We start from the raw sequence: 72,089 nt of genomic DNA on the forward strand, positions 1-72,089 counted from the left end.
ATATTAGGGTATTAAAATTAACTTTCTTGAGAAGTAAGAAAATGATATCTTTATACGAGAGCGAATGAGGACATAATACCCATCCTTTGAGGGTCACCCCTTTGGGCGTTATGGGAATAGATCTCTAATATAGTGATGGGTCTCCAAGAGAAAGAGACATGTTCTCCGAGAGAGACGGTATTTTCATGAGTTTGGAGTTGATTAACTTCCACTTTTAGAAAGAGATAATCTCTATATTGCTCTCGAGGTTATCTTTCCAATAGCAACATTGCAGTGTTGATCGACGGTATTGCTCGATTGGGAGAGCGAGTTTAGAAGGGAAGATCCGTGATGGTTTTTTACTGATATTTAGAGATAGGTATTATCTCTTGTAACTCAAAACTATAATCTTTATTGTGATAGTGGATTTCTAATTGTCGAGGCCATGGATGGAGTCCTATGGGGTGAACCATGTAAATCTTGTGTTGTTGTGGTGTGATTTTTTGTATTTGTTTTATTTTTCGTACTCGATTTATAGTGATATTCATCTACTTCACATTTAGCTAATCATGTACACGATCTTGGGTGGGATCCCGGTGTTTGGGATTTCAGATTCCGCAAGCTAGGAGTTCACAAAAACCCTACAATTGGTATCAGAGCACAAGGTGTATACGGGGCTAAGGTTTATATTAAGAAAAAGAGGAATAACAAAGTTTTATGGATACATGGTTTGAAGTTGATAAATATGAAGGCAAAGTGTTTGTGAAAATTCTACAATAGAGTCAAGTGAGAAGAAATCAAGAAATATCCATGGTTTGAGATAGAAAAATATGAAGGCAAAGTGTTTGTGAAAATTCCCCAATAGAGGCAAATATGAATAAATCAGGAAATCTATTCAATGAAGGTTGTCAAGGTAATTATGGTGATTTTTCTATCAAGGTGGAGATTGTTGGGTTTACTAATAACTAAATCACCAGACCCATATTTCCTTTTAAAGATTAGGGTATTATGGAAAATAGAAAATTGACTTTCTTGATAAGCAAGAAAATAATATCTTTATAAGAGAGTGAAGGATGACATAATACCCATCCTTTGAGGGTCACCCCTTTGGGGGTTATGGGAATAGATATCCAATATGGAGATGAGCCTCCAAGAGAGAGAGACATGACTTCCGAGAGAGAGGCGGTATTTCCATGAGTTTTGTGTTGATTAACTTTCACTTCTGGAGAGAAAAAATCTCTATATTGCTCTCGAGATTATCTTTCCGATAGCGGCATTAAAGTGGGAAAGAGGTTAATCAACGGTGTTGCTCGATTGGGAGAGCGGGTTTAGAAGGGAAGATCGGTGATGGTTTTTCTACCGATGTTTAGAGATATGTATTATCTCTTGTAACTCAAAACTATAATATTCATTGTGATAGTGGATTTCTAATTGCCGAGGCCGTGGATGTAGCTCTATGGGGTGAACCACGTAAATCTTGTGTTATTGGGGTGTGCTTTTTTGTGTTTGCTTTATTTCTCACACTTGATTTATAGTTGTATTAATCTATTTCGCATTTAGCCAATCATGTACATGATCTTGGGTGAGATCTCGGTATTTGGGATTCCTGATTTCGCAAGCTAGGGGTTCACAAGAACCCTACACATTCTACTCCATAAATCAAAGCCTGCGAAAAGAAAACCAAACTTACCAAGGGAAACGATTCCCCAAAAAAAAATTACAATTTAGAAGACAAATGTACTGCTTGTACTGCTACACAGTACAACTAGTAGTAGTACCATGTAGTACTAGAGTGGGGAGTTCCCCCTTTGGCTTTCATGAGAGACATAAATTTTTCTTAAGAGAGAGAGAGAGAAATTCTAAGTGGGGTGTGCCCTTTTGTGGGATATGAGAGAGAAATATGGAATTGGTACAAGATATAAGGTGTCGAGATTTTCAGGTAGAGACAATCCATTTTAATAGGCCTTGAATTAGATTAGAGTTTCTTAGGATTTTCTTTGGCTTGCCTCTTCTTGTGAGATTGAATATGAACCATTGATAGTGGGTGACTTGTGGGGTGAGAGATTTGAACCATCTATTCTATAGATGGGTCATGAGGTGCATGCATACCATAAAATAACACAAATCTACTCAATCTTTCTACAAAATCTTTCAAAGATATATCAAATCAATATCTTCCAACTATATGGCCACATGCCATATCACTAAAAAATAGGAAAGAGAATAAAGGGTGTGGCGTGCCACCCAAGTGAGGCACTCATGGGCCCCACGTTCTAGAAATATGGTGGGCCCATGTGTACAATGGGCCCCAATGATATTTTTATATTTTAAAAATTAATAAAATAATTTTAGAATATTATTTGAATATATAAACCATTGTAAAATAAGTATCTTTAATTTTATGAATCCAAAAATTATAAATAAAATATCCATTGGCTGATAAAAAAATTCAAATAATAATTCTAAAATAATTTCTATCACAAAACAAATACAATTAAATTAATTTAATAGAAAAATGATCTATATGGTTTAGGAATTGAATCAAGAACCATGGAGCACTCCACCTTCAACTGTGGACTACAGAGCACACTTGCTTTATTAGACCAACCTAGTATTTCTCATGACCCACAGTCTAAGCAAGGGCTCATTAGCGAGTCACCAAGTCTGGTCGATGAGCAAAGGGGTCGCAATCCTAATCTGTGGATTTTAGGTCATCCCCTAGAGACGAGTCAAGCTCACTTAAACCGAATGCGACCACAGCTCCTATAGTGCATAGGGGTATCTCTCGCACATGTATATGTTTTACCCTAAAAGGTTAATTTTTGGTTTTTCTGAACGATCTATCGATATGCATGTCGTGTGATGGCACATGGATGAGGCTTTGGCCCCCGTCTTTGTAGGCCACCATCACACATAAGGGTCACACAGTCCCTCGGCTCGCTCATTCAGGTATATGCTCCGACCTCATCAAGGTATGACCCATTAGAATCCTTCTCGATTTGTTCTCTATGCCCAGATAACATGAGTTTTTTCTAATCGACTGGCCTAGATCGTCAAGCACAGTCCGGTATCTGCAAACATCATTTGGACAGTATGGTCCACGAGGGACCACACGTCTACTGAGTTCATGTTCCACTATATTATTTCATTTTACAATCACTCTTAAGGATTTAAATGACACATAGATCCAACATCTCCCACTTGGCCTTTGAAGGCCCTACATTCTCTATTCATTACTTTCTCTCATCCCCTTCTCTCTCCCAACTACAATCTTTCTCTCAAATATTTTTCACGTATTTCTCTCATTACATTAATCATGGTATTCATCATCAATCTTTTCACAAAAGGATTTATAGAGGCAATGTTTTTTTCCCTTTGCTACTTGGATCATATCCAAAAAGTGGTCGTAGCCCATCTTTCACATCGCATCACATATCATAGAAATGTTATCGCAGAATACCATCACATACCATGATCTCCTGGGGTCGTATGTTCATGGTCTCAAAAGAGTTCTTCAAATAAACTACTCTCATCTATAACCATACAACCAGCGCCACACATCAAAGTTCCATGGGTGAACAATATTGTAGTATGCTATTCTAACTGACTTGTCAAATATTAGCAAGTGCACCCACTGGAATATTTAGTTTATCTAGATCTTTCTCAATCTCACATCATTCCTCAGATGATAGAAATATGGTATTATATGCTTGGAGTTCTTATGGAATTGTGACTCCTTTGACATGCATATCGCCATCGTGTTGTCATAGAAAATCTTTACTGCTTCACAATGCACAAGGTCAAAGTAAAGTCGATTAAGAAAAATTTTAATCCGTATGACCTCCTTGGCCTCCAAACAGCACGCCACGTACTCTGCTTCCATAGTGGACAATTTCACCGCATCCTGTTTTTTTTTATTTTCAAGAATTTGTACCCCTTTCAAGCATGAACACAAATCTCGAAGTAGACTTTGCATCATCTGGATCCGTGAGATAACTTGCACCGGTATATCTGAATATCCAAATAGCTAAAAGAAACGTGGGACTGCAGGAGCTCCCACTCAATTATTACACATACAACAAATACAATCTCAATATTCATATGCCTATATCATGAAGTCGCATAGCAAGTCTCACGCAATATGTAATTCAATGCCCATTGGTTTTACAATATGTAAAACCTTCTTAAACCATAAAGGTTCAACCATACTAGTTGTCTTGGTAGTAAACTCATATAAACCAAGTTATCTAATCAACACAACATTTGTCAAGGAAGCCTAGCAAGATGACCTTCCTACAACATTTCCTATGGTTCAAGGTATTAGGTAATCAAGGATTTTAAATAACTAGAAACATAGGTCAAGGCACATGGGTATTTAAAAACCAGTGCATGATAGTTTTTCCCCCATTTTTATAAATACCGTCAAGACACAATGTTTTTCTCTTTAATAAAAATATTGAATTGGTATATATATAATAGTATGACAGTTTAAAATGATTTTCATAAAGACTTAATGGACCTTGCAAGACAATATGGTTTTCTCAAAACCATATTCATAGACTTTGGTTTTTCTTAAATCATCCAATTTTAATTTTAAAATATATTTTTAGCCTTCATAAATCATTTTACCGCATTCTTTTTTTAATCTCCTACCAAGTCAAGTTCATGGCCATAAAAACAAATCATAAATATCATCCTATAATTTTATCCAAAATAAAGCATGACTAAAGAATGTCTATTAAAGCCTTGAAAAAAATATTTCCTTTTTGGAAAATATGGATACTTTATCAAGGGATTATCATAACATGCAACACATCGTATTATAGACATTATTGGGAGGATGGTCTCCCTTCGTGCTTACATATTTGAATGAGCCACACCCATCTCTCGTGTTTCATTATTAGGGCTCAAAGCCCTTAATCAAATCACATCTTCATGTGTATTATTACCTTAAGTAGTTCATACTCTAGCACAAAGAGGCATTAAAACCCAAGGTATTTAAAAATTAGCTATTTCAAATTTGTTAGCACCTATTACTTAATGTCCATACACTCCATACATATTCATAAAACAATTAGCCAAAATATAGCTAAAGCATATTAAACATAAAATAAAAAGGTTATTGAATCATTTTTCCCTATATGACCCTGCCATGTAATATGGGATATATTTCATACTTCAAAACCATATAGTGTGGTACCTAGGCTTTTTTTATTTATTGTTTTTACTCATTTGACAAGCTTTTGTGATATTGGAAGAGCACGCAACTGGTTTCACATGTCACGAAGTGTCCATCTCTTTGGCACTTGGACTCTCTCTGTCTCACACCGCCAAAAAATTCTGTTGTTCATCCCATCATTTTAAATATCACAAATTTAATTCACCCACTGATCTTTAATGTTTTTTTCCTACCACCAATTCTATATATGTATCCCTTCATCTTGAAGAAACCAAGTTGTTCTTATAGGTATTGTGTTTCTGCTTCTTTTTACTATTCCCATGCCGATCATTCTTCATATAGAGTGTCTTATATCGCAAACTCTGTATTATCTATCTTTGAAGTTATATTATAATAAACCATACTTATGACACACTATAAAACCTTTTAAATGAGCTCTAAAAAGGTGTCCATAATTAAGAATCCAAAGATGTGCCTTAATATACCACATCTTTTAATTTACTACAGAATAGAACATGAGCATTCCGTGATAAAGATATGATATCTCTCAACTTATAAAGATTTTATCTCTTAATCCTTCTGAGTATTGAAATAGACTAAAAAATATAAAATAGTACTCAGTTCTATCCCTAAATCATACCATTTAGTGAGTCTTTATTTTAGTGACATTTACGTCACAATGTAATTTTCTCAGCAGAAAATCAGGTTGAGCACTTCTCAATAAAAAATTGTTTCTCTCAATCCTCAAAGAATTTCTTCCTAAAATCTTTTATGATGAATACTAGACTCAAAACCAAATCATAACATCATATTGTGAATCTTAAATAATACTTTTCTTTAGAGAAATAAATAAGTGACATTCACGTCACAAAATAACTCATACTACAGAATTTTAAGATAAATATTATCTAATAAAATTATTTTTTCTCTCTACTCTTTTGGAGTTTTCCTTTCAAACCAATTTTGTTTGAAAGTAGACACATAATAGTAACACATAGATTTCCACAAGCCTTATATTACTTTGTTAAGTAGGCTTGATAAATATAGATATTCATGTCCCAATGAAGGATATAGCAAATTGCAGAAAATTCAAGATAACCTCTCTTCAATTCAAAATTTTTATTCATTTATTCCCATATATATTTCTCTCTCAAATAAATTTTATTAGAAACTAGACTCAAAATGGAAGTTAAAAATGTAGTGTGGACTATAAAAAATTCTGTTAAGATTAGAAATAAAATTATGACTTGCAAGTTATTGAAATAATTTTCGTTGCAGAAAACAATACTTGCGTACCCTTTAATAAATTAAACATATCTTTCCAATCATAAGGAATTTCTTGATGAAACATTTTTTTCTTGAAAGTACACTTAATTTTGTGAGTCACAATACAATTTCAGCAAGAAATAAAATCATATGATTGGTGGGAAAAATCACGGAACTCAATAGACAGTTCTTGGATTTTGCAGGGTCAGAACTGTCACCCTTCATTGATGATTTCATAAGTCTCAATTCCATTAGGATTTCCCACAGAAATTTTGCTGGTAAATATTAATCTCAAATACACATAATATCACTGAAGTATACAATAAAAAAATACATAATTATCTTCTTCATATCATTGATCCAAAATAGCCTAGAATACCCATATGCATAGTGCCTTTTCGGTGTTTAAATATTCCAATAATTCTTTAATCGGGGTGTCTTACTTGACCACAAAGGTTATTAGTTTTCTTATATCTCATTATCAAGCTTGATATTGACTCAATGAAGAGAAAAGACAACTAATATCATCAAGTATCAATAGCTCTGATGCCAATGAAAGATAGACTAATGTGATCGTAGCCGGGAATATACATTTTTGTTTTTCTTCTTTGCACCCTTAGGTTCTTTCACAATATGGGAGAGATAGATAAAAAATGAGAGAGTGGGGCGTGTCACTTTTGGCTTTCATGAGAGAGAGAACTTTTTCTTATGAAAGAGACAGAGAAATTCTAAGTGGGGCATGCCCTTTTGTGGGATATGAGAGAGAAATATGGAATTAGGTACAAGAGATAAAGTGTAGAGATTTTTGGGCAGAGACAATCCTTTTTTATAGGTTTTGAACAAGCTTAGAGTTTTTTAGGGTTTTATTTGGCTTGCCTCTTCTTGTGAGATTGAATATGAACTATTGATCTTGAGTGATTTGTGGGGTGAAAGATTTGAGCTATCTATTCCATAAATGGGCCATCAATATTATGGAAGGTCTATGAACTATTATCCCCATTTTCTAAACCATTTTTCCATCAATTGAAATTAAATAAATTAAATTTAATCAAAATATTGCGTACACCATAAAATAACACAATTCTACTCAATCTTTCCACAAAATCTTTCAAAGATATATCAAGTCAATATCTTCTAACCATATAGCCACATGTCACATCATTAAAAAATAGGAAAGAGAATAAAGGGGAGCACCTATAAAAAATATAAAAAATATAGAAAATAATTTTTCGATAAAATATAATGACCAAAATACCCCATGAATCTTTTAGGGGTGTTTTGGTCATTTTATTTTATTAAAATTTTTTTATATATACATTTTTCGCTAGTGCGAGTATAATAGAGGATTAGAAGTCCCAAATTTGGAGTCAAAGAGTTTATAGAAAAAAAAATTAAACATAAAATAGTATAGAGATCTGACATTGTGATTGGAGCAATCTTAGCCCTCCATTCAGAATGAACGGTTGGATAAGGGGAAGTATATAAGTTTTATGTTGTAGAGAAAGCATAGAAAGCTTGCCCGTAACCGTTATCACACTTGCTAGCATCATAATATAATACTTTGCTAAGTAGTTTATGAAAATTATCTAGTATTTTTAATTGAAAGCAAGCATAAATTATTGATTTTTTTATTAGTGTGCTTCCATGAGAGTAGATGACATTAGAGAAGCACGGTTGCAAAGAGTGGAAAGGCAAATGAAGTTGGGTCTTTGATTAGCTGGCATAGGTTGTTAGAGGTCTTACATTTTGGTCTTTGAGTAGATTTTCATTCACCTCTATTTTTTTTCTGCATTTATTCCTAACATGCATTAGGCCCATGGTATGTAAGCCAACCCTGCGGGTATGGCTTTTCAATGTCATATGGTTCCAGCCTCGGACTTGGCCCTGGCTCGAGCAGAGTAACGTACAGGACCCAAAACACCCCAAATATTTAAAATTTAAGAAAATGTGAAACAAAATAACATACATACTTTAAAAGTGAAGCAAACTATAATCGAACATAAGAAATGCAAACAAGCTGAAAATATATAAAAAAAATTGATTTATAAAAAATTTGAATTATGATGGGAGATATTTTTTTAAAACTTCATCGCCTCTCAAGTTAGAAAAATATCGATGATGATGTGGTATATTGATCCCATATTCTTGACAATGCAAAGGGAATATTGTCTTTTCTTCGCATTATTAAAGAATTGATCTTTTCTTGAGCCGACCCCAAATAGTTGGAAAAAAGTTGTGATGACGATGATGATATCTTTTCTTAGAAGTAGCTTTTATTTTCGGTTAACTGGATTTGAATGTTGTATGATGTCCTTTGGCGTTCATTGCTTAACCGAAGAAAATAGGCTGAACTTCAGAGGATCCATTTTCCAATTTGATTTTAGCAAAAAAAGTAAGACAAATTGTTGATGAAGAAGCTAAAGGAATGATAACATTTGGTATATAAATTTGTTGCATTTGATAAAAAAGGACAAGCATGTTAAAATTGTTAGTGTATTTTCTAGAAATTGTGTTAAGTCTTTATTTTGTTTTATCATGAGTGATGTAGTGAGGTTGCACTTGTAAGTTTGTGTAGCAGGAAGTTATAAACTAGTAGGTGGTTAGTAGTTATTGATGTAAGTTAGAAATTATTATTGTGAGTAGGGAGTTATTATAGTAAATAGGGTTGTAAGAACCTCTATTTAAAGAGAGGTATGTGGTGGGAAAATTGGCTCACGAGGTTAAGGCTAATTTTGGGTGTCGAGATTGTAATACCTTTTGTACCCCTGTGTCACATGTATTAAGTTTAATCTTGGATGTCAAGATTGTAATGCCTTTGTGCACCCCATGTTTTTCTTTAATGAATGTTTTTCTTCCACTTTATCTTGGTAATTCTTCTTCTTTCTATTTGGTTGTGAGTCTTGGGCTAGTATGATAGTATTACACTAATTGAGAAGCGGATTGTTTTGGTGTTGCGGCATCCGTCTTTCTATACAAAGCAATAGCTTTGTTCTGCCTCCAAATAAAATTCTGAATGCAAGACTACTGGCGAACTCAAAATCCATGTTGAATCATATTTTCAAGGGCGGTTTGATGAAGTGCTAGCAAAGCGAGAGAGCTTCTACAAGAGACCATGGGAACTAATGCTTTCTCCACTCTTTTGATGCGTTCTTTCTAAATAGGGAGTCTATGTGCTCAATTACAAAGGCCTCACAGGGCACTCTTAGAGGATCGTATCCTGTGAAACCAAACTCTGCTTCAGCCATCAATAGTAACTTTTTAAAGATGGGGCTATAAGGATAATCTAAAAGAATCCTGAAACGGCTTCCATCTATTGTATAAATGGCAAATTGACCCTCATCGGCTACCAGTCCAACTTTCTCACAAGTAGTTGCTTTATGGGGGATTCCCATCCTTTGTCTTTGTCTCATGACTTGCTTATGCCATTTGTGAGTGATCTCCTTGATCATGTTTGAGAAAGGAGAGAAAACCACAGGTGATTGTGAACTGAACTGGAGGGTAAACTTTGAATATGAGGAGGTGGTGATGATGGAGTGATATGGAGGCAATAAATTCATATTGCATATTGGGGAATGCACTGTGGCGCCAGAACATGGCTAGAGAAAGAGAAGGGGGAATTATGAGAGATACAATAAAAACAAATCTGATTACACATGTTGGGTTGCAAGGAGTGCATTGGCACATGAAATGTGCTTTCATATTTCATCGGCAAATTCGACCCCAAATCATTGGGATGAGGCTTGAATAATGATGATTTTATTGACAAATTACGGCCATAGGTTTTAAAGTGCTTAATATTCAACAAAAGCCTATGAGACCATGCTGGATAAAGCCGAGATATTGGTGAGGACCTTCATTAAAAACTGTCCATATGGCAAGTCGTTAGGCAACATCTCATGAGGCATTGTTTTTTGAAACTTTATCTCAAAACCAAACCACTTCCTTTAGTTGAAACTATTTGTGAAGAGCTCAAGCAAGCCTTTAATCCTTGTGGGCCAATTGAGTGTTGTCTATGAAGGCAAGTGGAGAAGTGATGCCCTAACTAACTCCAAAACATGACTCAATACACCACTTCATGTGCTGCTGCGCTCCTTGTAACCCAACAACAATGGCATCCTCTCTCTCTCTCTCTCTCTCTCCATTCTTCAATATAAGACCAAGCACATCACTTCCCATTCTCACTACCACAAGCTCTTTCTTGCACTACAAACTCTTCTATCTTGTCTTCTTTCCTGATACAAGCATAAGTTCCTCTACTGGCCCAAAGAAGAATATTAAGTTCTTCTAAACTTTGTATTCAGTCATGATTAATTCAAAGAGGCTCTTGGAGATGGCACGCAAATGGCAGAAGAAAGCCATCAGTCAGAGGAGAAGGATATCCCTCAAAAGAAATACTAGTGACCAAATGGATTCAGTTGCTGCTGAGGGTCATTTTGTGATTTATACAGTAGATGGAAGCCGATTCATGATTCCTCTAGCGTTTCTTAATCGCCACATCTTTCGAGAGTTGCTTTTGATGGCTGAAGAAGAGTTTGGACTCACAGGGCGCCATCCTCTGACTTTGCCTTGCGAGTCATTTGTGATGGAGTACATAGTCCACCTGTTGAACAAGAATGCATCAATGGAGGTGGAAAAGGCATTGGTCTCCATGGCATGTTGCAGAGCCTCTCATCCTTCTCTAGTCCTTCAACCATTCTCTGCGCCAATGATTCTCCATAGCTCTTGAGACGTCGCTGTTAAATCAAATACAACCCCAAAGATTCAATTTGAAGGGGCAACTAAACCATCTCTTGTCTTTGTACATAAAACTCACAATTTTGTTCCTAAACAATTTCTTTATGCACTACATCAAATTTTGGTTCTGGATGAATGGTTGTATAAATCTTTTCATATCGAGATAAAAGCTTTGCAATTTGTTTAAAATATGGATCTTCTCACAAGGCCAATATGATCTAACGTCTTAACAATGCTAAATCTTGGGTTATTCCATGTTCCTCATTCCTCTTTTAAGATAGGCCTGTTAAAGGGCCTCGGCCTGGATTTTTGTAGGGTTTCTGGTTGGGTTCAGGTTGCTTGTTAAGGCCAGTGCACGCAGCCCAATGAACCCGAATTGTTTTTCGGATCCCGGCTAGTGCTAATCCGGCCCGGATTGTTTTTAGCATGCATTAGGAATATTAAATTTTCTTTTACCATATTTATATGCAGACCGGCACGAACCTTGGTCTTCTCTCGGGTGTCGTTATGATGGATTCGAGTCTGACTTGGTGAGGCCCAAAATTCCACTTTGTGCGCGGACCAGGATCCGGCTCCGGCTTAGGCCGGCCAGCCCATTAACAACCTTATTTTAGCTACCACAATATGTCTACGAGGCTTTGGGAAGAGGTAATTTTTAGTATTTCATGATAGTTACTATTTATGTACCAGATGTGAGGACATTTCGTTGTAGATCAGTCTTCCTCAAGGAACCTTTACCTCTGCCTGAGAACTTGCCTCTCTTAAGAAATGCAGGTGTGACTCATTCTTGATTATCTTTAAATAGAATGATATAACAAATTATTAATGAATTACTAATAATTATTTAAAAATTATCATTCAAATTATTATTATATTAGCATAAATATTAATGGGAAAGGTGTTTTTTATTTTATTAAATTAATAAATATTATGATTTAAACTTTATGAATAATAATTCATTTATTATGATATAATGATCAATATATCCAATGTTAGTATGTATTAGTATTTAAAAATAAACTCTAATTCAAGAAAGTAAAACTATGGATTTAAGGATTGTTATATATTATTAAACTATATTACTATTTTAAAAATTAGAAAAATAAATTATTGAGCTATATAGTCCATAATCATAATTATAATAATACATGAAAGTTTAATAATAGCCATTATTATAATAACTAATTATTCTAAATATAAATTTGATTGGGACAGGAGCTGGAGTTGTGGCAGTAGCACCCCATACTCTAGTCACCACTTTGTGGTTTCCATTCCCACAACTAACACCACCCCACTAAGACCTTAAAAAAAAGTTAACTCAATCTACTTGAAAAAATGGGTAGGGAATGGTCTTCCCCACTGATTTACCCAAAAAAAAAAAAAAAATTTTGAATTTTATAAATTGTTGTGCTACTAATTTTAAATGTATTAATTATCATTAGTTGTATTATTTTTAATTCTTATAATTAATATACAAGAGCATAATTATTGATTTATTTTGATATCAGTTAATTAGAATTGAAAAAAAAAATGTGTTGCTAATGTTGTTATTTTCTTTGTTATATTTAATATATTTTATTAAAAAACATTTGTATAAGGTTACGACTTTAAAATTTAGAATTAAGGTGCACCTCAAAAATCCATTGGAAAAAGATGTTTTAATATTGAAAAACCCTCTTATTAATCATCTCAACATCTAGATGTATAACTATGAAAAAAAAAAAAAGATTTCAAGTCACATAAATAGTGCATCTTACAAGGTAATTTCTGGGCAGTCCATTTTCAAAAATTTCATATATTCATATATCTAGTTGATTTAAACCAATTTTAGGGTATAAAATTTTATGATTAGAGATGAAAATAGATTTTTAAACCACCCTCAAAAACTTTTACACCAATATTACATATTATGATAAAATTTAGAGGTGCGTCTTAATTTGATTGTTTAAGATTGCAACCTTATGCAAACCACACCTATCGCATTAATTTTATATTTATCAGAGAGATTAATGTGATGTCAAAAGTTAATATTTTAAAATTTTATGAGTATAAATTTCTATAATGTAATATTTTACAATGTAGTTTATGAAGATTACCTAGTATTTTTTTAACATAGAACAAGTATAAATAACTATTTTTTTTTAGGGGAATGTATAACATCAGACGATTTACCTTATTTCAGAAGTAAGACATTTCCTGTTTTTTATTAGTGTGCTCCAGTGACAGTAGATGTAAGCCTACTATAGATAACATTTAGAGACAAAAAATGTGCGGTTGCAAAGAGTGGAAAGGCACAAGACGTGGGTCTTTGATTAGTTGGCATAGGATGTTTAGATGTTTTGCAATTTGGCCTTTTGAGTGGATCCTCTTTCAACTCTGTCATTTCAATGTGTTTTTTCGTAACATGGATCGGGCCCATGGTGGATGAGCTTAAGCAAATCCAGGGTCCCCAACAAAAAAGATATGGCTACCCTTGAAGCAAACACTCATGTGATGGTGTTTGGGACACTTGTTTAATCATTCTGTATATAAAAGGTATATTATTAGTCATTAGATGTGAAATGAGGCAACCTGAGGTACGTTGGATATGGTTATATCCAAAATTATTCGCATAAGAAATCCCATATTAAATGTAAATCCACAAGCGTAGAGCTGTGAATGGGTTGGATCACGTGGATCTGGATTCAGATCCAAAAAGCAAACATGGGATGCGAATATGATATATACAAGATCGGAATTTAGATTCGGACCCAATCAGATCCAGAACTTCTAGATCTGGATCTTGATCCAGTTATGAAAAGTATACATGGAATCGGAATCTGGATCCGGACTGAATCAGATCCAAAAAAATTATTTTATATATTAAATTTGGGTGGATCCGAGTACAGATGGATCTGATCTGGATCTGATCAGGTTTTAAAAATAATATATATATATATATATATATATATATATATATATATATATATATATATATATATATATATATATATATATATATATATATAATTATTTTAACTTTGATAATTATACTTTTAAATTTACATTGTACATCTGGATCTGGATCCAAAAGAGAAAAATGGGTTGCCTCCATGGTTTCTCAAATAAAAAATTTTTATCCACACAAAACAAACGAAAAACAGAAAAATCATGCTTAACACAATATGGGGTCAAGGTCTGATAACTTGAAACCAGCTTAGATAGATAACAGAGTGGTGGGGGGAGAGAGAGAGAGAGAGAGAGAGAGAGAGAGAACAGGGAAAAATTCAGACGACCATGTGATTGTGGACAATTTCTTTACATTCCAGTGAATTCCACTTTCCACTAGAAGAAGGCATAAACAACCCCAAAATCAAGAGAACTATTACATTAGCTATCATGCTTCCTGTTGAAGGAATTTCAGAGAAAGCGAGAGCATAATCTTAAAACAAATTATCTTAAGGGCAAGCATAAAATTCAAAGAACACATATACATTGGAACGTTTATCAGCCCAATTCACGTTTGGGAAAACAAAGAAGGACCCAAAACCAAAACAACATATTAATTTAAAAGAAGAAGACTTAAGACCAACACATATCAACCCAAAATAAATTTTATTTTAGAGAGAGAGAACCTAAAATTTTATAGGAAAATTACACTTACATGGGAAGTAGAGTTTGCTGGCAGGTCAAACCTTAGCCTTCGCTTTGTAGGAAGAAAGGATCTCGCGACTGAAGAAACCGTGTGAGCTGGCGGGTTTGAGCCACTCACTACCTGTGTATTACCCTGGTTTTGGCCATGGCTATGATTGTGGTTTTGTGCATGTTGACCATTCTGAGATGAAGTGGTTCTTGTTTGCCAAAAGGGCATTTTACAAAGACTCTATACTTTAGCAGACGAAGCAGAAGAACCCATTGGGAGGAGATTTAACGTCAACAATGGCCATGGCCTCCACTGAATTAAACTAACAAAATTTTCAATTAAACTGGGTTTTTGCAGGCTGAATTGTCAGGCCATAGTCTATGGTTTTGGAAAAGGAGAAATAGGTTTTATTCCCCTTCCTCTGGTTTCTTTTTGCTTTGGCTTTGAGGGTTCTTTTTAGGGTTTTTGCTGAGGACTAAGGTGCAGTAATGGTGGAACTTTCTGCAACTGCAAATTCTGATTTTGATATAAACTTCCCTTTTCAAGTTCCGACTTTTTGGTCGGAAGTTTTCTTTACACACGAGGTTTGAGAACATGAACAGTAAGGGGAAGTTCTTTATTTACCTTACTTTTTTAATCAAACAATTAAGATGAATAGTAATAAGTAAGTACAAACTTTCGGAAGCAATTTCCTGGTGTCAAACTTCCAGGAAGCAACTTCCGGGAAAGAAAAATAAAGATCGGAATATACGAGTTAAAAGTAGGACATGTGACTTTTGAATTTATTAAAGCATGCACAACTGAGCAAAAGGTCTATATCTAAACTCGAAAAGTCAGAAGTTTTTCTGAAAATTTTTCGATTTAACTTTTTAACCATAGAAAGTATTTATGGTTCAAGCCAATTGCTTGATGGGAAAATAGTTGTTGTTTGGATTTTTGTGCCTTAGTTAATACAATCATTGTCACACCCCGAGAATTTACAATCATGTGACGGACAAAACATATATACATCTATTGATAGGACAAATTTACAGTGGCGAGCTCTTACATAGTAAATAAAGAAAGCTAGCACAACAACAGTATCTTGCAAGGTTGATCTTGACTAGCACTCAAAATGAATCCGTAGTTATCCTGAAAAAAATGTTTACTATAGTTTGATGAGTTTGGCTACTCAGTAAGTGATCATCATAATCCTAAAAATAATCATGATTGAAAGATATCAATATTTTCCAAAATGAGATCTATTAACAGAAATGCATCAACAGTTTCACTTTCAATAAATGCATAATTTAAGTATAATCCGAGTAATTGAAATGCTTATAACACTTTTAACGGCAGTACAAAATTCAAAGGATTTCACAAAATACCCAACTGGCGTCCCAAGAAGGTCACCTATATACCCCATCAGCGTCCTGATGGGTCCACTTAATCCCTATCGGCGTCCCAGATAGGTCCACTTAATCCCTGCAGGTCCACTTATACCTCACCGGCGTACCGGATGAGTCCACTTAATCCTTTCCGGCGTCCCAGATAGGTCCACTTATACCTCACCGGCGAACCGGATGAGTCCACTTGCATACTTAAATTATTTGTAAATCTCTTTAAACATTCGAAAGCAGCAATATCATGTACTCAACATATCACTGAAACCATTAATATGAATTTCACTTAAACCATTAATAACAGTCACTCTTTATAATATTTCAAAAATAACCAATCAAATATTTTGGGCTCAAATTTAGAAAGGTAGCAGTTTGTAAAGGCATTCTAGCATAATTGCCAATTTAATATGTATAGAAAAACTCTTATAAAAATTCAAGAATACGGAATTATTACAATTTATGGAATATCAATTCACAAATAAACATTTCACAACAATACTATAATCAATTGCAAAAATGTCAATTTTTAAATAATAAGGCAGTCATTTGCACATGAATTTTACAGTGTCTAAATATTCAAAACAGTAGAAAGAAATATCACAATTTTACTAAAAGCAGAAATATCACATTTATTTCTACCAATAGACAAGAAAAATAAATAAATTTATTTTTCTAATTTACAGCATTCAAAATTTCTAACATAGATAAAATATCACAATTTTTATTAAAAAGATTATTTTTCAAGATAATGGGGTCACGTGCGCATAAAATTTATCGCGCCTAAAATTCATGATAATAAGCAGAAATAATTATTTCATTTCATTTTTAAAAAGAATGGATTATTTTTCGAGACAATGGGGTCACTTACACATAAAACTTATAAAATAAAGATCCTGGACGGAAATATCACTATTTATTAAAAACAGACTATTTTTCAGGAAGACGATGTCACTTACCCACAATTATTTGAGAGGGAGCTTCCGATAAAAGAATTCGGTTCGAGAGAGAAGTTCACTGTGTTTCGACCAGAGAGAGATCTCAAAGTTTTGTTTTAGGGTGGGAGTGCTCACATCCCCTATTTAAATTCTTATAACGTATTATTATATTGTTTTATTACGCTCTACCTCATACCTGAGGTGTCGCGTTAAAAGCAGACTTTTATCGTACGAAAACCACGTCCGCTAAAGGACGTAGCCAGTTGCAAGTAGCAGGAGGCAAAAGAAAAAAAGTAAAGGCAAAGGAAAATCTTTTGAAAATAGTGATGGTCCTCAAGGACTATCATATTCAAACAGAACATTACCTATTTAAAAGCATATTTTCTCCCTTTTTTTTTTTTTTTTTGAAATTTTAGGATTGTTATTCCTCCTTAAAGAAATTTAGTCCTCTAAATTTGCGTACTTGATTACTGAAAAAGATAGGGGTATTTTTCTCTGATTTCGTCTTCTCGTTCCCAAGTCGACTCTTCTCTTGAATGGTACTGCCATAATACACGGACTAAAGGAATCTCCTTGTTACGCAACACTTGTACCCTTCTATCGAGTATCAAAATTAGCTGCTCAATGAAGGATAGGTCCTTTCTGATCGGTAAAGGTTCATATTTTAAGATATGGGACGGGTCGGGCTGATATTTTCGTAGTGAAGATACATGAAAGACATTTTGGACATTTGCCAATTCGGGTGGTAAGGCAAGTCTATAAGCGACACCTCCGATTCATTCCAGGATTTCAAATGGTCCGATGTAACGTGGGCTCAACTTTCCTTTCTTGCCGAATCTCATAATGCCCTTATTGGTGAGATTTTTAGGAAAACTCGATCACCTTCCTCAAATTCAAGATCTCTCCTTCGGTTATCGGCATAACTCTTATGCCGACACGGAGCTGTCCTGAGCCTTTCACGAACTAATGCTATTTTATCTGTGGTTATCTGGACAATTTCTAGCCCCAAAAGCTTTCTTTCACCAACCTCGTCCCAACATATGGGTGACCTGCATTTTCTTCCATACAGGGCTTCATATGGTGCCATTTGAATACTGGCTTGGAAGCTATTATTATAAGCAAACTCAATCAGGGGTAAATGGTCATCCCAGCTTCCTGTAAGGTCAATAACACAGGCCCTCAGCATATCTTCCAAGGTTTGGATGGTCCTCTCCGATTGTCCATCAGTTTGGGGGTGAAAGGCCGTACTAAAGGCGAGTCTCGTCCCCATGGCTGACTGTAGTCTAGCCCAAATTTTAGAAGTAAACCGAGTATCCCAGTCCGATACAATACTGACAGGAACTCCATGCAATTCGGGACACAAACCCGACTTTTGAATCTTAGCAAATCCTCATTACATATAGAGAATTCATCTCTCTTTCCTTGCTTCACCTCTTCTATAATTGTTATAAGCTGAGGGTCTTTCTTTTGTGTCAATCGAATCTGTTGGATTAGTTGGGGTTCCGCCTTAATATTGGCAATCATACTTACCACACCATTAATGGACGGAGTTGGATGCCAATCCACTATTTCTTCTAACAATCGCATTTCTTGGATCATTAGATGAGCTAAGACTCCCGTAGATTTTCTACTTAGAGCGTCGGCCACAACGTTAGCTTTTCCTGAATGATAATGGATTGTACAATCATAATCTTTTAAGAAATCCATCCATCTTATCTGCCGCATATTTAAATCCTTATGAGAGAAAATGTATTTCAAACTCTTATGATCCGTGTATATTACGAATTGCTCACCATATAGATAATGCCTCCATATTTTCAACGCGAATACTATTGCAGCTAGCTCCAAATTATGAATTGGATATTTTTTCTCATATTCTTTCAACTGTCTGGATGCATATGCCACTACTTTCTCATATTGCATTAATACCCAGCCCAAACCTTTATGTGAAGCATCACTATAAATCACAAATCCCCCACTCCCCTCAGGAATAGTTAAAATAGGTGCTGAAGTTAATCGAACTTTTAGTTCTTGAAAACTCTCCTCACATTCACTTGTCCACTCAAATTTGACATTTTTCTGTGTCAATCGAGTCAATGGGATTGCGATTCGAGAAAATCCTTCTACAAATTTTCTGTAATAACCTGCCAATCCCAAAAAGCTTCGAACTTCAGTCACATTACTTGGTTGTTTCCAATTAACAACGGCTTCAACCTTTGAAGGATCAACTGATAGACCTACCTTTGATATGACATGTCCTAAAAATGTCACTTGTTCAAGCCAAAATTCACATTTACTAAGTTTGGCATATAATTTCTTCTCTCTTAATATTTGCAATACCATTCTTACATGCTGCTCATGTTCCTTCTGATTCTTGAAATAAATTAAAATATCATCGATGAATACCACAATAAATTTATCCAAAAAGGGCTTAAAGATCCGATTCATCAAATCCATAAATGCGGCTGGTGCATTGGTTAATCCAAAAGGCATGACTAAAAATTCATAATGGCCATACCTTGTTCTGAAAGCTGTCTTGAGTACATCTTCACTTTTAATCTTAAGCTGATGGTATCCAGATCTAAGATCAATTTTTGAAAAACGCTTGTGATCCTTGTAATTGATCAAATAAATCATCAATTCTAGGTAATGGATACTTATTTTTCACTGTCACTTGGTTCAACTGTCTATAATCAATACACAATCTCATAGTCCCATCTCTCTTTTTGACAAACAGTACTGGAGCACCCCAAGGTGACACACTGGGCCTGATAAAACCTTTATTTAATAATTCTTCCAATTGTTGTTTCAGTTCTTTAAGTTCTGCAGGAGCCATTCTGTAAGGTGCCTTAGAAATTGGTGCTACTCCTGGCAATAATTCAATGGAGAATTCAATTTCCCTGTCAGGCGGTAATCCTGGCAATTCTTCAGGAAAAACGTCGGGAAGTTCTCGGATAACCGGAGTGGTATCCAAATTTATTTCTTCCTTCCTATCTTCTTTGATATAGGCAAGAAAGCCTTGACACCCTTTTCGAAGGAGGCGATTAGCTCGAATACAAGAGATTAAATATGATGGGGAGTCTTCTTTGACACCATTGAAGTAAAATACTGGTTGATTCGGAATACTAAAGGTAACAACTTTCTTATAACAATCAATACTTGCATGGTATGCAGAAAGCCAATCCATGCCTAAGATTACATCAAAATCTTGAATTTCCAAGAGTATTAAATCAACCAACAGTTCCTTTTCTTCTATCTTTATTACACATGATTTGTACATTATATTAGTGTTAATTGAATCTCCCATCGGTGTGGCTACCTCTAGAATGTATTCTAATTGTTCTGGTTCTACCTTTAAGTGGCATACAAAGTGTTGTGACACAAATGAATGAGTAGATCCAGGATCAATCAAAACATGAGCTACTTTTTGGAAGATAGTAAGAGTACCTTGGATCACTGATTTTGAGGCCTGAGCGTCTTGCTTGGTAATCGCAAATACTCTTCCCTTCATCTGAGGCTTCGGAGCTATCTCTCCCTGCTTTGGAAGCTGTTGTGTCTGTAAGCTAGGACATTGTTTAATCTGGTGTCCCAATTTTCCACATTTAAAACAGGCTCCGGTATTCCAATAACAAGGGCTTGATCCATGATTTTTCCCACATTTTCCACATGATTCTATTGGGTTTTGAAATGGCGAGGGCCTTGGCTTCTTGTTTGGCCTTTCAAACTGTTGTCGATTAGATGATGTAGGTCTAACATGACTATTCTGATTTTTCGTCTTTTGGTAATCTTCAAAATCTTTTTCGACAATTTGGGCACGATCCACTATTTCAGCATAAGTTCTTAATTTCAAGACTGATATTCTGCTTCTAATAGCAGGCCTGAGACCCCTTTCAAATTTCTTCACCTTTCTTGCCTCATCATTAATCATATGCGGTGCAAACCTGGCCAATTCAGTAAACTTGGCCTCGTACTGTGCTACTGTCTTATTTCCTTGGATTAATTCTAGAAATTCCATTTCTTTTTTGTCTCGAGTAAAATCTGGGAAATATTTTCATTAAATGCTTCTAGAAATACTTCCCAAGTCAAGGTTTTATTTTTTTTGACCAATACTCCTTTTGCCATTCGCCACTAGTGTTGTGCCTCACCTTCTAACATAAAAACTGCCAAGGCCACATTCCTATCATCAGGACATTCCATAACCTCGAATATTTTTTCCAGTTGCATAATCCATCCCTCGGCTTCCAGTGGGTTTACAGCACCCTTAAAAGAAGGTGGGTTTAATTTCTTAAATTGTTCGATATTGCTCCCACCATTTCCTGTAACTGACTGCCTGGGTGGATTGTTGTTTTCCATCTGATGTTGCATTAGAGCAACCATATTTTCTAAAGCTTTGTGAATTCCTTCCATATTGGCTTCAGCTATTCTGGATCCTGACTTTATCCTGGTCTGTACACACATTAAATGCGATTTTAAGTACATTCTTTTTAAATTTCCTAAGGATCTTAAACCTATTGCTCTGATACCATAATTGTCACACCCCAAGAATTTACAATACTATTATTCCTGAGATGTGACGGACAAAACATATATATATCTATTGATAAGACAAATTTACAGTGGCGAGGTCTTACATAGTAAATAAAGAAAGCTAGCACAACAACAGTATCTTCCAAGGTTGATCTTGACTAGCACTCAAAAAGAATCCGTAGTTATCCTGAAAAAAATGTTTACCATAGTTTGATGAGTTTGGCTACTCAGTAAGTGATCATCATAATCCTAAAAATAATCATGATTGAAAGATATCAATATTTTCCAAAATGAGATCTATTAACAGAAATGCATCAACAGTTTCACTTTCAATAAATGCATAATTTAAGTATAATCCGAGTAATTGAAATGCTTATAATACTTTTAACGGCAGTACAAAATTCAAAGGATTTCACGAAATACCATATTGGCGTCCCAAGTAGGTCACCTATATACCCCATCAGCGTCCTGATGGGTCCACTTAATCCCTATCGGCGTCCCAGATAGGTCCACTTAATCCCTGCAAGTCCACTTATACCTCACCGGCGTACCGGATGAGTCCACTTAATCCTTTCCGGCATCCCAGATAGGTCCACTTATACCTCACCGGCGAACCGGATGAGTCCACTTGCATACTTAAATTATTTCTAAATCTCTTTAAACATTCGAAAGCAGCAATATCATGTACTCAACATATCACTGAAACCATTAATATGAATTGCACTTAAACCATTAATAACAGTCACTCTCTATAATATTTCAAAAATAACCAATCAAATATTTTGGGCTCAAATTTAAAAAGGTAGCAGCTTGTAAAGGCATTCTAGCATAATTGCCAATTTAATATGTATAGAAAAACTCTTATAAAAATTCAAGAATACGGAATTATTACAATTTATGGAATATCAATTCACAAATAAACATTTCACAACAATACTATAATCAATTGCAAAAATGTCACTTTTAAATAATAAGGCAGTCATTTGCACATGAATTTTACATTGTCTAAATATTCAAAACAGTAGAAAGAAATATCACAATTTTACTAAAAGCAGAAATATCACATTTATTTCTACCAATAGACAAGAAAAATAAATAAATTTATTTTTCTAATTTACAGCATTCAAAATTTCTAACATAGATAAAATATCACAATTTTTATTAAAAAGATTATTTTTCAAGATAATGGGGTCACGTGCACATAAAATTTATCGCGCCTAAAATTCATGATAATAAGCAGAAATAATTATTTCATTTCATTTTTAAAAAGAATGGATTATTTTTCGAGACAATAGGGTCACTTACACATAAAACTTATAAAATAAAGATCCTGGACGGAAATATCACTATTTATTAAAAACAGACTATTTTTCAAGAAGACGATGTCACTTACCCACAATTATTTGAGAGGGAGCTTCCGATAAAAGAATTCGGTTCGAGAGAGAAGTTCACTGTGTTTCGACCAGAGAGAGATCTCAAAGTTTTGTTTTAGGGTGGGAGTGCTCACATCCCCTATTTAAATTCTTATAACGTATTATTATATTGTTTTATTACACTATACCTTATACCTGAGGTGTCGCGTTAAAAGCAGACTTTTATCGTACGAAAACCACGTCCGCTAAAGGACGTAGCCAGCTGCAAGCAGCAGGAGGCAAAAGCAGGCAAAAGAAAAAAAGTAAAGGCAAAGGCAAAGGCAAATCTTTTGAAAATAGTGATGGTCCTCAAGGACCATCATATTCAAACAGAACATCACCTATTTAAAACCATATTTTCTCCTTTTTTTTTTTTTTTTTTTTTTTTTTTTTTTTGAAATTTTAGGATTGTTACAATCATACTACTCTTTCTCAATCTCATTAATACTAAGTGGTTTCTATGGGTTTTCTCCTATGAAGTATATTCCATATGGTCATCTTTACTCCATGTGGATGAGGTTATTAATTGTCTGGATGATGATAGGGGGAAGACTACGGATGTAAAATTTAGTATATGGTAAAATTCACTTCCCTTCATCACCATACATCATATTGATCGCACGATGATGAAAAACACGACATGGTTGTGATTTATGACTATGATTATATATATATTATCATATCACCATGCTATTATAATATAGTGAAACTTCACATCTAAAAAATCATGTTTGTGGTATTTGTATGATCCAAACTTTTGCCAACACACTCTCTTCATCTCATTAATCAATCTCAAAAATAAATAATTTGTACCCTATATACGGTCAAAATTAGTTCCCTTACAACAATGAATCTCGATCATCCATTTGGTGAATTTAAAGATCTAAACCTTTATTAATTCAAAATTAATTTTTTCTTTTTTAACATTGCTAATGGAATGATAATAAAGTTATTTAAAAATTTGGAAAGAAAAAATATCTTTGGAATGCCTAGATCTAAGCATCTTATCAAAATGAACGGCTTATATTAATTGGGCTAAAAAACAATTTCTAGATTGTGTTTTCAAATATCTCCTTTTTTGTGATTGTTCATTAGAATGAAAAGAGTGCATATTTTAGAATTTGGGTCAAACAAATTGCCCTAACATGGTTTTTAAAGATTGTTTCTATACAACCGTTGCATGAAATCACACACAACCGTGCGAGTGTGTGTGTAGAAAAAGGTTGTTTTGATGGTTGAAAATCATCTACTTGATCGTCTTGATACTGAGATGTTTTAATATAGAAAAAAAAAGAAATATATATATATATATATATATATATATATATATATAAGTTGGGATTAGCCTACTAGCTGATATGAATATGTGAGCCCAATGGTCAAGATTGAATCTGGGCTGATCTGACGATCACAGATGTCTGGTATTGTTTGAATTTTATTTATTTTTCTAAAAATCCAAATCACTTGAAATTTTAGACGTATGTTTATCAAAAATATGTGAATCTTTGAAAAATATCAAATAAATATTTTACATGAAATAAATTGACCAAAATACCCTCGAAAGGTTTCAGGGGTATTTTAGTCATTTTATTTTTATGAATACTTTTTTTTTATATTTTTATTAGGTGTGCCTTGATGATAAAAATGCACACCTTAAATTTAAAGTGATTTGGATTTGTAAAAAAAAAATAAAATTCAAGCACTATCGGAATTCTGTGATCATCAGATCGGCTCAAATTCAATCTGGGCCGTTAGGCTCATATGTTCATATGAGCTAGTGGGCTATTCCCAGCTTTTATATATATATATATATATATATATATATATATATATATATATATATATATATATATATATATATATAAGTTTCCAAAATGGTAGTCTGGTAACACATTTTCTGGATAACATATTTTAAAGATTTTTATGTGTTTATATACATGCTTTTATAACCATCGATAAAAATAGATTCTCGAACTATCCTAAGAATTTTCAACACAAAGATGCATCTCATGTCAAAGTTTGGAGGTGCGCATTTCTTTGATGTTTTAAGGTTTCAACCTTATGCAAACCACATTCATTTTTAAAACCTAAAAAATTGACATTTTTCAATTATATTTGTAAAGTGATATTATTATTATAAGAAGCGATATTTAAAATAATATTATACTGTAGTACTTTTGATGACTTAAATTTTTTTAAGGGAAATGTTTCTATGCTTCTCCTACAGCATATCCTCCGCCTACCATCCAGTCATCTAATTTTGATCAAGAGAGCCACTCACCGTTTGATCTTAGATCCGACGTGTCAAAGTATTTTATTGTTAGTTGTTTTATACAAATTGTATGAATATGAAATTTGGTGCGTGCCATATTTTCATTGGGGCTCACCTATAAAAAATAATTTTTAGATAAAATATAATGACCAAAATACCCCTTGAAACTATCAGGGGTATTTTGGTCATTTTATTTTTTTGAAAATATTTTTTTTTTATATTTTTTATATTTTTTACTAGTGTGAGTTTAATAGAGAAATGGATGTCCAAAATTTAGTGTCAAAATAGATTATAGAAAAAAAAATTAAAAATAAAATAGTGTAGAGACATGACATTGTGATTGGGACAATCTTAGGCCTCCATTCAGAATGAACGGTTGGATAAGGGGGAATTATCGGAGATAATCACCCAACAAAATAAAAGGAGTCCTAGAAATATATTCCAAGTTTAATTTTGGGTATAACTCAAAACATATGCATCATGACTAGCCGCGGAGCCATATATATATATATATAAATAAGGGGGCTGTTGAGAAAAAAGAAAAGGTTGGGGCATATTTGTGACTACTAATTTGCTATAGGTTACAGTTAGCATGCGACCAGCCCGCATATTGTAGAAATACGGGCTTCGCAATAGATATACTTTTTAAATATAATTTAATTTTAATTTATATAGAATATATAATCTTTAACATGAAGATCATGAATATGAAAAAATAAATAAAATTTGAAAACTAGAAACAGTAATCATGTTAAAAAAATATTTGAATCATTAGTTACAATTGTTTTGAAATTGATCACCTAATTGCAACCATCTTTAAGATGGATGTTTTATATCTCAGGACCGCATATTGTAGAAATGCGGTCCAACAAGCATGAAACAATTGTTTTTGATTAAAAGGCCGAGGTTTCTTTTACATAAAATTGTTTCATGCGGGCTGGAACGTATTTCAACACATGCGGTCCAAAAAGTGTAAAGCAACAATATTAAAAATTGATAGAAGGAGGTGTTCCATCTAAAAACAATAAAAATTAACAGCCTAAATTTTTCTTTATTAAAATTATTATTTTCAATTTTTAAAATTTATTTATTTATTATATTTATAAATAGATATATTAAGAGGCTCACATTTCTACATATGCTGGGATTGGACGCATAAAAACGAGGTCCTTCTTTTAGAGCTGTCTATTGTTTGGAGTTGAGATGTAAATTTCCTCTAATTTATGGTGAGGGTTAGCATGAGATTTTTGGAGAAGGGTTGGCTGGGGCCTCTGACATGTGCAGACACCACAAAGCCGCTCTCAAAGTTTTTTATAATACATTTTGACCCATAAAAAAGAAGGGTGCAGTGATACAGATGCATTCGTGGCTGTAGAGGTCAGGTGTACCTTCAAATTTTAAAGTTACTTTTTCAAAAAAAAAAACAGAATCGTCTAAACTAAACAAAGGGTGGTGGAATGGACGGCGGGGCGCCTCTCGGAAGGCTCTATTGGCTGGAAGCTTCACACTACAGCTGTCTCCTACTTGCGAGCCGCGGAAATTAAAAGCTTTATCCCTCTCTCTCTTTCTCTCTCTAACATTTTTTTTTTGTCTCTAAACTTTGTGGCAACAAGATCCAAAGCCCAGCTGTGATCACCGCGCTCCTAATCACTTTCCCAGATACTTCTCTTAACTTTAGTTCCTCACTATAAATCTCTCCACACTCCACCATTATCCATCATCACTCACTTTCTCTCTCCCCTTAAACGCCATTTCCCCTCTTCTTCCAATGGCTTCTTCTCTGTCTTCTTGTTGGGCTTTGACACTGCTTATTTGGGGTCTTTTGGCTGTGGCCTCTATGGCCAATTTCTACTCAGATTTTGATATAACTTGGGGAAACGATAGGGTATTGAACAATGGTGAGCAGCTTCACCTCTCACTAGATAAGTATTCTGGCTCTGGTTTTCAATCCAAGAATGAATACCTCTTTGGGAACATTCATATGCGCTTGAAGCTCGTACCAGGCAATTCTGCAGGCACTGTTACTGCCTACTATGTAAGTCCTCCCTCCCTCTCTCTCTCTCTCTCTCTCTCAATCATGCACTAATTGTTTCAGTTAGTTCAGACTTTAGAGAGAGAATCAATAGCAGTGAGATGATGGATTTTGATGTTGGGTTTTTGCAGTTATCTTCACAAGGCCAGACCCATGACGAAATCGACTTCGAATTCCTGGGGAATTTGAGTGGAGACCCTTATACCCTCCACACCAATGTGTTCTCTCAAGGGAGGGGAAACAGGGAGCAACAGTTCCACTTATGGTTCGATCCAACCAAAGACTTCCACACCTACTCCATCTTGTGGAACCCAAACCACATCAAGTAAGAACTCTTTCTCTCTCTACACACTCACATTCATCTCTCTCTCTATATATATATATAAGAAGTTGGATTCTAAATATAAATTCCGATTCGAACAGGTTTTCAGTGGATGGTACGCCCATAAGAGTGTTCAAAAACGCAGAGCATTTAGGAGTTCCCTTTCCAAAGAACCAACCCATGAAGCTATATTCGAGTCTGTGGAATGCTGATGATTGGGCCACAAGGGGTGGTTTAATTAAGACTGATTGGTCTCAAGCTCCTTTTGTGGCTTCTTACTCTAACTTTGAAGCTGATGCTTGTGTTGCTTCTAAATCATCAGCATCTTCTTCATCTCCATGCAAAGAGGCCTCTGGTTCAGCCTGGTTGAGCCAAGAAGCCTTGGACACAAATGGGCAAGAGAAGTTGAAATGGGTTCAAAAGAATTATATGGTCTATAATTATTGCACTGATACCAAGCGTTTTCCTCAGGGCCTTCCCCCTGAGTGTTCACTCTCTTCTTAACTCACATCTCATACCCGTTATTCTTTAAATTTCATTATACCCGCATTGGAGGTATCATCACATCGTTTATGTATAATTGTTTCCCCCCATTCATATTATTTTAAAATGAAATATTCGTTTTATTTGATCACAAAACTATTGTGGGGTCCATTCTCCTCCCCAAATCTCTCTCTGTCTCTCTCGTGGCAAAAAGGCCGTGGCCTTTTTCTTTTCTTTTTTTGATACTATTGGCTCGTGGGTATTCAGCAAAAACAATGCGGATTCCTTTCTTCTTCCTAGCGCTCCATCTCTCTATTATAAAAATAATAATAATAAATAAAAAAAAATGGAAAGAGGCCCTTTACTTAATATGAGGACGTCACACCTACTTCTGTCTAAATTTGGTGATTGTGAGTGTGGAGAGACAAAAAGTTTATATATATATATATATATATAAAACAATCCAATCCATCAAAGTTGACATTTAATCTCTAACGTCAATTGTGACCTCCCGTGACAAGCATAAATGTACTCACATTATACTATCCTATAATAAAATGCCTGCTGTCCTTTATCTCTTCCAAATGTCTTGCCCAAAACATAGTTTTTACGTGAAAATAAATCCAATAAGACCAGAGTAGAGCATGGAGCCACAAAAATATATATTGGATTGTCTATCAAGATATCATTTTTTTTTGTACAAGGCCTATAAGAAGCCACTACGTAATGTCTCGGAAAAAAATGAATAGTATTTTCCCCTATAGGTTTGGCGTCGTTCAATTTTTATGGATGGCGTGAAAAATCAACCGCACCAAACCTATTATATCCATTGCAGTGCAACAGCTCATGTTATGACTTTTTCGGCTAAACTGTAACAGTTCTATCAAGAGCTGTAGCAGGTGAAATTACTATTCATTTGCACACCATTGCATTTTTAAGGGATATATATATATATATATATATATATATATATATATATATATATATATATATATATATATATATATATATATATATATATATATATATATCATATTAGCCCAATATTTGACAACTACAGTGTATGCTCAATGCCCCAGATTGAACATGAGCTGAACTAATGATTACGATTGTATTTTGTATTTGAATTTCATTTTTTTATACAAATCCAAACCATTTGAAATTTTGAATGTCTATTATTTAAAAATACGAAAATATAATATAAATATTAAAAAAATAATTCATCAAAGATAAATTGACCAAAATACCTCAATAATATTTAGGAATATTTTAATCAATTTATATTTTTTAAATTATTTTTTAAGATTTTTATTAGGTGTACCTTGATGAGAAGAATTGATCCCTAAAATTTTATGTGATTTGGATTTGTAGAAAAATATTAAAAATTATATTACAAAATGAGGTTGTGACTGTTAGATCGGCCTAAATTCAATCTGGGTCATTGGGCTTACTTGAAAATAGTAATAACAAACTGAGAGTCAGATATTTGGAATTGTATAATATGAGACCATATACCATTGTTACAAGAAGTTACAATCACTCATAGCCATTAGATGTCAAATTAAATGGATTAAGCGTGTCAAGGAGTTTGAGAAACTTGCTTTTGAATTGAGTGTAGTCAATGACACATATACAACAACCTGATTTAAAATCTAATGGATAAGAATGATTGTGACTTCCTTATAAAAATATAAATGATAATATTGTATGCTTTTCTCAAATATGTATATGGTTAGATCCTAATATTTAGGAATTTAAAATCTAATTCTATTTGAGAATGGTGGAACATCCCAAACTTTCACTAAAAATATTCCAGTAGTCAAGATTTCAAAATTCTACCTTAAAATATTTGACAATGCAGATGCTGATTGTGGCGTTGGTTCGTTATGATTAAAACATAATTCTCAGTTAACGGTCGATGTAATCATGTCAGATGGCCGACAACACCACTAGCAGCACTGGCGCCACTATAGGTGTCATTGTGTCCAATTTTAGCCAAAATGTGGTTGTTTGTAGTGTCAACACTACCACCATCATCGTCCAAGCAATGATGGTTACTTTCAGCTGGAATCCAAGTTCGACAATGGGCAGTGATTACAACCAAGAAGGAGCAGAAGTAGTTGATGGCCTCATTCAACGATGATGCCCCCATCACCCACGAAATGATGATTACTTCTTCCTTCAGTTTAAGCATTTTGATGTCGAGCGATTGGTGACAATTTTGGCCAATCTAGGCCTGACGCTGTTGATACTGGCATCAGGGTGCTACCCTAGCATTGGACACAATGATGACTCTTCTACACTCGCATTTTGAGGGCATCAGTTTGGTGACTCGAGCCACCACCCTCCTGGATGTTACTTTCCTTATTGATGACGTTAGTGTCCCCAGATTCATGTCGACACTGTGGCGAGGCCATCTTTAGTGTTGGTGTTGTTGGTGGAGGCATTGCTTTAAGATTCACTCTGCATCAAGTTTGAGTGATTTGTTCCATATCTTTCCTTATGTTAGGGCCATTCCCAAACTGCTAGAATTCTTTTCAGAGTTCTAGGTTTAGGGTCGCGTCTTCATGACAGACCATACAACACGGGGGTGGGTGTTAGGGAGCTAGTTTTGAAATTATGGGTAGTTCCAAGGTCTACGGAGGCTGGCTGGAGGTTCTTCGGCTTCCTAGAGTTTCTTTATTCGGGATCAGGGTGTCTGCATGCTTAGATTTGGTTGTGGTTTGTATAAGGATGCAATTTAGACAATCAAAGTAAGGTGCGCCTCCAATTTTATCACAAGATATAATTATGGTATAAAATATTCTAAGGATGGCTAATAATCTTTTCTCATCTTTAATTATACAATTTTAAACTTTAAAAGTAGTTCAAATCAAGTAGATCTATAAACAAATGAAAATCTTCAAAATATATAGCGACTATAATATGTTTCAATGTGCATTATTTTTGGGACTTGAAATCTGTTATTTTTATTTTCATTTCCATACATCTTGATGTCGAGAAAATCAATTAGAAAGTTTTTCAGCATCAAAACAACCTTTTTTGATGGATTTTTTAAGTGCACTTTACTTCTACATTTTAAGGTTGCAACCTTATATAAATATTTCCATTGGATTTTATTGTTCCTATTTTTAAATAGAAGAGTCTACATCTTGTGTTTTTTTTTTTTGGTATTGTTTTTTATTTAGTGCATTTTTACCTTGAAATGAATGTGCAGCACTCAAATAGGACAACAATATCAATATATACACAAATTCAATAATTCTATCGAATTACATAATATAGTAAAATATTTTCTATACTATATTTTGATTTTTATTATCTTTTGGATATTTTTTGAATTTTTAATTATCTCCGGATGGACGGGTCAGCTGAATCAATCTATATCGCTAGTTTGCCAAGCAGTGTTCACAAAACCTAGCGATTTAATTGTTAACTGCCCTGTTAAATCGGAACCGGCAAGTGGCCGGTTCCAGTTTTGGGTGGTTTTGGTGATCAACCGGTATTTTAAAAAAAATAAAAAATGTATATAAATTCCTAAAAATAAGGAATTTGATTTGTAATGCCTTTTTAAATATTCTTTACATTATGGTAAAGATTAAAAATTGTTTTGGTCGTTAATACTCACTTTCATCTTTTTGAGAATATTTTAAAAATACCACTAGGCACAATTCGTTTCGTTAAAGTCCATTTTTTTCATTAATTTTCAACTTTATTTTTTAATGTGTTTTGTTTTAATCATTCTTTATATGTTTTTCATATTTTAGTAGTTTGTTTTTTTGTATCTTTTTTATTTATTTTTCAACACTTTTTTGACCGATCGGGACTTGCCCGGTTAGAACAGTTGAATCGACTGGTTTACCGGTTAGGCCATTTAAACAGCTTCTGGTTTCATGTCTGGTTAACCGTTCCGGTTCGATTTTGCGAACATTGTTGTCAAGTGATTGGTTAAGCTGCCAAGCTAATTTTGGAAATAAATGTAATATATAATTGGAAACGTATACAATAAGACCATTTACTTCTAGTAGTGTTCAAATGAGCAACTCGGGCTACTCGGCCCAAGCCTAAGCTGCGTAATCGACCCGAGTTGGGCCTAGGACTGGAACAACAAAAAAGTGTTAAAAAATTTAAACTATAAAAAATTAAGAAATATATGTTTAAAATAAAATAAACCAAAACACATACAAACAAGGTAAAAGAAGTCGAGAAAAATAGGTTTTGAAAAATCAACTTGTGGTGGTGGTGGTGGTGAGGGGGAAGGGGGGTATTTTTAAAATAATCTTAAAAAGATAGAAAAATAAATATTCATTGCCAAAATACATTCCAATCTTTGTTAAAATAATATAACACATAAACAAACATGTTATAAATAGATTTTTCTATTTTTTGAATTTTTTATAAATTTTAAATTATTTTTAAGATCCCTAAGCTGGACCCCCTACTCGAGACAACTCGCCGCTACTGCCCGAGCCCGAATAACTTGGCCAATTTTTTAAACACTGGCTTACTAGCACATTGGTCCTTTAGCTTTCAAATAGGGTAATTATGAGCATGTTATTAATTGGACATCAATCTAAGAAAACAAGTTATTGTGACACATTCCATCGCATCCAAAGGGTAATTAAGAGTAACTCTGACATGGGAAAGATATAGGATCTCATGTAATCCTTGTCCAATTAATGTGCTACGAGTAGCTCGGTATTTACGCTTCCAAAAATAAAGTACGCATGCACGGTTCCTTGTCAGTGCTAAGGACGGCCCATGGCAGTGAGCCCCAAGACTGTTCAAGGGAAAATGCTAAAAATGCTGCAGTTTTATGAATAGGCGTAGCTGTGGCAACGGGTCAAGTTGGGTAGTCCCAAACCCGAGCCGATTAAGCTTCATAAGGATCCGGTTGGGTCTTTGTAGCTTGGACCCAAACCCAAGTTAAGAAATTAAACTCTTTATATATATATATATATATATGTTTTGTACATTGGGAAAGTATTGAACGAGACCATTTACTTTTTATACATAGTAGTCACAATAATCTTGACCATAGAGTAGAAAGTTGGGTTGTTGCAATTATTCCATTGGCCAAACTCAAACTTTAAAATAAATTTTTTTGAATTTTGTGACACATCCAAACTATCAAATTTCTCATCAAATGATTGTATGGAATTATGACCACTTTGTATTAAAGGTAAATGGTTTCATTATATATAATTCTTTATATATTTTTATGTTACTTTATATTATATACCTCTTTATATATTTTTATATTACTTTATACAAAGTCGAATCAGGTCTACCCTAACTTAGATTCAACCCAGTCAAGTAGGATCCATGCCAGAACTGATCTAGGATCTATCCACCATGTTCGAGACATAGAGCAGGACCCAGATCCGACCCAATTTCCATCCATCTCAATGTTATCCAACTAGAGAGAAAAAAAAAGAGAGTAAAGATTTTCCAAAGAGAGCGAACTAGAGAGAGAATAAAAAAGAGAGGAAAGTTTATGTAGGTCCATGGCTCTAAATCATCTAATTCGACCCTACCTAAAAAATTTCATTAAAAGGTGTTGTTTTTATCTTCAAGTATTCTCAAATCGATCATCTCGACATCAAGATGCACGGACAAGAGAAAGAAAATAGATTTTAAGTTTTAGAAATAGTGTAATTTGTAATATATTTTTCAACCGTCAATTCAAGTTTTCATAAATTTGTCGATCAACATTATATTTTTAGCTTTTAACTTTATAAATAAATATAAAAATATATTTTAAAACTATCGCGAAGATTTCCAATGTTTAAACCACATTTGAAGATACCATTTGAGGGTAGGTTCTAATTTGATTGTTTAGAGCAGCGTTTTAAAAAACGCCGAGTCGAACCGGACTCGCCTGGTTCGACTCGGAATTCGCGAAAAGGGACCGGATCGGTTGAAAAATCGGAAATCGTCCGGTTCTAGAGAGAACCGGAAGATTCCGCACAGTGACTCGCCGATTCACTGTACGGAATCGGCGAGTCCGAACAGTGAATCGGCGAGTCCTTACGGATTTTTTTTTTTTTTTTTTTTTTTTTTTTTTTTTTTTTTTTTTTTTTTTTTTTTTTTTTGTAATCCATGATAGATTTTTTGTAATACTTGATCGATTTTTTTGTAATCCATGATCGAATTGTTTTTGTTTTTTTGTAATCCATGATCGAATTTTTTGGTTTTTTGTAACCCATAATAGAATTTTTTGTAATCCATGATCGAAATGTTTGTTTTCTTTTCTTGTAATCCATGATCGCTTTTTTTGTTTTTTTTTTTTTTTTTGTAACCCATGATAGAATTTTTTGTAATCCGTGATCGAATGTTTTGTAATACATGATCGAAATGTTTGTTTGTTTTTTGTAATCCATGATCGAAATGTTTGTTTTTTTTTTTGTAATCCATGATTGAATTTTTTGTTTTTTGCTTTTTTTGTAACCCATGATAGAGTTTTTTGTAATCCATTATTAAATTTTTTGTAATCCATGATCGAACTGTTTTTTTCTTTTTTTGTAATCCACGATTGAATTTTTTGTTTTTTTTTGTTTGTTTTTTTTTGTTTGTTTTTTTTTGTAATCCATGATCGAATTTTATGTAATCCATGATCGAATTTTATGTAATCCATGATTGAATTTTTTGAAAATTTGTGATTTTTTTTTTTTAATCCATGATCGAATTTTTTTTTGTAATCCATGATAGAATTTTTTGAAAATTTGTGATTTTTTTTTTAATCCATGATCGATTTTTTTGAAAATTTGTTTTTTTTTTTTTTAATCCATATTATTCAAAGAGAAAATGAGAGAGATGATGATTCTGAGGCCACCCTATCCCAACCATATTATTCACATATCGAGTCCCAACAGCAACAGTGTAGGGATGAGCACGAAATACTGTAAATTAAATGCTGAATGGCGGTTCATGCAGGGAAAGAACATATCAATATTCGCATATTCATTCAAAAACATGAAAATTCTTAATGGAGTACCCTCATTTTTTATTGAATTCCTAAAAAACAATATTTATAATGAATTTTAATAATTTTTTCGAATTTTTTTTAAGCTTTATTATGACCGATTCACTCGATTCCCGATTCTGGTCACCGATTCGCCGATTTGAATCGGTTTTTTGAAAGCCCGATCCGAGTCACCGATCCGTTTTTTAAACCATTGGTTTAGAGCGTAAGATATATACAAACCGCACCCAAGAAAAAGAATCATCTAAACAAAACAAAAAGGTGGAACGGACGGCCGCGGCGGCGTCTCACGGAAGGCTCTATTAGCCAGAAGCTTCATACAACAGCTGTCTGGTAGCTGCGAAACGCGGAAATAAGAAGCTCTATCCCTCTCTCGCTCTCTCTCTCTCTCTCTCTCTAACAATTTTTTGTCTCTAAACTTTATGGCAACAAGATCCAAAGCCCAGCTGTTACCATTCATTCCACCCCGCGCCTAATCACTTTCCCAGATACTTCCTCTTAACTTTAGTTCCTCACTATAAATCTCTCCACACTCCACCATTATCCATCATCACTCACTTTCTCTCTCCCCTTAAACGCCATTTCCCCTCTTCTTCCAATGGCTTCTTCTCTGTCTTCTTGTTGGGCTTTGACACTGCTTATTTGGGGTCTTTTGGCTGTGGCCTCTATGGCCAATTTCTACTCAGATTTTGATATAACTTGGGGAAACGATAGGGCTAAGATATTAAACAATGGTGAGCAGCTTCACCTCTCCCTAGATAAGTACTCTGGCTCTGGTTTTCAATCCAAGAATGAGTACCTCTTTGGGAACATTCATATGCGCTTAAAGCTCGTACCAGGCAATTCTGCAGGCACTGTTACTGCCTATTATGTATGTCCTCTCCCTCTCTCTCTGTCTCTCTCTCTCTCTCTCTCTCTCTCTCAATCAAGCACTAATTGTTTCAGTTAGTTCAGACTTTAGAGAGAGAATCAATAGCAGTGAGATGATGGATTTTGATTTTGGGTTTTGCAGTTATCTTCACAAGGCCAGACCCATGACGAAATCGACTTCGAATTCCTGGGGAATTTGAGTGGAGACCCTTATACCCTCCACACCAATGTGTTCTCTCAAGGGAAGGGAAACAGGGAGCAACAGTTCCACTTATGGTTCGATCCAACCAAAGACTTCCACACCTACTCCATCTTGTGGAACCCAAACCACATCAAGTAAGACGTCTTTCTCTCTCTACACACTCACATTCATCTCTCTCTCTCTCTCTCTATCTAAGAACTCGGATTCTAAATATAACTTCTGATTCGAACAGGTTTTCAGTGGATGGGACGCCCATAAGAGTGTTCAAGAACGCAGAGCATTTAGGAGTTCCTTTTCCAAAGAACCAACCCATGAAACTATATTCGAGTCTGTGGAATGCTGATGATTGGGCCACAAGGGGTGGTTTAATTAAGACTGATTGGTCTCAAGCTCCTTTTGTGGCTTCTTACTCCAACTTTGAAGCTGATGCTTGTGTTGCTTCAGCGTCATCTTCATCTCCATGCAAAGCTTCAGCCTGGTTGAGCCAAGAAGCATTGGACACAAATGAGCAAGAGAAGTTGAAATGGGTTCAAAAAAATTATATGGTCTATAATTATTGCACTGATACCAAGCGTTTTACTCAGGGCTTTCCCCCTGAGTGTTCACTTTCTTCTTAATTCACATCTCATACTCATCATTCTTTAAATTTCATTAGACCCTCACTGGAGGTATCATCACAATGTTTATGTATATTGTTTCCCTCTATTCATATTATTTTAAAATGAGATATTCGTTTTATTTGATCACAAAACCAATGTGATGTCCATTCTCCTCCCCAAATCTCTTTTTTTCTTTCTTTTTCTCTCTTTCCCTATCACGTTCTTTCTTTTTCTCTCCTTCCCTATCTCGTTGTCGTGGCAAAAAGGCTGTTCTTTTTTTTTTTTTTTTGCTTTGTACCATCCATTTAACAAAGAATTTTTTTTTTATGCGGGCTGGACTTCATGTCTACACATACGGTCCAAAAAGTATAAAGCATCCATCTTTAGGTGTTCCATCTATAGACAATGGAAGCTAAGGGTCCAATGTTTTCTTACTTTTCAAAATATATTTTATTTATTCATATTTATGATCTCCATGTTAGGTATTACATGTCCTTAAAAGTTAAGTCTAAAATTTCATTTTAAAAATAGATTTATTAACATGCCAACATTTTGAGCTTGGCCGCATAGAAACGTGGTCCTTTAACAAAATCAATGTGAATTCCTTTCTTCTCTATAGAGCACTATCTCTCTATAAATGAAAGGAAAATTATACAAATACAACATATACTTTGAATTTAACGAGGTCACAACCACTTTTGTTCATCAGATTGGTGATAGTAAGTGCGTCACTAAATATAGTGAAAGTCATTAAATATAGTGAAAGTTCAAAAATCATGAAGTCATTAAATATAGTGAAAGTTCAAAAATCATGAATTTCGGTTTTTTAACGCAATCCAATTTGACATTTAATGACTAATGGTAATTATCACTTCCTTGTAATAAACATAAATGTTCTCACGATAGACAGTCCCATAAAAAAATGTATGATTTGTCCTTTATCTCTTTTCAAATGTTTCTTCCAAAAAAGAATTTATAGATAGAAATAAATCCATTAAAACCAGAGTAAAGCTTACGCTGCAAGAATAATATTCACTCGCCTGAGTAAAACCTTGCCTCAAGGCACCTTAAAAATTTTAAAAATTGGGAATGTAACCTCCTCAACCTAGCGAACCAAAACAAGTAAAATATTATTTGGATGTGTTTGAAAATAGTAATAACAAACTTAATTGAGAGTGTCAAATATTTGGAATTGTACACTATGAGACCACATAACAATGCTATAACGAAATTACAATCACTCCATTAGATGCCAAATGGAATGGCTTATGTATGTCACGGAGTTTGAGAAACTTTTCCTTGAACTTTGAGTATGGTCAATCACGCTTATAACTATCTAATTTAAAATATGACAGATAAAAATGATTATAACCTCCTTATATTAAAAATAAACTAATGATCCTATAAGACCTTCTTCCACCCATATGTCTAGGACTTCAAAGGATCACCATTAAATTTGGCACAAACTCCGAAAAAAATTATCGCATGGGTGTGAAACTTGACTTTTTTAAATATCCGTACCAAATTTAATGGTGATCCTTTGAAGTCTTACATACATGGGTGAAAGAGGGCCTTATAAGATCATTTCTCTTAAAAAAAAATGATAATATTATATGTCTCTCCAAAATATTTATATAGTCAAATCTTAGTATCTAGGTATTTTAGAATCTAAATTTATTTGAGAACGGTGGAACATCCCAAACTTTCGCTAAAAATATCACGGCAGTCGGGATTTCAAAATTCTACTGGAAAATACTCTTTAAAAGAACTTTTACTCAACTGAAAGAGTAAATGTACAATGTGTTGAGAAGATGATACAAAAAATCACCTCCCATTGACCTATGGCATTACTCTAAATGCCAATGGCTATTTTTGTGACAAGAAATATAGGATCACATAAAAACTAACCTTCGCTTCTATAAATATCTCATGGAACCCCCCAAGTCAAACTAAAAAGATGCTTAACCGCTTTTTTATAGTCTAAGTTTCAGAATTTGCCCTTTTAAAAAATTTGAAATTTAAGTTTTTAATACGTAGATGTCATCATTTAAAACTTAGGTAGTCTTTATTCAATCTTGAAATGTTATCTTTTTAAGTGCATAAAAAGTACAACTAGAAACGTTTTTTTTAGTGATATGAGAGTTGTAAAGGTTTCGTCCCGAAAATTTGAAGAGTGTGGTTTCTATAAGGTTGCAACCTTAAACAATTTAATTATGGAGCACCTCCAAATTTTATCGTAAATTTTGGTGTAAAAAATTCTTATGATTATCTCAAAATCTATTTCTATATCTAATTTATAAAATTTTGAAATTTAAAAATAAAAAAAATCAAGTAGATCTATAAATATATTAAAATCTTGAAAATGGATGGTCTAGACAATGTGTTGCTAGATGCACTATTTATGGGACTCAAAATCTTTGTTTTGCACATTCATACATCTCGAGATGGATCAATTAGAAGGCTTTTCAACATTAAAACAACCTTTTCGGATAGATTTTCTTAAGTACATATTTAATTCTACATTTCTAAGTTGCAACGTGATATAAATTTTTTCTAAATTTGAATTCCAAAAATTAATTCTAGATGAAAGCATACCCGAGGGAGCAAAAAAAATTGAGTTCCAAAAATTAATTCTAGATGAAAGTTTACCCGAGGGAGTAAATGTGTGTGATACTCTCAAAGGAGTAGAATATCTTTTGCCATGATGAGACAATATCGCAGTTCTGCGACTCCAAGTTATGTTACTCAGTGTTTGCAAAATCGAACCGGTACGGTTAACCGGTCATGGGGTCGAAAGCGGTTTAACCGGTAAAGCGGCCGATTCAACCATTCTAACAGGGCAAGTCTTGGGTAGCCAAAAAATTGTTGAAAAACATAAAAAAGATGCAAAAAAATCAAGAAAAGCATGATTAAAACAAAACACATTCAAATGAAGTTAAAAATTAATGAAAAAATGGGATTAAAATCAGTAGTAATGACCAATTTTTTTTTAATATTTATTATAATGTAAAAAATATATTACAAAATCAAATTTTTTATTTTTAACATTTTATATATATTTTTTTGAATTTTTATTTTTAAAATACCAATAGATCACCAAAACCGCCAAGCTAGAACAGGCAAAAGACCAGTTCCGATGTAACGGTTGAACTTCTGGCTAGATGGCCCGGTTTTTGTTTTTGTAAGGAATCCCACCGGAGAGACGAGCGAAAGCTACTATTTTTTATTGTAAAAAAAAGAAAAAAGAAAAAAGAAAAAAAAAAGAACACAACCGGGAAAAATAATCAAACGTACCAACAAAACAAAAGGTCGGGGAATGGATGGCAGCGCCTCATGCAAGGGTCTATTGGCCAGAAGCGTCCTCGCAACACAGCTGTCACCTAGTTGGAAATACGAAGCTCTCTCTCTAACACTTTTTTTCTCTCTAAACTTTATAGCTACAACTTCAAGGCCCAGCACCCCGCTCCCACTCATTCCCTCTCCATGCTTTCCTACATATTTCCTCTTAAACTATAAAAACCCAGCATCTCTCCACTGAATAGCACCATCCCTTGTTCAACACTTCTCTTATCCATCATCTCTCTCCCCCTTAAACAACAATTCCCCTCTGCTTTCAATGGCTTCTTCTCTGTCTTTTGGTTGTGGCCTCTAAAGCCAATTTCTACTCACATTTTGACATAACATGGGGAAACGATAGGGCTAAGATATTAAACAATGGTGAGCAGCTTCACCTCTCTCACTAGATAAATACTCTGGCTCTGGTTTTCAATCCAAGAATGAATACCTCTTTGGAAACATCCATATGCGCATGAAGCTCGTACCAGACAACTCTGCTGGCACTGTTACTGCCTATTATGTAAGTCCTCCCTCCCTCTCTCTCTCTCTCTCTCTCTCTCTCTCTCTCAATCAAGCACTAATTGTTTCAGTTAGTTCAGACTTTAGAGAGAGAATCGATAGCAGTGAGATGATGGATTTTGATGTTGGGTTTCTGCAGCTATCTTCACAAGGCCAGACGCATGACGAAATCGATTTTGAATTCCTGGGGAATTTGAGTGGAGACCCTTATACCCTCCACACCAATGTGTTCTCTCAAGGGAAGGGAAACAGGGACCAACAGTTCCACTTATGGTTCGATCCAACCAAAGACTTCCACACCTACTCCATCTTGTGGAACCCAAACCACATCAAGTAATAAGTCACTGTCTCTAAACACTCATATTGATCTCTCTCTATCTATCTAAGAAGTTGGATTCTAAATATAAATTCCGATTCGAACAGGTTTTCAGTGGATGGTAAGCCCATTAAAGTGTTCAAGAACGCAGAGCATTTAGAAGGACCCATGAACCTATATTCGAGTCTGTGGAATGCCTTCTCATGGCATCATCATAAATTCGGACTTCAATGTATTTTTAAGCATTATCTTTTATGCCTTCTCAAGGCATCATCATGTCTTTTTATGGCATGACAAACTATCAGTTCTTCCAAACACAATTTTCAATTTCTTCTATTATGTTTCTCATTAGGCACCCTCATGCCTTTTCAAGACATCATTATGCATTTCTATTTTCTCGACTTCATCATGCCTTTCTATGGCATGACATCATTATACCTTTCTATTTTCACGACTTCATCAAGCCTTTCTATGGCATGATAAACTAAGACTGCAATGTCTTATTTTCTTTTTTAAAAAATTAGACAAACTAAGACTGCAATGTCCTATTTTTCTTTTTCAAAAATCATTTTTCCTATGCCTACATTAAGCATGGATTTCCCATCACGCATTTCCATGGAACGACAAACTAAGGCTGTAATGTCTTATTTTCCTTTTCAAAAATCATTTTTCCTATGCCTATGCCATGCATAGATTTTCCATTATGCCTTTCCATGGAACGACACACCAGGATCGTAGAGTCCTGTTTTTCTTTTTTTCTCCAAAAATCATTTTCATTTTCTCATGTCACCTTTTTAGAATTTTTTATTTTAAAATCTCAATTTTCTGATTTCATATGAAGACTACTCATGTCCCATTTTTAGAATTTTTTATTTTTTAAATCTCATTTTCTGAAAACTTTGAAAAAATACGACATCAATAGCTTTCCAATTTTGTTTCCCCATTTCAAATTAGTAAAAGAAAAAAAAATGAAAAATGAAACACTATCGGACAACTGTTACTGTGCGATATTTGGATGGTGATGAGGGTAGGCGAAATCACTGTTCATTTTCGTCTATAAACGTTTTGTAGTATCTTCCATATATATATATATATATATATATATATATATATATATATATATATATATATATATATAGAGAGAGAGAGAGAGAGAGAGAGAGAGAGAGAGAGATATGTGGTTTCCTTAAGGTTGCAAAATTAAACAGTCCAATTAAGGTGCACCTTCAAATTTGATCACGACATATAATTTTGATATAAAATATTTTTAGGATTATCTCAAAATCTATTTTTGTATCTAATTATAAAATTTCAAACTTAAAAAATGGTTTAAATCAAGTAGATCTATGAACATAAGAAAATTTAAAAAATGGATGGTCTAGATAATGTGTTGTAAGACGCACTATTGTTGGGACTCAAAATCCTTTTTTCTTTCATAATCATACATCTCAATGTCGAGATGCTCAATTAGAGGGTTTTTCAACATTAAAATAATATTTTTCAATGGATTTTTGAGGTGCATACGTAGTTCTACATTTTAAGCTTGCAATCTTATATATATATATATATATATATATTTATTTATATATGGAAAAAACTGGGTTAGCCTACTAGCTCATATAAACATATGAGCCCAACAGCTCAGATTGAATTTGGGTCGATTTGACGATCATGGATGTCCAGTCATGTTTGAATTTTATTTTATTTCTACAAATTCAAATCACTTAAAATTTTAGGCGTATGTTCATAAAAAATAGATGAATCTTCTAAAAATATCAAAAAAAATATTTTATATGAAATAATTTGACCAAAATACCCCCAAAAATTTTGGAGGGTATTTTGATCATTTTTATTTTTGCGGATAATGTTTTTATATTTTTATTAGGTGTTCATTGATGACAAGAACACACACCTAAAATTTCAAGTGATTTGGATTTGTAGAAAAATAAATAAAATTCAAATACTACGAGACATTCGCGATCGTCAGATCGGCCCAGATTCAATATGAGAATCTGGGCTATTGGGCTCATATGTTTATATGAGCTAGTGGGTTAAACTCAGCTTTTTCCTCTATATATATATATATATATATATATATATATATATATCGAATGTTCTAGAGCAGGTATGTGAACAGTAAACTATTATATTTTACTATTTCTTTTAAAATACGATAGTAATTTAAACAAAAGAGGAGTATGCAGATTAACGAAATGACAGATATATCTATAACTAACCACTGGTGTGGGTGTGATTGCCGATTTTAATACTAAATACTAATTTGAACTGCATAGTACATTAAGAAACCATTATTACAAACTGTATGTTACACTGTATATTACATGAGCAAATCATCATTACAAACCATAAATTGTATATTACAGACAAAAAGAGAAAATGTAAAGGCACACTTACAATTTACAAAGACAGTAACTGGAAAACAGTTTCCAGTGTTGAGGACAATATGAAGGGAGTGAATGAAAATTGCAATCGCACATGCTGAAATTATAAGAGGAAAGGAGAAGATAGAACCTGAGTTTTAGTAGAGTAAAAAACTAGAAAGAGACTTGGAGAGCATGGGCTATGAGGTCAAAACAGCTGCTGTGGTGCTAAGGAGCAGTTGTTGGAGCTCAAAGATGAGTAGCAAAAGAGAGAGCAAAGAGTGAGAATAAGAGCAGAGTGATAAGAGAAAGAGCAGAGTGAGCAGAGCTTGGAGTGGGAGCGAGAGAGCAAAGCTTAGAGAGAGAGAGACGAGAAGAGAAGCTCTGAGTCGATCTGCTTCTTCCAAGGCAAGAGCATGCCTTATATAGCCGACGAGAGGGAGGAGCCTTCGCGACGAAGGCAAAGGAGGGAGATGACATAAAGCATCGAATGGACATAAAGCAAAGAGAAAAGACGTAAAGGGAAAAGACAAAATTGAAAAAGAGAAAAGAAATATTATTGTGGTCGATAATAAGACAAAACAGCATCCTGGAACAATGTCTTTGGTCAGGAATGAGAAAAAACAGCATCTTGGAACAGTGTCTTTTTTGTCTTCATGTGTCGGTAGGCTTTGTCGTTTTATGTGAGTGGCTACAGTCTTCTGTGTCGCATATGTCGGTGAGCATAGTACTTCTTTATCGTATATGTCGGTAAGCATAGTACTTCGAGCATAGTGCAGCATAGTGTCAGGGTCTCTGGCTGCATTCGTCTAGATCATCCTTATCTTCTTCTTCTGGATCGGTTTCTTCAAGTGGGAAGTATTTATTTGCACGGGTTGGCGATGATTGTACTGTTTCTTCTGATGAAACTGGTTTTCGTCCAGCTTCTGCAAAGATTTCTCGCATTTGTTGTTCAAGGGTTTCTTTGGTAGCATTGGGATTGGCTTGAAACATATTTCGCAAATATGTGGGAAAATCAAATGAGGTATTGGCAGTATTATATCCGGTTGGATTTGGATTGTATATGGGTTTTTGTGGAAGAATTCTTTTTGGGACTATTGTTGTGGGGTCCATATTAAAAATGTCCCACCATTTAATGGAAATGGTTTTGCCAAGTCTAGAAATATAAGTATGGTTGGCTGTATTATTCACAGAGATAGAATATTTCCATTTCATGATCCATGGGAGTTGGTATAATGAAACAAAATAAAGGTGAAGGTCTGTATTGATATCAATAGTATTAAAAACAACAAACTGGTCCTGAGCTTTTTGAAAAGCAGGAGGCAAAATATCAGTGGTTGATCCCCATATTAAAAACCAATTTTTAAACCAACTTGGGAATCTTTCAAAAATCGGTAACCTAAATTGGATATACCAACTATGAGAATGATTTGGGTTTTGATAAGAAAATACTTTGTGCCATGCTTCTATATATTCGGCATATTTATAATACTTATAAGAAAAATCAGTATTGTTTAACTTTTTTCCTTGAGTGGGATGGCAACCCCACTCCTCATAAGATAACAGCTTTTAATTTGCATTTTTTAATATGCAATCACTCGTGTATTCTGTTGGTAATAATGAATAACAGAGATAGACCCTGTTTCCATTAAGATGGCCTCATAATATTCACGGGTTTTGACTCCATTGGTAGGATTCGAATGGTTTATGAGATATAGTGGAGCAAGTTTAGCTGGATCCATATTGGTATGGTGATCTTCTATGGTAATATCCATGAAAAATGCTCTTTCGATAAACGAAGAGCGAGGAATATTAGGCTTTTGGGTCGGCCTTGATTGAGCAGGAGTGAAAGCCGGAGTGGATGTATTAGTCTCTGGGTAGGTTATTTTGTGAATGGGTGAAATGGAAGGTGAAAGGGTGGCCAAAGACGGATTTTCACCTAAAACAGGTATTATTTCCAGTGGGCGTTTCTCATTGCGGGAAGAGTTGCTACGAGTACCCATAATAGTAGGTAGATCAGACAAAGTAATATTATTATTAGCTGCAAAGAGCTGTATTGCAAGTGAAAGTGGTGTTTCTTCGTCGTTGGCGTCAGTGTGGCCCCCCTGCAAAAATTCATGGGTTAAAAAATCAGGGAGAGAATTGAAAAGAACTGTGAAGGTGTTCATATATATATATATATATATATATATATATATGGTTCGGGAGAGGTTGTCTACAAAATCTGTTTTTGAAAGGTATTTACAATTTTCCCAATTATTTTCTTCACAAGTTTTAACGTGATAAATTAAAACAATTCTATGAAAACGATCCGCTAAGCAAGTTGGTGGGTGGGGACTGGGGAGGGTGATTTCATGTTGGTCTCGTGGGACCAGGTACTCGAAAGTTTCACAAGCCTTAATTGGGCAGAGGAAAAGAAATACTTAACCCGTGGAGGCATTTGCTAGAACTGGGTTTACGCTCCTTATTATTTACATCTCTCGTATCATGGACATGGAGGCTCATATGAGAAATCACTTTTCCAGAACTGCTGGAGCAAAATGCACTCAAAATTCGCTGATAAACCTTGGCACCAACCTAAAAATAAGGGTAAATAATGTGCATGTACTTCCAAATAATTGTTGGCTCTGAAGTTAATTACCTTTTTTAGGAAGATTCGAAGTTATGAAAGTCCATTACGCGAGTTCGTAGTGAAGACAAAATTACCACAAAAAAAAACTTTGAATCTTAAAGATATGAAGTTTAGCAATAATTTTGCCAATCAAGAACTTCAGATTTTTTTTATTGCAAAAAGAAAAAAGGAAATTCAGATTTTGATTGTATAAACGCGTGGAAGGAGAAAGATCGGTTTACAGTATGCTAATGGGCCAAGCTTTTGGACCTATTTTAGAATCATTATACGAGTATTTAGGAAAACTACATTAGGTTAAACCCCAGATTTAACCAACAAAAATTTGGAATATCCATGTATTATCCATGCATTGTGCTTTTTTCCATGTAAAGGAGAGCATGGTCAAGTTTTAAATTTCTCGTTAGTCTTCAGATTGAGTAGAACATAGCCCGAAATATGTTCAGGGTTGAGCTGATGTTTTAATCTTTTCAAAATTAAATATCAAGAAAAACCACCGTTCATCAAGGTATTCAAAGACCCAATTTTTTATCTTTTTTCTGCTCATCTTATGATTGTAAAGTGTATACAAAATTTTATATCAAGAAAATCTTCCAAAGTGGGTATTTTGCAAATGGAAGCAAAGAGGGACTTTTGCCGGATTTTGTCAGCCGTTTGGGGATTCTGATTTCGGTGTTCTTAACATGTGAGAAACAAAATATTTTGACAGGGCTGCTGCAACCGCATCAAAATAAGTAAAGCATCATCTTAAAACTCAACAAATATTGCAGTTCTGGCATTGGAAACCTTTCATGTCGATCATTTCAACCTTAGCAATTATAGTTATGAAAGAACTATTAGTATTTCAAGCCCTAAAAATTGTGTATATTATAACACATTATCTAAACCGTCTATTTTCAAGTGTTCACATATCTATAAAATCTTTACCATTTATTGAGCTAGAAATTTCATATTTAGTGGTGGAAATTAATTTTAGAGCGATCATAGATATTTCCATGTCCAAAGTCTTTTATGGATATAATGGTAGACAAAGCTCTTGTTGTTGCGTGCAAGAGAAGAAGCCCGTAACAACAATTCAAAAAAGAAGAAGAACTTGAGAGGGAGATGACTTGATGAAGTGTTGGGGGTAGGAGGTTTCTGCTTGCTCTGATATCATAAAGAAATTTAGAGAGAGAAATGAATTTTTGCGAAATAATTGTGCCCCACGTCTCTTGTGGTGGTTCTTTCATTGTATACATAATGGTATTACAATAGTGTAATATACACTTTGCTATGCATACAATGTTAGAATATGGATATATCGGGTTTATATTGATATACATCATTATGGATGTATATGTATATATCTCTTGTAGTGATGCTTTCATTATATATATAATGGTATTACAATAGTGTAATATACACTTTACTATGCATACAATGTTAGGATATTTATATATCGGGTTCATATTGATAAACATCATTATGGATGCATATGTATATATCTCTTGATAAGGTTAGGTATCTAGAAGATAAAGACCAAATAGATAGCAAGTTACTTAGTCATCAAGTTATCATTTCATAATTATCTTATCTAATTGTGTGATTGTCCTCTATATATAGAGCTACTTATTGATGTAAACATTCATCCAAAATAGTGAAGATGTAGCTAGTTGGTCTTTAGATCCGTGAATGTAGATGTAAACATTCATCCAAAATAGTGAAGATGTAGTCAATTGGGCTTTGAAGATGTAGCCAATTGGGCTTTGGATCCGTAGACGTAAATATTGATCCAAAAGAGTGAATCCGTAGACGTAAACATTCATCCAAAATAGTGAAGATGTAGCTAGTTGGACAATAGTGAATCAGTAGACGTAAACATTCATCCAAAATAGTGAAGATGTAGCTAGTTGGGCTTTAGATCAAAATAGTGAAGATGTAGCTAGTTGGGCTTTAGATCCGTTAACGTAGATGTAAACATTCATCCAAAGCTAATTGGGCTTTAGATCCGTAAACGTAGATGTAAACATTCATCCAAAATAGTGAAGATGTAGCCAATTGAGCTTTGGATCCGTAGACGTAAGGCTTCGGCCAAACCTGAACGACATAAATATTGTATTCTCTCTACTTCGCTCTCCATTCTCAATTATACTCCCAGGAATTATAACATGGTATGAGAGCCAAGAAAAAATCTGATTTCCTATCTCTATCGGAGCCCCTCTGGTACACCCACAGATGAAAGCTGGTACACCCACAGATAAAACTGGTTTCATCTGGCCTCGTTTTTTCCCAAGAATTTCGTAGTACGATCCTAGTTTTTGATCTCCTTCTGAGTATTGTTCGCTGCGACTTGGTAAACATCTTTTTGCAACGCCATCATCAACAATTGCATCAGCATCACTTCCATCAAGATGGATCGATGACTTTTCTTGTTGATCCTGCCTATCTTTTTGCAACGCCATCATCAACAATTGCATCAGCATCACTTCCATCAAGATGGATCGATGACTTTTCCTGTTGATCCTGCCTCTTCTGGGTGATGAACTCTAAGGTATGTAAGTCTAGAGAATATACATGTAAGACCAGGGAATATAGGTATCCAACCTTTCTACTGTAACTCTGTATAGACCCTTGAAGCAATAGAGCAGCTTCTGCAGAGTTTATAGGAACATGGCCATTAACAGACCTCGAGCAAATATTCTTCAAGTTGTTTTGCCACATCGAGAACCCAATTCGATTCAAGTCTCAACTAGGCTGCAAAACCCTAGGTCCAAATCCGTGTACCAGAGGGAAAAACAAGGTCGGAGTGTTTGGGTAAATCATCCATTGGAAGAGAGACAATGGAATCAGTAGAAGGAACAAAAAAAAAAAAAAGTCCTTTGATATTTGATTGGTCTTGAGAGATCGGGAAAATGAATACCGCTCACCTCTTCTCTTTCTCAGAGAGAAATAGCTCTTACAGGAGCAACGAAGAGATGATAAAATCTAGCGAGAGAGAGAGAGTCTCTGTGTTTTCAAATAAATCCTTGCTTTTTATTTGGTGGTCCATAGGGACCATATCAAAACTCTTCTTTTATAGGTGCACGGGTTTGGTTCACCTGCACAGGTTTGGTGCCAAAGTCTTTTCATTTTGGGATTGTTCTCCATAAAAAAAAAAATTAATAATTGAAGAAGTAGAAAGAAAAAGAGAGGGTGGTATTTTTTTAAGATGTGGGCTATTGTCTAGAAGCCTAATTTCATTGGTATTTTTATTTTTAGATATGATTGTACTCAAAAGAAAAAAAAAAATTATATTTTGTAAGTTGGGTGTTTCTTCGCATCCACACCCAATTTGAGAGAAAGAGTATAGGAGATATGGGGATGATGTGAGTAGTGATGAAGTCAACATCTCTAAAGTAATCGCCATGTGGACAAGAAAATCCAAATTTTGGATCAGTCCAATTACTATGCAAAAGGAAATTATGGTTGATGATCAAGAGTTTTGTCTCCGGATGAGGAGATGAAGATGATCAAATTTCACAGTCCTAGTTGTTGGTCAAAAGTTCCATCTCCAGATGAGGAGATGAAGATGATCGAATTTCTCGATCTTGGATGGTGATCAAGTTTTCTGTTACTTGATCAAACGATCTCGTTTGATGATGGAATTTTTTGTTATTCCATCCTGTGTGATGACCGAGCTTACTTGATCCTGTTTGTTCCAGATGCCTATATTTGAATCATTGACTTTTTCGTTATTCAATCCTATTGGATGATGGAGTTTTTCGTTGCTTCATCCTGTATAATGATCTTTTTCTCTTAACCATTGGATATGATGGGATCTGCCACAATAACTTTCTTTTTGAAATTGGAGTCTAATTAATAACATGCTCATAATTACCCATTTGAATGCTAAAGGATCAATGTGCTAAGAGTCGATGTTTGAAAAATTAGCCAAGTTCAAGTTACTCGGGCTCGGGTAGCAGGGCCCGAGTTGTCTCGAGTCGGAGGTCCAACTTAGGGATCTTAAAAATAATTAAACGTTTATAAAAAATTCAAAAAATAGAAAAAGCTATTTATAACATGTTTGTTTATGTGTTATATTATCTTAGAAAAGATTGAAAAGTATTTTGGCCATGAATATTTATTTTTCCATCTTTTTTAGTTTATTTTAAAAATACCCCATCACAAGATGGTATTTCAAAACCTATTTTTCTCGACTTCTTTTACCTTATTTATATGTGTTTTGTTTAATTTTATTTTAAACATATATTTTTTAGTTTTTATATTTTAATTTTGTAACACTTTTTTTTTTGTTGCAATGTGAGGCCCAACTCGGGTCGACTACTTGGCTCAGGCATGGGCCGAGTAGCCCGAGTCGTTCACTTGAACGCTGCTAGAAGTAAATGGTCTTGTTGTATACTTTCCCAATTGTATAATACATTTATTTCAAAAGTCAGCTCGACAACTTAACCAATCACTTGGCAACAATGTTCACAAAATCGAACCGGAACGGTTAACCAAATATGAGACCGGAAGCGGTTTAAACGGCCTAACCATTAAACCAGCCGATTCAACCATTCTAATTGGGCAAGTCCTGAGCGATCAAAAAAGTGTTGAAAAAAAATAAAAAAAGATACAAAAAAAATCTACGAAAATATGAAAAACATATAAAGAACGATTAAAACAAAAAACATTCAAATGAAGTTGAAAATTAATGAAAAAAATGGATTTCAACAAATCAATTTGTGCCTAGGCATATTTTTTAACTTTTCTGAAAAAGATGGGAAAATATAAAAGTGACTATTAATGACCAAAACAATGTTTAATCTTTACCAAAATGTAGAGAATATTTAAAAATACATTACAAATCAAATTCCTTATTTTTAGAAATTTATATACATTTTTTTTTTTTTTTTAAATAACGGTTGATCACCAAAACCGCCCAAAACTAGAACCGACCACTTGTCGGTTCCCATTTAACCGGACGGTTAGCGGTTAGATTGCTCGGTTTTGCGAACACTGTTTGGCAAACTAGCGATATAGATCGGTTCAGATGATCTGTCCATTATGAGATAATAAAAAATTCAAGAACTATCACAACGATATTAAAAATCAAAATATAGTCTGAAAAATATTTTACTACATTATGTAATTCGATAGAATTATCAAATTTGTGTATATATTGAGATTCTTGTCCAATTTGAGTGCTGCACATTCATTTCACGGTAAAAATGCACTAAATAATAAAATAATACCAAAAATAAAAAAAGGAAAACAAAAACAAAAACAAAAAAAAGATATAGACTCTACCTATTAAAAAATCAGAACAATAAAATCCAAAGGAACTTAAAATACAGAATTAAAGTGCACTTAAAAAATCATAAAAAAAAGGTTGTTTTGATGTTGGAAGACCTTCTAATTGATCCTCTCGACATCGAGATGTATGGAAATGAAAATAAAAATAAAAGATTTCAAATCCCAACAATAGTGCACATTGCAACATATTAACTATACCATATATTTTGAAGATCTACTTGATTTGAACTACTTTTAGAATTTAAAATTTTATAATTAGAGATAAGAAAAGATTATTACCTATCCTTAGAATATTTTATAACATAATTATATCTTGTGATAAAATTGGAGGTGCACCTTACTTTGATTGTCTAAATTGCAACTTTATACAAACCACAAACCCTTATCCCGGGTGAAGAAATTGTAGGGGACCGAAGAACCCCGAGCCAGCCTCCATACACCCTGGACAAACCTATAATTTCAAAACTAGCACCTTAACACCCACCCTGTGTTGTATGGTCTATCATGAAGACTCGACCCTAAACCTAGAACTCTGAAAATAATCCTAACAGGTTGGGAATGGCCCTGACACAAGAAAAGATATGGAATAAACCAGTCAAAATTGATGTAGAGCGAATCTTAAAGCAATGCCTCCACCAATAACACCAACGCTAAAGATGGCAGCCACAGTGTCGAAATGAATATGGGGACACTAGTCAACAATAAAGAAAGTAACGTCCAGAGGGTGGTGGCTCGAGTCATCAAACTGATGCCCACAAAATGCGAGTGTAAAAGTGTAATCATTGTGTCCAATGCTGGGGTAGCAACCTGATCAAGCGTCAGCCCCAGATTGGCCAAAATTGTTGCCAATCACTCGACATCAAAATACTTATAATGAAGGAAGAAGTAATCATCATTGCATAAGTGATGGGGACATCATCATTGAACGAGGGAATCAACAACTTCTGCTCCTTATTGATTGTAATCACTGCCTATTGTTGGACCTGAAAAGCAGCTGAAAGTAACCATCATTGGTTAGATGATGGTGGTGGCAATGTTGACTCTATAGACAACCACGTTTTTGGCTAAAATTGGACATGATGACACCTATAGTGGTGCCAATGCTGCTAGTGATTTTGTCGACCATTTGACATGTCGCCGCTCAAGATTACGCCGACCGTCAACTGAGAATTGTGTTTTATGGAACCTGTAATCATAACGAACCAACGCCACAGTCAGCATCTGCATTGTCAAATATTTTAAGGTAGAATATGAAATCTTGCCTACTGGAATATTTTTAGTGAAGTTTGGGATGTTCCACCATTTTCAAATAGAATTAGATTCTAAATTACTAAATATTAAGATCTGATTATATACATATTTGAGAAAAGCATACAATATTATCATTTATATTTTTATAAGGAAGTCACAATCATTCTTATTCGTCAAATTTTAAATCAGGTTGTTGTATATATGTCACTGACTACACTCAATATTCAAAAGCAAGTTTCTCAAACTCCTTGACACACCTAATCCATTTAATTTGACATCTAATGGCTATGTGTGAGTAGAACTTTCTTGTAACAACGGTACATGGTCTCATATTATACAATTCCAAATATTTGACTCTTAGTTTGTAATTACTATTTCTAGGTGTAAGCTCAACAACCCAGATTGAATATGGGCTGATCTGACGGTCACAACCTCATTTTGTAATATAATTTTTAATACTTTTCTACGAATCTAAATCACATGAAATTTTAAAGATCCATTTTTCTCATCAAGTATACCTAATAAAAATATTAAAAAATAATTTACAAAATATAAATTGATTAAAATACTCCTAAATATTTTTAGGGTATTTTGGTAAATTTATCTTTGACGAATTATTTTTTTGATATTTATATTAGATTTCCATATTTTAAAGAATATACACTCAAAATTTCAAATGGTTTGAATTTGTATAAAAAAATGAAATTCAAATACAAAATACAATCGTAATAATTAGATTAGCCCATATTCAATCTAGGGCATTGTGCTTATACTGTAGCTGTTAGCTAGTGGGCTAACATGATATTTTCCTGTATGCATGTATATAGCTAAATCACCATACCCATATTTTCTTTTAAATATTAGGGTATTAAAATTAACTTTCTTGGGAAGTAAGAAAATGATATCTTTATACGAGAGCGAATGAGGACATAATACCCATCCTTTGAGGGTCACCCCTTTGGGGGTTATGAGAATAGATCTCCAATATAGAGATGGGTCTCCAAGAGAAAGAGACATGTTCTCCGAGAGAGAGACGGTATTTTCATGAGTTTGGAGTTGATTAACTTCCACTTTTAGAAAGAGAAAATCTCTATATTGCTCTTGAGGTTATCTTTCCAATAGCAACATTGCAGTGGGATATAGGTTGATCGACGGTGTTGCTCGATTGAGAGAGCGGGTTTAGAAGGGAAGATCCGTAATGGTTTTTTACTGATATTTAAAGATAGGTATTATCTCTTGTAACTCAAAACTATAATCTTTATTGTGATAGTGGATTTCTAATTGCCGAGGCCATGGATGTAGTTCTATGGGGTGAACCATGTAAATCTTGTGTTGTTGTGGTGTGATTTTTTGTATTTGTTTTATTTTTCATACTCGATTTATAGTGGTATTCATCTACTTCACATTAGCCAATCATGTACACGATCTTGGGTGGGATCCCGGTGTTTGGGATTTTAGATTCCGCAAGCTAGGAGTTCACGAAAACCCTACAATTGGTATCAGAGCACAAGGTGTATACGGGGCTAAGGTTTATATTAAGAAAAAGAGGAATAACAAAGTTTTATGGATACATGGTTTGAAGTTGATAAATATGAAGGCAAAGTGTTTGTGAAAATTCTACAATAGAGTCAAGTGAGAAGAAATCAAGAAATATCCATGGTTTGAGGTAGAAAAATATGAAGGCAAAGTGTTTGTGAAAATTCCCCAATAGAGGCAAATATGAATAAATCAGGATATCTATTCAATGAAGGTTGTCAAGGTAATTATGGTGATTTTTCTATCAAGGTGGAGGTTGTTAGGTTTACTAATAACTAAATCACCATACCCATATTTTCTTTTAAAGATTAGGGTATTATGGAAAATAAAAAATTGACTTTCTTGATAAGCAAGAAAATAATATCTTTATAAGAGAGTGAAGGATGACATAATACCCATCCTTTGAGGGTCACCCCTTTGGGGGTTATGGGAATAGATATTCAATATGGAGATGAGCCTCCAAGAGAGAGAGACATGACCTCCGAGAGAGAGGCGGTATTTCCATGAGTTTTGTGTTGATTAACTTTCACTTCTGGAGAGAAAAAATCTCTATATTGCGCTCGAGATTATCTTTCCGATAGCGGCATTAAAGTGGGAAAGAGGTTAATCGACGGTGTTGCTCGATTGGGAGAGCGGGTTTAGAAGAGAAGATCGGTGATGGTTTTTCCACCGATGTTTAGAGATATGTATTATCTCTTGTAACTCAAAACTATAATATTCATTGTGATAGTGGATTTCTAATTGCCAAGGCCGTGGATGTAGCGCTATGGGGTGAACCACGTAAATCTTGTGTTATTGGGGCGTGTTTTTTTGTGTTTGCTTTATTTCTCGCACTTGATTTATAGTTGTATTAATCTATTTCGCATGTAGCCAATCAAGTACACGATATTGGGTTAGATCTCGGTATTTGGGATTCCTGGTTCCGCAAGCTAGGGGTTCACAAGAACCCTACACATTCTACTCCATAAATCAAAGCCTACGAAAAGAAAACCAAACTTACCAAGGGAAACGATTCCCCAAAAATAAATTGCAATTTAGAAGACAAATGTACTGCTACACAGTACAACTAGTAGTAATACTAGAGTGGGGCGTGCCCTCTTTGGCTTTCATAAGAGATATAAATTTTTCTTAAGAGAGAGAGAGAAATTCTAAATGGGGTGTGCCCTTTTGTGGGATATGAGAGAGAAATATGGAATTAGGTACAAGATATAAGGTGTAGAGATTTTCAGGTAGAGACAATCCATTTTTATAGGCTTTGAACTAGATTAGAGTTTCTTAAGGTTTTCTTTGGCTTGCCTCTTCTTGGGTGACTTGTGGGGTGAGAGATTTGAGTCATCCATTCTATAGATGGGTCATGAGGTGCATGCATACCATAAAATAATACAAATCTACTCAATCTTTCCACAAAATCTTTCAAAGATATATTAAATCAATATCTTCCAACCATATGGCCACATGCCATATCACTAAAAAATAGGAAAGAGAATAAAGGGTGGGGCGTGCCACCCAAGTGAGGCACACATGGGCCCCACGTTCTAGAAATATGGTGGGCCCATGTGTACAATGGGCCCCAGGATATTTTTGTATTTTAAAATTAATAAAATACTTTAGAATATTATTTTAATATATAAACCATTGTAAAATAAATATATTTCATTTTATAAATCCAAAAAATTATAAATAAAATATCCATTGGCTGATAAAAATTCAAATAATATTTTTAAAATAATTTCTATTACAAAACAAATTCAATTAAATTAATTTAATGGGAAAACGATCTATATGGTTTAAGAATTGAATCAACAATCATGGGGCACTCCACCTTCAACTGTGGACTACATACCACACTTGCTTTATCAGACCAACCTAGTGTTTCTCATGACCCACAGTCCAAGCAAAGGCTCATTAGTGAGTCACCAAAGTGTGGACGATGAGCCAATGGGTCGCAATCATAGTCTGTGGATTTCTGGTCATCCCTTAGAGACGAGTCAAGGTCACCTAAATCTAATGCAAACACAACTCCTATGGTGCATAGGGATATCTCTCGCACATGCATACACTTAACCCTAAAAGGTGAATTTTTAGCTTTTTCGAATGATCTATCGATATGCATGTCACGTGGTGGCACCTGGATGAGGCTTTGAACCCCGTCTTTGTAGGCCACCATCACACACAAGGGTCACACAGTCTCTCGGTTAACTCATCCAGGTATATGCTCTGATCTCATCAAGGTATGACCCATCAGAACCCTTCTCGGTTTCTTCTTTATGCCCAGATAACATGAGTTTTTTCCCACCGACTGGCCTAGATCGTTAAGCACAGTCTGGTATCTGCAAATATCGTTTGCACAATATGGTCCACGAGGGACCACACTTCCACCGAGTTCATGTTCCACTATATTATTTCATTTTACAATCACTCATAAGGCCTTAAAGGTCACATAAACCCAACATTTTCCGCTTGGTCTTTGAAGACCTTACATTCTCTATTCATCACTTTCTCTCATCCCCTTCTCTCTCTCCCAATTACAATATCTCTCTCAAACATTTTTCACGTCTTCTCTCTCATTACATTAATCATGGTTTTCACCATCAATCTTTTCATGAAAGGATTTGTGGAAGCAATGTTTTTTTCTCTTTGCTAATTGAATCATATCTCAAAAGTGGCCGTAGCCCATCTTTCACATCGCATCGTGAATCATGGACATGTTATCGCAGAATACCATCACGTACCATCATCGCCTGGGGTCGTATGTTCATGGGCTCAAAAGAGTTCTTCAAATAAATTGCTTCCATCTATAACCATACAACCAACGCCACACATCTAGGTTCCATGGGTGAATAATATTGTAGTATACTATTCTAGCTGACCTGTCAAATATTAGCAAGTGCTGCCACTGGAATATTTAGTTTATCTAAATCTTTCTTAATCTCACATCATTCCTCAGATGATAGAAATATGGTATTATATGATTGAAGTTCTTATGGAATCGTGCACCGTGTTGTCACATAAAATCCTTACTGCCTCACAATGCACGGGGTCAAAGTACAGTGGATTAAGAAAATTTTTAATTCATATGACCTCCTTGGTCGCCAAACAGCACACCACGTACTCTATTTCCATAGTGGACAATTCCACCACATCTTGTTTTTTTTTATTTCCAAGAATTTGTACCCCTTTCAAGCATGAACACATATCTGGATGTAGACTTTGCATCATATGGATCCGTAAGATAGCTTGCACCTGTATATCTGAATATCCAAGCAGCTAAAAGAAACGTGAGACTGCAGCAGCTCCCACTCAATTATTACTCATACAACATATACATTCTCAACATTCTTATGCATATATTATGAGGTAGCATAGCAAGTCTCATGCAATATGTAGATCAATACTCGTTAGTTTCACAATATGTAAAACCTTCTTAAACCACAAAAGTTCAACCATATTAGTTGTGTTGGTAGTAAATTTATATGAACCAAGTTATCTAATCAACACAACATTTATCAAGGAAGCCTAGCAAGATGACATTCCCACAACATTTCCTAAGGTTCAAGGTATTAGGTAATCGAGGATTTTAAATAACTAGAAATATAGGTCAAGGCACATGGATATTTAAAAACCAGTGCATTACAGTTTTTCCCCCATTTTTATAAATACCGTCAAGACACAATGTTTTTCTCTTTAATAAAAATATTGACTTGGTATATACATAATAGTATGACAATTTAAAATGATTTACATAAAGACTTAATGGACCTTGCAAGCCTAGATGATTTTCTCAAAACCATATTCATAGGCTTAGGTTTTTCTTAAATCATTCAATTTTAATTTTAAAATATATTCTTAGCCTTCATAAATCATTTTACCACATTCTTTTTTTAATCTCCTACCAAGTCAAGTTCATGGCCATAAAAAAAAATCATAAATATCATCTTATAATTTTATCCAAAATAAAGTATGACTAAAGAATGTCTATTAAAACCTTAACAAAATATTTCCCTTTTGGAAAATATGGAGACTTTATCAAGAGATTATCATCACATGTAACACATCATATTATAGATATTATTGGAAGGATGGTCTCCCTTCGTGCTTACATATTTGAATGAGTCACACTCATCTCTTGTGTTTTATTCGTAAGGCTCAAAGCCCTTGATCAAATCACATCTTCATATATATTACTACTTTAAGTAGTTTATACTCTAACATAATGAGGCGTTAAAAGGGTATTTAAAAATTGGCTCTTTCAAATTTGTTAGCACTTATCACTTAATGTTCATACACTACATACATATTCATAAAACAATTAGCCAAAATTTGGCTAAAGCATATTAAACATAAAATAAAAAAGTTATTGAATCATCTTTCCCTATATGACCTTACCATGTAATATGGGATATATTTCATACCTCAAAACCATGTAGTGTGGTACTTAATTTTTCTTGATTTATTGTTTTTACTCACTTGACAAGCTTTTGTGATCTTGGAAGAGCACGCAACTGGTTTCACATATCACGAAGTGTCCATCTCTTCGCCACTTGGATTCTCTCTATCTCACACTGTAAAAAAATTCTCTTGTTCATCCTATCATTTTAAATATCACAAATTTAATTCACCCACTGATCTTTAGTGTATTTTTCCTACCATCGAGTCTATATATGTATCCCTTCATCTTGAAAAAACCAAGATGTTCTTATAGGTATTGTGTTTCTTTTTCTTTCTGCTATTCCCATATCGATCATTCTTCATATAGAGTGTCTTACTTGGCAAACTCTGTATTACCTATCTCTGAAGTTATATTATAATAAACCATACTTATGACACACTATAAAACCTTTTTAAATGAGCCATAAAAAGGTCTCCATAATTAGGAATCCAAAGATGTGCCTTAATGTGCCACATCTTTTAATGTACTGCAGAATAGAACAAGAGCATCCCGTGACAAAGATATGATATCTCTCAACTTATAAAGCTTTTATCTCTGAATCCTTTCGAGTATTGAAATAGATTAAAAAATATACAATAGTTCTCAGTTCTATCCCTAAATCATACCATTAAGTTAGTCTTTATTTTAGTGACATTTACGTCACAATGTAATTTTGTCAGCAGAAAATCAGGTTGAGTACTTCTCAATAAAAAATTGTTTCTCTCAATCCTCAAAGAATTTCTTTCTAAAATATTTTATGTTGAAAACTCGACTCAAAACCAAATCATAACATCATATTGTGAATCCCAAATAATACTTTTCTTCAGAGAAATAAATAAGTGACATTCACGTCACAAAATAAATCATATTGCAGAATTTTAAGATGAACACTATCTAGTAAAATTATTTTTTCTCTCTGCTCTCATGGAGTTTTCCTTTCAAACCAATTTTGTTTGAAAGTAGACACATAATAATAACACATAGATTTTCAAGAGCCTTATATTACTTTGTTAAATAGACTTGATAAATATAGATATTCATGTATCAATGAAAGATATAGCAAATTGAAGAAAATTCAAGATAACCTCTCTTCAATCCAAAATTTTTATTCATTTATTCCCATATATAATTCTCTCTCAAATAAATTTTATTAGAAACTAGACTCAAAATGAAAGTCTAAAAACGTAGTGTGGACTATAAAACACTGGTAAGAATAGAAACACAATTATGACTTCCAAGTTATTGAAATAGTTTTCGTTGCAGAAAACAACACTTGCGTATTCTTTAATAAATTAAACATATCTTTCCAATCGTAAGGAATTTCTTGATGAAACATTTTTTACTCGAAAGTATACTCAATTTTGTGAGTCACAGTAAAATTTCAGCAAGAAATAAAATTATATGATTGGTGAGAAAAATCACGGAACTCAATGGACAGTTCTTAGATTTTGCAGGGTCAGAACTGACACCCTTCATTGATGATTTCATAACTCTCAATTCCATTAGGATCTCCCACTGAAATTTTGCAGGTAGATCTTAATCTCAAATACACACAATATCACTGAAGTATACAATAGAAAAATACATCATTATCTTCTTTATATCACTGATCCAAAATAGCCTAGAATACCCATATGCATAGTGCCTTTTCGGTGTTTAAATATTCTAATAATTCTTTAATCGGGGTGTCTTACTTGACCACAAAAGTCATTAATTTTCTTATATCTCATTCCCAAGCATGATCTAGACTCAATAAAGAGAAAAGACAACTAATATCATCAAGTATCAATAGCTTTGATACCAATAAAAGATAGACTAATGCAATCGTGACCGGGAATATATATTTTTATTTTTCTTCCTTTTACCCATTTTCTTTTTTTTTGGCAAAGATCACTTATAAGTAGTCTTATTACAATAATTCTTGCTTCAAAGAAAATAAAGCTAACAAATCCAAGATCTTAAAAAACCTTAATGTCATTAAACAAATTTTCTTTAAAGAAAAAAAGTATCCACAATTCTTATGCTTAGGAAAATAAAGACAATATAATTAAATATGACAAGAAAAAAAAAGAGAGTATTGGAAATTACCTCAACAGGGCTTATTACACCCCACATCAAGTCACCATCATCTGATGGCACGAGATCAATGATCAACCTTCAATCTCAACAAGGAAAGCAAGTTTAGGCCAAGCACACCAATAGAACATAAACCCCTTTGATCACAAACTCAAACCCTAGGTAAATTCCTTTAGCAACCTAGTTTGAGAGAGATGAATTTTCTTTTTGCTAAACCTTAATACCCTTAGCCATAAATCCATAGTTGAGAGATAAGTGTCCATAACCTAAACGCTTAGGTTCTTTCACAATATGGAAGAGATAAATAAAAAATGAGAGAGTGGGGCGTGTCACCTTTGGCTTTCATGAGAGGGAGAAATTTTTCTTAAGAGAGAGAGAGAAATTCTAAGCAGGGTGTGCCCCTTTGTGGGATATGAGATAGAAATATGGAATTAGGTACAATAGATAAAGTGTAGAGATTTTTGGACAGAGACAACCCCTTTTTATAGGCTTTGAACAAGATTAAAGTTTTTTAGGGTTTTATTTGGCGTGCCTCTTCTTGTGAGATTGAATATGAACTATTGATCTTGGGTGATTTGTGGGGTGAAAGATTTGATCTATCTATTCCATAGATGGGTCATCAACATTATGAAAGGTCCTTGAACCATTATCCCCATTTTCTAACCATTTTTCCATCAATTGAAATTAAATAAATTAAATCTAATCAAAATATTGCGTATACCATAAAATAACACAAGTCTACTCAATCTTTCCATAAAATCTTTCAAAGATATATCAAGTCAATATCTTCCAACCATATGGCCACATGTCATATCATTACAAACTAAGAAAGGGAATAAAGGGTGGGGCGTGCCATCCAAGGGAGGCACTCATGGGCCCCACCTTGGCGAAATATGGTGGGCCCGTATGCACAATGGGCCCCCATGATATTTTTATATTTTTAAAATTAATAAAAAAAATTTATAGTATTATTTAAATATATAAACCATTGTAAAATAAATATCTTTAATTTTATAAATCCAAAAATTATAAATAAAATATCCAGTAGTTCATAAAAAATCAAATAATAATTCTAAAATAATTTTTATCATAAAACAAATACAATTAAATTAATTTGATGGGAAATGGATCTATATGGTTTACGAATCGAATCAACAATCATGGGGCACTCCACCTTCAACTGTGGACTACATACCACACTTGCTTTATCTGACCAGCTCAATATTTTCCATGACCCACAATCCAAACAAGGGCTCATTAGAGGGTCACCAAAGTCTAACCGATGAGCTAAGGGATCGCAATCCCAGTCTGTGGACTAGATACGAATTAAGGTCACCTAGACCTGATGCGACCATAGCTCCTATGGTGCATAGGGGTATATCTTGCACATGCATACGCTTCACCCTAAAAGATGGATTTCTTGCTTTCTCAAACGATCTATTGATATGCATGTCGTGTGATGGCATATGGATGAAGCTTTAGCCCTCGTCTCTGTAGGTCACCATCACACACAAGCATCACACATTCTCTCGGCTCACTCATCCCGACATATGCTTTGACCTCATCAAGGGATGATCTATTACTATCCTTCTCTGTTTGTTCTCTATGTCTAAGTAACATGGGTTTTTTTCGAACCGACTGGCCTAGATCATCAAGCACAGTCACATATCTGTAAATATTGTTTGCATAGTATGGTCCACGAGGGACCACACTCCCACTGAGTTCATGTTCCGCTATATTATTTAATTTTACAAACACTCATAAGGCCTTTAAAGGCCACATAAACCCAACACGATAAATACGGGCAAAGTTGTGACTTCTATGTAAAAAAGGTCTATAAAGTTACAAATTTAAAATATAGAATTAAAGGTGCACCTCAAAACCCCATCATAAAAGGTGTTCTGATGCTAGAAAACCCTCTAATTGATCATCTCGACATCAAGATGTATGAATATGAAATGAAAAAAAGATTATAGTCCACAAAAGATTATATCTTGCAACATATTATCTAGACCGTCCATTTTCAAGATTTTTATGAGTTCATAGATCTACTTGATTTGAACCATTTTTAGAGTTTAAAACTTTATAATTAGAGATGAAATATCTTCTCAAGCCATCCTAAGGATTTTTTTATATCAAAAATATATTCAAGATAAAATTTAGGGGTGCGCCTTAATTGGATGGTTTAAGGTTACCACATCAAAAGATAAATGGTCTCTTTATAGACAATCTCTTTAAAAAAACAATTTTGTATATAAATAGACATTGGCAAAAAAAAAAAGAACAAGAAAATTGCTGGTCTAGTGAGGCTGGAGCACTTCGAGTTGGTATATCTATAGTTGTAGTAGCATGGCAATAAAAGTTTAAGGAAAGAAACTTAACACTATAGTAAATTGCAGTTTTGTCATCCTTGGATACCTCAAACTTTGGTTAACAAGTTGAAATTTTTCTGGAGAAGTGGAGAATCATGCATTGTATTTTGGGAATGGGCTTGGGGCATTGGTAGTTGGGGCTGATCCCTTAACATAACGTCCTACCGTTAACATGTAAAATAAAAGTAATTTACCTATGGACCTTAATTTTTTTAAAAAAAAATACAAAATGATCTATTTATAAATAGAAATTATAAAGAAAGTCGGTCAACTAGTTTTTTTTTTTCTTTCAAAATTACCCCTCGGTATGAGGTCATCCTCGGACTGAATTTTAATTATTTTTCTTGTAGGTTTTTCATTAGTAGGGCACTTCCCTAAAGCTTGGGGCACTATCCTACTATTGAAAAAACTAAAAAAATAAAAGTTTATAATTAAGAATTTACCTTTCTTAATGACAAAATCTTAGGGCACTCGGAGCGTTTGACTTTTGGTTTAAGGCATACGAAAGTGGAATTAATCTGCTTTAAGAATTTACTTTTCTTAAAAAAAGCCTTCAGAGATAAAAACAAATCATACTTTGTCACTTCCTAGCTAAATTTAAAAAATTCAACCGTAAAGCCATCCGGGCTTGGTGCGCTTTCATTCTTCATACCCCGAATACAAGCTTTAACTTCCTCTTTTACAAGTTCCCTTTTCTAATACTATTCCATCGAATTCTTTCCAAGCTTTGGTAAGCTTGGTGGAAGATGAAGCTGTTGGAGCAGCATCCATGGCCTGTCTGCAGGGGGATTGGCTGACAGCGGTGTGTCACCACCTCAGCAGGAGGACTTTGAAGGTATATCCAGTTTGATGAGGGTGGGTTGTAGCGATAGAATACAGTATTCTATTTTGGATCATGTTCAAGATTTAAATTTTGCACCTCCTATTTCTAAGGAGATCGATAACGTCCAAGTTTTGGTAACTGCTGATCTTGAGAATATATCCTCTTTTGACCCCATGAGATCTATTCATGAGTCGTTGGATGGATCTAACAACATGGCAACTATGGGCAATTCAAAACCTCCTACTTTTGGGGCCTTGGACGAATCTGCTCTTGATCCTATGGCGCAATCGCGTGAGAATATTGAGGCACACGAGAAGGTGGAGGCACGTGAGGAGCCTATGGTGCAGGCATGTGAGAAGGTTGGTGTTGAGGCATGCGAAGAGCTTGAGGCACTTGAGAATGTGGAGGCACGTCAGGAGCCTATCATCAAGTCATGTGAGAAAGGTTGGCGCGACTAATGCTGTTAAGGTGTTGGATTTCACAAAGACAATGGTCGTTGTTGACAATGTGTTTTCACAGGCTGATGCCACTAGGGAAAGGTCCCTGGCTGATGGTGTTGCGGCTCTTGATGGTGTTGCTGCTGCTCTTGATGGTGTTGCTACTGCGGATGCGAGTGCCCATAACGTTGCTGCTGCTCTTGATGGCATTTTTGTTGCGGATGCGAGTGCCCACGATGTTGTTGATGCTGCTGTTGTTGTGTAGTCATCAAAAACTAAGAGGAGCTCGTCTCAACAATTTGCTGATGTGGGCAGAGCTTTGAGATCAAACAGTACATCTCGCCGTGGTGAAGCTGCTGCTTCAACTCAGATCGGGGTGTAAAGAAGTCATCAACAAAGACTGGTGTTGACTGGCGGAGGGAAATTTTCCTCCATAGGTAAATCTTCTAACCATTAATTCTATGTCAATTAGCTCATGGAATGTATGAGGACTAAGGGGTCTTGGCAGGGCCTCGGATATTGTTGAGTTGGTTAACACTCATAATGTGGGTCTTCTTTTTCTTTTGGAAACCAAACTACCTACTAAATTGGTCGACAATTGGGCTAGAAAATTGGGTTTTTATGATAATGTAGTAGCTAATGATGTGTAGGGTAAATCTCGTATCATGGTTTTATGGAATCCATGCATTCTTTCAGTTACTGTGTTGAGTGTCAGTGATCAGATGATTACTGTTCAAGCAACATGGTTATGCAGTGGATGTTCCCAAACTATTTCGGGAGTATATGCTTTTAACTAGGTTGGGCAAAGGGTAGCTCTTTGGGATCAAATGACTGATATATGTATAGCCACCAGGGGTTCATGGATTGTTCTTGGTGACTTCAATACAATTTTGGATAATTTTGAAAAGATGGGTTTGCACATACTTTGGCTGAACGTGCTCTCATTGATTTGGGCTCGGCAAGGGGGTAGTTCTCTTGGTCTAATAGCCAGATCTGGAGAAGATGTATCAGAAGGCGTCTTGACTAAGTTTTAGCTAATATGGAATGGTTTTTATCCAATCCAAAATTCAAGATTGAATTACTTCCTAAAGGCAATTCAAATCATTGCCCTTTATTAGTTAGTCTATCAACCTGGATTTCGACTGGACCGAAACTATTCAAAAAATTTACAATTTGTCAGCAATTTCCATAATTTACTGATGTTATCTCTGAATCAGGACAAATTAGAGCAGGAGGCACGTCTATGTTCCGATTAGTGGTAAAACTCAAAAGGTTGAGGAAGAATCTCAAGAACTGGAACAACTGTTCTTTTGGGAATGTGGGGAGCCAAATATTAGATATAATGAGGAACTTATCGGTTCTGCATGATGATTTAAGTCGAGATCATGTGAATGAGAATCTTATAATAGAAGAAAAAACATGTACGAATACCTTGCAACAATTACTTTCACATGAGGAAAGTATGTGGAGACAAAAATCAAGCCAAACTTAGTTTAAAGATGGGGACTCCAATACACATTATTTTCATTTGTCTACCACCATAAGGAAACGAAATGACCAGCTTACCCTCCTTAAATATCAAAATGGGGTTATAATAATATCTGTGGAGCAAATTCAAGATCATATGATTAGTTATTTTGAGGAGCTACTTGCTCACGAAAGTAGTATTGATCTCATTTTGGTTGATCATTTTCTTCCTCCTTCAGAGGAGGCTACATTCCCAATTTTATAAGATTTTAACGATGCCTTGAGGCAAGGTTTTACTCAAGGTAGTGAATATTATTCTTGCATCATAAGCTCTACTCTGGTTTTAATGAATTTATTTATACCTATAAATTCTTTTTTGAAAGAAACATTTGGGCAGAGGTAAAGGACAAAGCACACATTTTTTTTTATGGGACAACATATAGTCAGACCATTTATGTTTATTACAAGAAGGTCACAATTACCACTAGCCGTTAAATGTCAAATTCGATGGCTTGGATTGTATTATAAAAATCGAATAAAAAAATTTGAACTTTCAGTATATTCAATGACATACTTACCATGACCCGCTTTAAAATATGATAGACAAGAGTAATCGCAACCTCCTTAAATTAAAAATAAATGGTGTCATTGTATAATTTTCCTTTCATTCATAGAGAGAGAGAGAGAGTACTCTCTAGACAGACTACTCTATAGAGAAGAAAGGAATTCACATTGTTTTCGTTAAAGGACCTGGTTTCTATGCGTTCGAGTCCACATTTCTATGCGGGCTTGGCTGCATAAAAACCAGGTCCGTATAGAAATGCAGGCCTATTAAAACATTTATTTTTAAAATGGATTTTTGGACTTAATTTTTAAAGACATGTAATATCTAACATAGAGATCATAAATATGAAAAAAAAAGTAACTTTTAAAACTTAGAAATAACAATTATAGTAAGAAAGCATTTGGACCGTTAGTTTCCATTGTCTATAGATGGAACATCTACTTGCATCCATCTTTAAGATAGATGCTTTACGCTTTTTAGACCCGCATGAAACAATTTTCCTTTGTTAAATGGATGGTACCAAAAAACAGAACACCCTTTTTGCCACGAAAACGAGAGAGAGAGACAGAAAAAGAAAGAACGAGAGATTTAGGGACAAGAATGGTCACCACAGTTGTTTTGTGATCAAATAAAACGAATATTTCATTTTAAAATAATATGCATAGGTGGAAACAATATACATAAACAATGTGATAATACCTCCAATGAGGGTCTAATGAAATTTAAAGAATAACGAGTATGAGATGTGAGTTAAGAAGAGAGTGAACACTCAGGGGGAAGTCCCTGAGGAAAACGCTTGGTATCAGTGCAATAATTATAGACCATATAATTCTTTTGAACCCATTTCAACTTCTCTTGCTCATTTGTGTCCAAAGCTTCCTGGCTCAACCAGGCTGAACCGTTGCATGGAGATGAAGAAGATGCTGAAGCAACACAAGCATCAGCTTCAAAGTTAGAGTAAGAAGCCACAAAAGGAGCTTGAGACCAATCAGTCTTAATTAAACCACCCCTTGTGGCCCAATCATCAGCATTCCACAGACTCGAATATAGCTTCATGGGTTGGTTCTTTGGAAAGGGAACTCCTAAATGCTCTGCGTTTTTGAACACTCTTATGGGCGTACCATCCACTGAAAACCTGTTCGAATCGGAATTTATATTTAGAATCCAAGTTCTTATATATATATATATATAGAGGAGAGATGAATGTGAGTGTGTAGAGAGAGGGAGAGTTCTTACTTGATGTGGTTTGGGTTCCACAAGATGGAGTAGGTGTGGAAGTTTTTGGTTGGATCGAACCATAAGTGGAACTGTTGCTCCCTGTTTCCCCTTCCTTGAGAAAACACATTGGTGTGGAGGGTATAAGGGTCTCCACTCAAATTCCCAAGGAATTCGAAGTCAATTTCGTCATGGGTCGGGCCTTGTGAAGATAACTGCCAAAAAACGAACATCAAATCCATCATCTCACTCCAATTAATTCTCTCACTAAAGTCTGAACTAACTGATAAAATTACTGGTTGATTTAGAGAGAGGGGGGGCGAGGATTACATAATAGGCACTAACAGTGCCTGCAGAGTTGCCTGGTACGAGCTTCAAGCGCATATGAATGTTCCCAAAGAGGTATTCATTCTTGGATTGAAAACCAGAGCCAGAGTACTTATCTAGGGAGAGGTGAAGCTGCTCACCATTGTTTAATATCTTAGCCCTATCGTTTCCCCAAGTTATATCAAAATCTGAGTAGAAATTGGCCATAGATGCTACAACCAAATGACCCCAAATAACCAGTGTCAAAGCCGAACAAGAAGATAGAGAAGAAGCCATTGAAAGAAGAAGGGAAATGGTGTTTAGGGGGAGAAAGACAGTGTTCAATAAGGGATGGTGCTATTGTATGGAAAGATGTTGGGGTTTTATAATGAGGAGCTTGGGATGCTAAAGTTCAGAGGAAATATGTGGGAAAGCAATCATGGAAAGTATAACTGGGAGCAGGGTGGAATGGCTGCTCACAGCTGGGATTGGTAAGTTGTTGCCATAAAGTTTAGAGAGAGAGAGGAATGGAGCTTCGTATTTTGGCGTTTCAGGGGATTGAGAGAGAGCTCAGTGTTTCCGCGTTTCGCAACTACCGGACAGCTGTTCTGTGACGGTGCTGGCCTTGCGACAGGCGCCGCCATCCATTCATTCCACCACCTTTTGTTTTAGTTAGATTGTTTATTTATTTATTTATTCTCTCCGGTATCTTTACTTTTTTTACTCTGTAGTTGGACAACATCGAGATGGGTGGCAATTGGATAGGATCTGGGTCGTCTTGGCCACGGTGGCTTGATCCTAGATCGGTTCTGGCACGGACCCTACTCCATCGGGTTGAATCTAAGTTAATGGTGGACATGACTTGACTTGGTATAAAGTAATATAAAAATAATAATGATCCTATTTGACCTTCCGACAATCATTTATATATAAGATTTTAAAGGATCATCATTAAATTTGATACATATCTCTAAAAAGTTATCACAAGGGTATGGGACTTGATTTTTTTAAAAATCCGTATCAAATTTAATGATGCTCTTTAGGGTCCTACACATGGGTGTGGGAGGATCTCACAAAATCATTTTTCATATAAAAATATATAAAAAATTGTATATAATGAGACCATTTATCTTTGATATAAAATGGTTACAATTTCTTATAACCATTTGATGTGAAATTGGACAGCTTAGATGTGTCACAAAATTCGAAAAAAAATCTTTGGGAGTTTGAGTTTTGTCAATGGAATAATTGTAGCCACCCAACTTTACGTCTTATAGTCAAGATTATTGTGACCCCCATGTATAAAAAATGAATGGTCTTATTCGATACTTTCCCAATATACAATATAGTAAATAAAATCAAAACAAAAATCTAATTTCTCAACCTGGGTTTGGGTCCAAGCCACAAGGACCCAATCGGATTCGTATATAGCTTAATCGGGTCAGGTTTGGGACTACCGAAATTGACCTAATGCCACTGCTATATCAATTCATAAAACTGCAGCATTTTTAGCATTTTCCCTAGGTCAATCTTGGGGCTAACTGCATGGGTCATCCTTATCACTGACAAGGAACCGTTCATGCGTACTTTATTTTTCGAATGGTAAATTACCGAGGTACATGTAGCACATTAATTGGACAAGGATTACATGCTATGAGATTATTTATCTTTAGAAAAATATCTCTATAGACCCTATTTTCAACTTTCATTTCTCCATTAACCTAAGGTTGCTAAACTTATCTTACTACATAGAAATTCACTCTATAATATCTCCTAACCCCCTGAACATATTTTATTCATTTTTTACTAATTTTTTTGACCCAAACAAATTTAAAAAATATATCGTTTTTTAAACCCCTCTCTCCTCTCTATCTCTATCTCCACCCTCACCAAAACCCCTCTATCTCTCTATCTCAACCTCCAAAACCCCTCTCTCTCTCTATCGCCACCCTCACCAACTCGCTGAGAAACTACACTGCCACAGTCACTTGGTCGCCAGAAAACTACAAGAAGCGATGATGGGCTCCAGGAATGCCACCGGTTTTGATCTCTTGAGCCATTGTCTTGACCAACTTAGCGAGAGAAAGAACTGCCTCTAATTTTTTCCAAAAACCCATGTCTCCAATTATATCTGCAACTTCTCTAGCAAGAGGATCGTGTGAGCAAAGAAGCTTAAAGGAGTCGTCTATTATAGCAAGTTACAGAGCTCGAGCAGTGGCCATGATGTCCTCTAAAGTGGGGCAAATCAGAGGGAAGTTTTTGCCAAAAAACCCACTAGAAAAATGGTCTTTTTGGCAAGACTCTGATCAGCCCTACCTGATCAAGCTCCTGCAACTGCAACTTCTCAAACCCAGCTCTCAATTGAGCTCTCTAGTTAAAGAAATTTACAATTTTTAAGCAATTCTCAGCTACTTTTCGAAACAAAGGTAGGTGTTTGCCGAAATCCTTGATCAAGCTATTGAACCCTTGTAATTGGCAAGAAAAGTTTACCATCCAATGATTTTCAAACTCCAAATTCCTCAAAGCCTTGACTTTGAACCTATCGGTGACTATACCAACACATCTTTGAACAACTACGCCATTGCAAATTGTATTTACATTGTCCCAAAGTTTTTTCTCTGCAAAATTTGAAGGAACAGAGCCAGTAGTGAAAACTCCCTTTTCTAAAAAGACTGGTTCCATTAGGGGGGTTAACTGGTGAGCGGGGTTTCTCTTTCTAGAGTAGTGAGAAGATGAAGTAGTTGGGGCAGAGCGAGAAGATGGTGAGATGGGGCGAATGGTGGGGAAGCTACAGAGAGGTTTTGGGAGATTTACAGTAAAATTGGGGCAAGTTTCTCCCTTAGGTGTTCGGAAGCTGTTCTCGAAGGGTAGGAAGCCGAGAAGAGAGAGTTGCAAAGAGAGCATCGAAGCTTTATGGCTTTGGGCGCACCAGTGTCTTGGTTTTGAACGAAGATGGGCTCGAGATGAGCCCAATACCAAGCTCCCTTGCCTTTAATGGCGTTCGAGCGCACAGTCGTCTAGCCTTCATAGCGCTTGAGCACTCCTTTCACAGAGATATTGTCTTCGAAACCAGAGGTGCTCGCTATAAGAGAGAAAGCCCATTTCTCTTCTCACTCCTACATGGCACTCACGCTCACATCAGGGGACACAGCTCGAGCCCTAAGGTCGCCAGAAGCATTGTTCAATGTGACGAGAGAGAGCTAGAAAAAAAGAATCTTTCTTAATTTGTTTGGGTTAAAAGTTGGAATAAAAATAGATAAAGTTATTTGGGGGTTAGAAGATAGGTTTTGAAATTTTGGGTTTAAAAAGAAATGAAAGTTGAAATGAGATCCATGGAGATATTTTTCCTTTTATCTTACTTAGATCAAAATTACCCTTAGCCATTATATGCGATGGGATGTGTCACAATAACTTTTTTTTTTTTTTAACTTGGAGTCCAATTAATAACATCCTCACAATTACCCAAGTTGAAAGCTAAAGGACCAATGTGCTAGAAGTCAGTGTTTGAAAAATTGGCCAAGTTAATCGGGCTCGAGCAATGGTGGAGTTGTCTTTAGTAGGGGATCCAACTTAGGGTTATTAGAAATAATTAAAAATTTATAAAAAAATTCAAAAAAAAGAAAAATCTATTTATAATATATTTGTTTATGTGTTAATATTATTTTTGTAGAGATTAGATAGTATTTTTTTAGATTATTTTAAAAATCACAAGCTGATTTTTCAAAACCTATTTTTCTCGACTTCTTTTACCTTATTTATATATGTTTTGTTTAATTTTATTTTAAACATATATTTCTTATTTTTTTATATTTTAAAATTTTTAACACTTTTTTGTTGTTGCAATACTAGGCCCAACTCAGGTTGATTACTCGGCTCATGGATGGGCCGAGTAGCCCGAGTCATTCATTTGAACACTACCATACTTTTCCAATTGTATATTACATTTATTTCAAAAGTCAGCTCGGCAAGTCAACCAATCACTTGGCAACAATGTTCGCAAAATCGAACAGGAACAATTTACCATACATGGGACCGGAGGCGGTTTAAACGGTCTGACCGGTATATTCAACTATTCTAATCGAGCAAGTCCTGGGCGGTCAAAAAAGTGTTGAAAAAAAATAAAAAAATCTACTAAAATATGAAAAAACATATAAAGAATGATTAAAACAAAACACATTCAAATGAAGTTAAAAATTAATGAAAAAAATTGATTTTAACGAATCGATTTGTGCCTAGGGGTATTTTAAATTTTTTTTGAAAAAGATGGGATAATATAGAAGTGAGAATTAATGACCAAAATAATTTTTAATCTTTACCATAATGTAAACAATATTTAAAAATACATTACAAATCAAA

General features: G+C 34.7%; 4 protein-coding genes and 1 pseudogene across 5 annotated transcripts; 4 read left to right on the forward strand and 1 right to left on the reverse strand.

The window, feature by feature from the left end:
* Positions 1–10,727: 10,727 nt before the first annotated feature.
* LOC148783094 (auxin-responsive protein SAUR68-like) lies at positions 10,728–11,150 on the forward strand. Its single transcript, XM_088858310.1, has one exon. It carries the CDS (start codon positions 10,728–10,730, stop codon positions 11,148–11,150), a length of 423 nt encoding a protein of 140 aa, XP_088714436.1.
* A 15,760-nt stretch (positions 11,151–26,910) lies between these two features.
* On the forward strand, positions 26,911–28,301 carry LOC148783095 (xyloglucan endotransglucosylase protein 1-like). Its single transcript, XM_088857927.1, has 3 exons — positions 26,911–27,343; positions 27,472–27,665; positions 27,764–28,301. Exons 1-3 carry the CDS (start codon positions 27,077–27,079, stop codon positions 28,164–28,166), a joined length of 864 nt encoding a protein of 287 aa, XP_088714053.1. The 5' UTR covers positions 26,911–27,076; the 3' UTR covers positions 28,167–28,301.
* A 7,353-nt stretch (positions 28,302–35,654) lies between these two features.
* On the forward strand, positions 35,655–36,953 carry LOC148783096 (xyloglucan endotransglucosylase protein 1-like). Its single transcript, XM_088857929.1, has 3 exons — positions 35,655–36,001; positions 36,143–36,336; positions 36,435–36,953. The coding sequence occupies exons 1-3, from the start codon at positions 35,729–35,731 to the stop codon at positions 36,817–36,819; spliced, it is 852 nt and encodes a 283-aa protein (XP_088714055.1). The 5' UTR covers positions 35,655–35,728; the 3' UTR covers positions 36,820–36,953.
* Positions 36,954–40,406: 3,453 nt separating this feature from the next.
* On the forward strand, positions 40,407–41,419 carry LOC148783097 (xyloglucan endotransglucosylase/hydrolase 2-like; annotated as a pseudogene). The gene is made up of 3 exons (XR_016050431.1): positions 40,407–40,657; positions 40,796–40,989; positions 41,080–41,419. The product of XR_016050431.1 is annotated as a xyloglucan endotransglucosylase/hydrolase 2-like (transcript).
* A 25,409-nt stretch (positions 41,420–66,828) lies between these two features.
* Positions 66,829–68,097, reverse strand: LOC18447891 (xyloglucan endotransglucosylase protein 1-like). Its single transcript, XM_011630127.3, has 3 exons — positions 67,758–68,097; positions 67,449–67,642; positions 66,829–67,347 (listed from the first exon to the last, which is right to left on the reverse strand). The coding sequence occupies exons 1-3, from the start codon at positions 68,028–68,030 to the stop codon at positions 66,963–66,965; spliced, it is 852 nt and encodes a 283-aa protein (XP_011628429.1). The 5' UTR covers positions 68,031–68,097; the 3' UTR covers positions 66,829–66,962.
* Between the last annotated feature and the right edge of the window lie 3,992 nt (positions 68,098–72,089).

Source organism: Amborella trichopoda, chromosome 2 (genome assembly GCF_054954075.1).
Source record: "Amborella trichopoda isolate Santa Cruz 75 chromosome 2, AtrichopodaSantaCruz75HAP2 v2.0, whole genome shotgun sequence".
Classification (NCBI taxonomy): domain Eukaryota; kingdom Viridiplantae; phylum Streptophyta; class Magnoliopsida; order Amborellales; family Amborellaceae; genus Amborella; species Amborella trichopoda.

What these genes read in the sequence shown, in the direction of transcription:
- LOC18447891 (XM_011630127.3), bottom strand. Translation starts at nt 68,030, where the DNA reads ATGGCTTCTTCTCTATCTTCTTGTTCGGCTTTGACACTGGTTATTTGG. An exon ending in GCACTGTTAGTGCCTATTAT is followed by an intron (nt 67,643 to 67,757) that starts GTAATCCTCGCC and finishes GTTTTTTGGCAG; the next exon opens with TTATCTTCACAAGGCCCGAC. An exon ending in TGGAACCCAAACCACATCAA is followed by an intron (nt 67,348 to 67,448) that starts GTAAGAACTCTC and finishes CGATTCGAACAG; the next exon opens with GTTTTCAGTGGATGGTACGC.
- LOC148783094 (XM_088858310.1), top strand. Translation starts at nt 10,728, where the DNA reads ATGATTAATTCAAAGAGGCTCTTGGAGATGGCACGCAAATGGCAGAAG.
- LOC148783095 (XM_088857927.1), top strand. Translation starts at nt 27,077, where the DNA reads ATGGCTTCTTCTCTGTCTTCTTGTTGGGCTTTGACACTGCTTATTTGG. An exon ending in GCACTGTTACTGCCTACTAT is followed by an intron (nt 27,344 to 27,471) that starts GTAAGTCCTCCC and finishes GGGTTTTTGCAG; the next exon opens with TTATCTTCACAAGGCCAGAC. An exon ending in TGGAACCCAAACCACATCAA is followed by an intron (nt 27,666 to 27,763) that starts GTAAGAACTCTT and finishes CGATTCGAACAG; the next exon opens with GTTTTCAGTGGATGGTACGC.
- LOC148783096 (XM_088857929.1), top strand. Translation starts at nt 35,729, where the DNA reads ATGGCTTCTTCTCTGTCTTCTTGTTGGGCTTTGACACTGCTTATTTGG. An exon ending in GCACTGTTACTGCCTATTAT is followed by an intron (nt 36,002 to 36,142) that starts GTATGTCCTCTC and finishes TGGGTTTTGCAG; the next exon opens with TTATCTTCACAAGGCCAGAC. An exon ending in TGGAACCCAAACCACATCAA is followed by an intron (nt 36,337 to 36,434) that starts GTAAGACGTCTT and finishes TGATTCGAACAG; the next exon opens with GTTTTCAGTGGATGGGACGC.